At 40.9% G+C, this 72,089-nt stretch overlaps 2 protein-coding genes and 1 long non-coding RNA gene across 3 annotated transcripts in view; 1 reads left to right on the top strand and 2 right to left on the bottom strand.

Moving 5' to 3' along the window:
* gabrr2a (gamma-aminobutyric acid type A receptor subunit rho2a) overlaps positions 1-339 on the bottom strand; it is a 35,634-nt gene extending 35,295 nt beyond the window's left edge. The window contains exon 1 of the mRNA XM_023994051.1: positions 1-339. This exon is cut by the window's left edge and continues 382 nt beyond it. The gene's annotated coding sequence lies outside the window, so the exon portion shown is untranslated.
* A 3,301-nt stretch (positions 340-3,640) lies between these two features.
* On the top strand, positions 3,641-5,066 carry LOC139028195 (uncharacterized). The gene is made up of 3 exons (XR_011480381.1): positions 3,641-3,881; positions 4,364-4,507; positions 4,673-5,066. It is a non-coding gene; the product is annotated as an uncharacterized lncRNA (long non-coding RNA).
* Positions 5,067-31,177: 26,111 nt separating this feature from the next.
* Positions 31,178-66,312, bottom strand: rragd (ras-related GTP binding D). The gene is made up of 8 exons (XM_023994049.2): positions 66,083-66,312; positions 63,900-64,045; positions 63,326-63,472; positions 62,465-62,664; positions 61,600-61,714; positions 38,927-39,069; positions 33,612-33,760; positions 31,178-31,498 (listed from the first exon to the last, which is right to left on the bottom strand). Exons 1-8 carry the CDS (start codon positions 66,219-66,221, stop codon positions 31,296-31,298), a joined length of 1,242 nt encoding a protein of 413 aa, XP_023849817.1. The 5' UTR covers positions 66,222-66,312; the 3' UTR covers positions 31,178-31,295.
* Positions 66,313-72,089: the final 5,777 nt, after the last annotated feature.

The raw sequence follows: 72,089 nt of genomic DNA, 5'->3' as shown, positions 1-72,089 counted from the left end.
TTTGATGCCCAGTGCCCCCAGTGCCCCAGTCACCGTTGGTCATTGTCGCAGCGAACACGCAGACAGGGAGCTCCGGGTCTACACAGCTGTCATTTTTAACATGCTTGATAAAACTCGGGAATAAGTGTGTAACCTAATATTAACACAACCTCCAATGTACGGGGGCGCAGAGAGGAATTGCTACAACTACTCTCGGTCTGATTCGTTTTTGAGTGGACATACTGAGGTTGCGGAATGTGTGGGTAAAAATACAAACACTATTTATAGGGATAGATGAAGCCCACTTTAAGATTCTCGTTGTGCAGTACAGTTAAGTGAAAAGTGCATGTGTAGACGAAGGAAAAAAGCAGCCCTATTATGCATCACCTGTTTCCAAATTTACACAGTTCAAAGTTGCGCTGCGCTGTGCAACGGCAGGTCCATTAGTATTCTCTCTGTGATTCCTCCTTCCTCTCAAGTTGAGATGATAAGGGCCATTCTCAGGGGGGACCTGGGCTCCACGCTGGGACCTGGCTCTCAGATCCGCAGGGGGGTAAGAGGCACCAGGGTCCCTGGGGTACCTCCAGTCGCGGCCGCGGCGCGGAGAAGCAGCAACATCAACAGCAACAGCAGATGGCGCGCGGCTTTTTGTTAAGTGTTTTGTCGTCGCCCACTCAGCTCTCACTTTGCTCCAGCCCCTGAAACGCATATTATCTGGATTTCAGTGCAATTCTTCCCGATCCGTGCTATTTGGGATCCTTGGGACGTCCCTACCCCATTGGCGTTGTCATTTAACCCTCCTGTTGTGTTCCGGTCGAATTGGACCGATTTACAAGTTTTCTCTCTGAAAGACGTAGTTCATTTAATCTGATTGTCATAAGGTTCCATGACTTTGTACACGCAGTGCATCTAAGCACACAAAATACATGTTGATGATTTTTGTTAAATTGTGGGTGTTTTTTAACTTTTGTACACCTGTGGTGTTACTTTTTGACCGGTCAATAAAAATGAACAGGTGGGACTACAATTAGTGTATAAATTGAGTTCAGTCACATGCCATTCATCAGATGGACACACTTCTTCTCCCAGACCCCCATATGCATGTGTGTTTAAGAAAACACACACACCTCACTCCCCTTCTTGGCTTCCATGTCAACCCCCACAGGAACCTTTCACCTGTTGGCATTCTCACAAACAATCGCAACATTGTTTCAATAATATATAGAACTTTTCTTGCAGCTCTGGTATATAAAAGCTTTTTTGAGGCCTTGCCTGGTTCCTCTCTAGGTTTCTTCCTAGGTTTTGGCCTTTCTAGGGAGTTTTTCCTAGCCACCGTGCTTCTACACCTGCATTACTAGCTGTTTGGGGTTTTAGGCTGGGTGTCTGTACAGCACTTCGAGATATTAGCTGATGTACGAAGGGCTATATAAAAAATAAAATTAAAAATAAATAAATTGATTGCTCACAATTCATTCTGTGGCACAATGGCCAAACGATATACTGTATGTGAGGCTCTTGATCATATCTTTGATCATGACACTGGTGAGGAAGAGAGAGGCCAGGAAACTGACAGTGAAATAGTCTGTGATAAATAGCACAATATGTTTCATCTGAGTATTTGTTACAGTAAAAATAATCCATACATTATGCTTTTTTTTACTCAAAAACTAGTTGTATGAGCTCAGGTCAATGAGGCCTACAGGCCATAAATAGCTAATAGAAGTTCAAAACTTCTATTTAACTTAAGTTAATAAAAATATATAACACAACATTAAGTGATAATATATGTATTATAATGGGGTGGTCATTTTGGACCGGGAACACAGAATTAATTAACATGAAACAAACACAACAGGAGGGTTAAAAGGGTTTCCAGCTAGCACAGTGGATCTTGTCCGATTCCGGCTGAGAGTAGGGGCACTCGGTTGAGAGTCAGACTCGGCCGATGTCATGTGGCCCGAGTCTGGGCCGCCTACTGCAGTATTACTTATTGCTAGGATGCGGGATTGAGCTAGGACCGATTCCGGTGTGAGTTATCTGGCCCAAATGTATTAGTTGGGGCTCGGGCAGATTGGGGCTTCTCTCTGGCAGATGATTACACAGGCTGCTTTATATAATTAACATTTAATTATTTATTTATTCATATTTTCTCATTGTTTCTGTGATCAAAAAATACAATTAACATTTAAATGAAAATCTTTGGGAGTCCTGTGTAGTATTTTAGTATTTTCATACTTTGTGCAAGGCAATTGATAAGCATTAAAAACTTTGTGGATGGAACTTCCCGAGGGGCGCAGCAGTCTAAGACACTGCGTCACAGTGCAAACTGCGTTTCTACAGATGCTGGTTCGAGACACGTGCCTGCCGGGAGACCCATGAGGCGATGCACAATTGGCTCAGCGTCGTCAGAGTTAGGGGAGGGTTTAGCCGGCCGGGATGTCCATGTCCCATCGCAGTGTAGCAACTCCTCTGTCGAGCTAGGTGCATGCACGCTGACACGGTCACCCAGGTGTATAGTGTTTCCTCCAAGACAAAATGTTTTTTTTTGTGGATGGGTATAATTTGTATGTATAAAATGTATGATAGTAATATTAAAAATGACTAAATCAGGCAATACTGTATACATTTATTTCAATTTGCATCGGGCCGCTTCTGGGGGGATTCTGGTAAGTAGAATTTTGGTATACAGAAACATTGGGCCGATACTGGGCAGTCATTCATTTTGAAGAGGGGCGCTTCTGGGCCACTTCTTCATTGCTAGCTGGGTTAGGGTTAGGTAAGGGTTATGGTGCTCCTCAGAGGAGGAAGGGGAGGACCATCCTCCTCAGTGAAATTTCAAAATTTAAATTGTGAAACATAAAAAAAGTTATCATTTTTAGATAAAACTAAACCAAATATATTCATATGTCACCAAATAATTCATTAAAATACACTGTTTTGCAATGAAGGTCTACAGTAACTTCAACAGCACTGTCTGGGGTAGCACCATGGTGTAGCCGGAGGACGGTTAGCTTCTGTCCTCTTCTGGCTACATTGACTTCAATACAAAACCTAGGAGGCTCGTAGGCCTCACCCCCTTCCATAGACATACATGGTAATTCTGACCACTTCCAGAGGACGTCCTCCAACCAATCAACGCTTTTGCAGTATGAACTGACATGTTGTCCATCCAATCATAGAACGAACCTAGTGAGTTAGTGAGAAGGAACAATCTTCCCATTTTCCAACAAAGCATTATGGGGGTTCTATGTGTTGAGAGGCTTGGTGAGATTTTTGGGTAGAGATTATGAGTGAAGAGCAATAGTTTAGCATTTTTGGGATATTATTAAATTAAAATTAGTTTTTTCAAATTACAGGAGATGAAGGAGGTATATTAGAAATAGTTTTCTTTGTTTTAGAACTTTATTTTTGTGTTCAGTTAGTGCAATTTATTTAAATTTGCTTTTCTCACTACAGTAGCTAGCTAGCTACCAGCACAAGTGTGCAGTTTTCTACGCCAGAATGGTAGAATGGCCAACGCTGCCGAAAATGTTGTGGACTTTTTGTTGAAGAACCTCTTTCATTCTCTGGGATACACGGAAAAGGTGCGAATTAAAAGCGAGGGTCGACCTCTGCCTGCGATCAGTTTCATGAAAACGGGTGAAAATGTGAGGGCGTTCAATACAAACTTGAATCAAAAGTGTAGCTGGTTAACAGGGAGCCTTTCATCAGGCTATTGCTGGCCTTACCTGCTTTTTGGAACGTCTGAGCCTTGCTCGAAAGGTGGGTGCAGTGACCTGAAGAACATCGATCGTTCAGCTAAACGAAAAAACAAAAGCAGGGCATGCAAGAATTTGCTTTTAGGAGGACAAGACGAGAGGGAAAGTTCCGTTAACAAGGGCAACTACAAGGAGCTAGCAGAGGTAATTGCACGTTATGATACTTTACTTGCTGAAAATATGGAACTTTCGACTGTCTTTTCTGGGATGTTAAAAACAATTCAGAATGATTTGATAGCTTCCATCGCCTCATCCATGAAACGTTATATTAAAGAGAGTGGTTGATGCAGCGCATTTTTTACCGTGCGCTCAGGTAGACTTTCCACTTTCATCCGGTATTTATTTAGCAAAGATGATAACACAATCACTCCGGACAGACACAAGCAAAAACTCATGACATAAATGTTGCAGCAGCCTAGGTTACACCTAAACATTAGAAATCTAGATCATTAGATCAGGGCTTTAGTCAGGAACGTTTATTGGGCTACTTTAATGTGTCAAGTGGACAATATGCGCAGTCTGTGTTTGACCTCATGGATTTTGAGATGTCTGAGTTTAAGTTCATAGAGAAACTTGTTGTCCAAACCTACTATGTAATGGAATGTATCTGATATTTGTATTTACAGCGAAGTCCCCTCCTGTTCCCTGATTAAGAGGTGATGAGTACTCGACACCACTACCATTGTCAACTTTCTCCTGACATGAACTGAAGCCACATCTCATGTGCTTGCTCATCCACTGGCACATTGAATGTTTCCCCTCCAAGCACTGTGAGTACCCCTATCAATTTTCTCTCATTACTGTATGTAGAGTCAATTACTTACACACTCACATTATTACACATCAATGATTTTACTCCTTGCTTGGACTAACTTATTCTTAGCTCTTTTGTCTAACTGTGTACTGCGTTGTCTTATAGTTTTTTGTCTTACCAGTCAAATTCTGTCCTGCACTGGTCAAGCCTCTGAACACCTCAACTCATGCCTCATACCCTCATTCAATCACCGCTGTGATCCCTTTCCAACACGGTGTAAGTAGCCCTCTCATTCCCATTCCCCATAATATTCTACCTTAAATGTCTTTATTAAATGCTTTAGGTTAAAATAATTAGTCTTTGACGGTTTTTGAAATACACTTTGACGTCTCTGTGCGTTCCTCGTCTATACCGTGGGTCTCCCATCCTACTAATTTTTTCAAGTCACCAGCCTCCACTGCTTTCCACGTACAGTATGCCCGGAGATCTCCCACTGTCACCCGAAGCAAGCCACTGAAACAGAGCTGCCGGTTCCCAGTTATTATGTAGGCTAATGAAACGTTAGTCTGCATGGCCTTTCCATATTAAAAAGGGATGAATCCATTCTGTAATGTGTCTGCGTTGCAGCATTGCCACTCTATTTCCTACGCACACATAATCCACTATCAATATTTATAGAAAGACAATATGACAAATTGAATTGGTCAAACTGATAAACATACAGTTATTCATTTGATTAATTTAATTGAAGACATCAGTGTGTGCATATAGGAACTTTACATGTTATAGCCCAGTGTGCCACTGGATATCATAAGGTGAATGCACCAATTTGTAAGTCGCTCTGGATAAGAGCGTCTGCTAAATGACTTAAATGTAAATGTGCCCCTTATGGAAAAACATGATTTCACATGTGGAAAATCAAATGATTTCACATGACATTTCCAGAAGATTTCACATATAACATTTCCTCTTGTTTTGCACATGTGAAACCATGTGTTTTTGGAACACTTCAATTGTGATAATGTGGATTTTCACATGTGAAAATATAAGGTTTCACATGTGGATTCAAATTTTCACGATATTTCATAGGTGATGCCCTGCAGACAAAAGTTAATCATTAGAATACACAGGGTTTTCAACTGACATATTTGACATACTTTGACTACATTGTGCGTGTTTATTTGTTCAGTAATTATTATTTAACATGTCCTTTCCTGGGAATTGAACTCACATCCTCTGCATTTACAGCATTCCCATCTTCCTGCTATGCCACCATGTCTGTGTCAGTAACTGATTTTACCTGTATTAATACACTTTAGACTACAAAGTAAATCTCAGCTTTGTTAAAAAATACACAAGAAAAACATTTATATTTATCACAGTGGCTTAGGACTAACGTGAAAACAGGTTAATATGCCGCACCAACATTGGACAACTATACAGAAAACCCTCAAATTGCTGAAATAAGTATATGAAATCAATGATGAGAATAGTCAGAATAACCCATAACATAAATGACAGTGCAAATCACATTTTATTTGTCACATGTCCGAATACAACAGGTGAAATGCTTACTGTCACGTGTGCTCCCTCTCCGGCCTCTAGGTCATCAGGCTGCTCGTTATGGCACACACCTGTCGCCATCGTTACGTGCACCTGCGCGTCATCAGACTCACCTGGGCTCCATCATCTCCCTGATTACCTTCCCTATATATGTCACTCCCTTTGGTTCCTTCCCCAGGCGTTATTGTTTCTCTTCCAGTGTTAAGTCTGTGCGTTGTTCATGTTTCTTGTTTTGTTTTGTTTTATGTTGCGTTTATTTATTAAAACACTCCCTGAACTTGCTTCCCAACTCTCAGCGCACATCGTTACACTTACTCACAAGCCCTTAACCAACAATGCAGTTTTAAGAAAAAAAGACATGTTAAGAAAGTATTTAGTAAATAAACTGAAGTAAACAATAAGAAATAGAAAAATAACAAATAATTAAAGAGCAGTGGCTCTCTTTTGCTAAGTGCAGAGATGTAATATACAGTAGGTAATGAATGTTTAGGGAACATCTACAGACTTTGTGGCGCAGCAGAAAGATCTCAAATCCAGGTTGTAAATTCAAATCCCAGGTCGGGTCCTATTTTAGCTGAACAGCAATAACACGTGGAATTGCACAGTTGAAAACGTGATCACATGTGAAGTGTTTCAAAAACACATGTTTTCACGTGTGAAATGTCACGTGGTGTTCCAAAAATGTTTTCCCTTGATTTCACATGTGGACAATCACATGAATTCACACGTGAAACGTCAATTCTAATTCAATTATTATACCGCTAAAATACAATTGGGTTCACTTTCTGAATTGACTGGAACTTAAATGGAATTGACCTCAACATTGGTTAGCACACTTGGGATGCAACCCCCCCATGGGATTTGAACTTACAACCTCTTAGATCAGGGGTTTTTTCAGCCTGGGACCCAAATGAGAAATTCTGTGTTTTCCTGGTACCCAAGCTTAGGAAAATATGCAACTGTACATAAATATCGGTAGATTTCATTGCCCTTATGCCTAAAACAAATGCAATATAGACAAAAACAAATAACAATTAAATTAAATATCCATATAAATATCTATTCATGTTTATTTCCCCCCATTAAACACACTTACATATATGTCTAGATTGGAACTGTTGCTGTTAAAATACAATACATATATTTTATTCTGACCTGGAATAAACTGACTGATCACATCACACAGATGTAGACCAGAAAACACACTCAATCCTAATGAGAGCATGTCTATTCTGGGCTCTGTTTTTGACAGTACAACACTCAGGTTATGCTCAGCTTTTAAACTGTTTCTGTACTTGTTTTTTAAGTATGTCAGAGTTGAGAACCCTGACTCGCATAAGTATGCGGTGCCAAACTGGACCAGAACATCTACAGCTTTCTCAGTCAGGCAGGAGACCGCTTCCTGCTGTAGATGAACAACCCAGAACTATGTGAGTGTTTGCCTCAAAAAGCATCTTGCTTCAATCAGTTTAATCCAGTTAAAAATAACTATTATTATTGTATTTTAATAGCAACACTTCCAACCTAGACTAGTTTTCAACAATAATTTCTACAGTAAGATGTACAGTAGGCCTGATAATTTGTAATCTTCAGCTGTACTGTTACTTAGGGTTGCACTATCAGTAGCTAGCTTGCTTTGGCAAATGTTAGCTATTATTAGCTGTGTACAAGGCCAGGGGATTTTTTGAAAGAGAAACTCACATCTACTACTATGAGAGTTAGTTAGTACTCCCTTACTTCTGCTTATCATCACCTGTTATAAAATGACAACAATGCCTTGCAAGCTAACTTACTTTTCCACTGTCGAAGCACTGTTTCCTGAAGCATTCTGCCCTGTTCTGAAAGAACTCCCTGGGTTTACCGTCACGCTGTGGATGTTTGGTCAGGACGTGTCGTTTTATTAATTTATTCGTTATGAGAGACTCATTACTAAGGACTTCCACACAAAAAACACATTGTGGGCGCTCCTCGTTATAGGTTTGTATGAAAGAGAGAGAAATTCATCGCTGTATATGCGTTTCATGACAATTGAGCTCAGTCAGAACTTGCGGCTAGCATAGTCCATTTGATGACAGCGGTGAGTGATGGCAAGTTAGTGGCTGACAGCGCATCATCTGCTGCTGAAGGACAGCGCTGCATCGCGTGGGTCGCGGAGTGATCTTCAAGAAAACGGAAGTAAAAAGATCCGGTAAACTGCGAAGCACACGGGCATGTCCCTCTCACGCTCGCGCAGCTGCAAACTAAGCAGAGAGCGCATATGCCAAATCAACTCCAGTAATTAAGGAAATAATTATCAAATGTACTCTGACACGTCGCGACCCCCTATTAACAGGTCCGGGTCGCAACCCATACTTTAAGAAAAGGCTGCTTTGCCACAAATGGCTGTGTCTATGGCTGTGACAGAGATCGGCTACAGAATTATTGGCAAGAATACATTTCTGAAAAAAGTTGCCTGGAATCAAGTCAATAAGTGCGATTATTTGACAACACCAACTAAAAAGAAGCAGTGCTCAGGGACACTTGACATTAAGCAGCAGTGCCACCATATGGTTATTTGTTACCAAGAACATATATCCAAACACTCAAAAATAAGAGTACAGTTATGGTACAGTGTTGTTCCCTGGTGTACAAAAATACAATTTTGCCAGTAAGTTATTGTGCCTTTTACAATAACTTACTGTCCAGTAGTTTCCAGTTAAGCTACTGGAAAAATGCACAATAACCTCTTCAGAGTGCAACTCATTACTGGCAGATTCTCTTACAGAACAGACTGTGTCAAAGGATGTCCTCTACTTGCATCGGAATAACCATCAAACACTTAAACTGCTGCAACACTTCCACTGACGGTTGGCACAAATACACACACTGCATATTTGACCAAGCCCCCAAGTATGCCAATGAGTCCCACCAATACATTGTGCCCACCTATCAAAGCGCAGTGATGATCGTACCTTATATTCAAAATATTGGGTAGAAAAATGTCCCAGTATACCTACAAGGTACCAAACTGTACCACACTGTAGTGTACCCTAATCCTGCCCTTATTTTTTGAGAGTGTGGTAGTGTACTTTATACCATGGCATTGTTGAATACTCGTTTCTGATAGACCACAGACCTGGTGGCGCAGCAGGTACTTCAGGTAGCTAGCAACCAAGAGGTTGTGAATTCAAATCCTAAGTAAGCAGCACACTGTCTTAACATTAACGGCTGTTACTAGTTGTAGATTTACCATATTTTAATCGCAACTGGACAATAACCTCCAGGGGACCATGACACAACATTCCCAATCCCATGTCAGCCCCAGACACATCTTCATGGCCCCACGACAACCTGGGGATAGTAAAGCTATATAGGCCATAAGAGATGCATGGCAAGACCTTACTCACTGGGCAAAAACTGGCTGAATCAACGTTGTTTCCATGTAATTTCAACCCCCAAAAATCTATGCAATTTATTTATTTATTTTACCTTTATTTAACTAGGCAAGTCAGTTAAGAACAAATTCTTATTTTCAATGACGGCCTAGGAACAGTGGGTTAACTGCCTGTTCAGATGTTGAATCAAAGTGGAAAACTGATTGGATTTGTAAAAAGTCATCAACATAAGGTCATTTCATCTTTTTTTCACCCACATGTTAACCTTCATTTGTTGTTAGATTTCACATTGAGTTCACATTAGTTGACACCTGAACCAAATGTAAATCAAAACGTCTGTGCCCAGTAGGCGCACTCTGGCTGCAGAGGCCCTCAGATCCTCCTCAGGGTTAACGCACACTCTACACAACAGGGAATAGGATATACAACAGCCACGGCTGTATTGTACATGACATAATAATGAAATATCACAGAAACAAGGGATAACACCGGGAATATGAGCATCAGTTCCATATGGCTCAGTTCATGTTTCTTCTCCTTACATGGATTCACTCCCATTGTGGAAATAAACTCCTCACACAACACATTAATATTTGTTGTGTTTTTAAGCTGCGATACCAGCTTGTCTGTATTGGAATCAGTGCAGAATAACTGTAAAACAACACACTGCAGTGATTTTATAAATAGAACGCGAATTGAACGCAATTGAATAACAGATTTCAAATGACTGTTGCTGTGCTCACTGGCATACTTACCATTAGGCAGAAGAGGCAATTGCCTCAGGCCTCACATCATGAAGGGGTCTCATGAGCTGGCCATAAAAAAGAAATTCTCAGCTTGAGCCCCCCCATGCTCCGCTCGAGGCAAAATACATGAAAAAAAAAGAAAACCCATCAAAATCTGTCTGTTAAAGCTAGATATAGTTATAGTTATATAGTTTTTTTGCATGGGCTGCATCGAAATCCACTGCATCCACCGATTTGGGCCTTCTGCATCTGTGGTGGAAGGTGACAAAGCTACAGTGGTGTTTGTCAGTGGTGTTTGTCGAAAATCGGTCTTCTCACTGAAATGTCTGCAGCGCCCAAATGGTGTGTCACAAGTGTCACAGGACTCGTCTGAAGTTAACATGGTACCGGGCCCAAAAATGAATGGAAGTGAATAGGGCATTTCCACGTCAAAGGTATACAGGTATTTTCTCGGGGGGAGAAATCCTGAGCTTTCTTATATCTCTCAGATATAGGACAGACACTTCACGGTCATAACCTGATATAATATGGTCATAACACTACATAGTAGAATAATTGTGAAGACATCCAGACTATGAAATAACACATTTGGAATCATGTAGTAACCAAAAAAGTGTTAAACAAATCAAAATATATTTTATATTTGAAATTCTTCAAAATAGCCACCCTTTGCCTTGATGACAGCTTTGCACACTCTTGGCATTTTCTCAACCAGCTTTATGACGTAGTCACCTGGAATGCATTTAAATTAAACAGGTGTGCCTTGTTAAAAGTTAATTTGTGGAATTTATTTCATTCTTAATGCGTTTGAGCCAAGCAGTTGTGTTGTGACAAGGTAAGACCATGTCCATATTATGGCAAGAACAGCTCAAATAAGCAAAGAGAAACAACAGTGCATCATTACTTTAAGACATGAAGGTCAGTCAATTCGGAAAATGTCAAGAACTTTGAAAGTTTCTTCAATTGCAGTGGCAAAAATCATCAAGCGCTATGATGAAACTGGCTCTCATGAGGACCGCTACCCAGAGTTACCTCTGTTGCTTTGCAGCATTGCCACTCTATTCCCCACGAACACTTAATCCACTATCAATATTTCTAGAAATACAATATGACAAATTGAATTGGTCAAAACAAACTGATAAACATACAGTTATTAATTTGATGTTTAATTTAATTGAAGACATCTGATTCTAACTGGAATATATTTGATAAGCTTCCATTAAAGAACACCCTCTGTGTTCTGTTAGACAAGTAACTCTTTATCCACATTATAGCAGGGGGTGTAAAGCTATAACACATACGTTTTTCCAGCAGCAGACTATGATCAACAATGTCAAAAGCTGCACTGAAATCTAACAAGACAGCCCCCACAATAATTTTATCATCAATATTTCTTAGCCAATCATCAGCCATTTGTGTAAGTGCTGTGCTTGTTGGGTGTCCTTCCCTATAAGCATGCTGAAATTTCCAGAAGTTATCTAAGGGTTGGTAACAGGCTGTTTGGTCGGCTATTTGAGCCAGTAAAGAGGGCTTTACTATTCTTGGGTAGCGGAATGACTTCAGCTTCCCTACATGCCTGAGGGCACACGCTCTCTAGTGGGCTTAAATTGAAGATTTGGAAAATAGGAGTGGCAATATCATCTGCTATTATCCTCAGTAACTTTCCATCTAGATTGTCAGACCCTGGTGGCTTGTCATTGTTGATAGACAGCAATCATTGTTTCACCTCTTCCACACTGACTTTACGGAATTCTAAAGTACAATTCTTGTCTTTCATAATTTGGTCCGATATACTCGGATGTGTAGTGTCAGCGTTTGTTGCTGGCATGTCATCCCTACGTTAGCTTATTTTGCCAATGAAAAAGTCATTAAAGTAGTTTGCAATATCAGTGGGCTTTGTGATGAATGAGCCATCTGATTCAATAAATGAAGGAGCCGAGTTGGCTTTTTTCCCCAAAATGTCATATAAGGTGCTCCAAAGCTTTTTACCATCATTTTTTATATATTTTATCTTTGTTTCATAGTGTAGTATCTTTTTTTTTTGTTTAGTCACATGATTTCTTAATTTGCAGTACGTTTGCCAATCAGTTGGGCTGCCAGACTTAATTGCCATACCTTTTGCCTCATCCCTCTCAACCATACACTTTTTCAATTCCGCATTAATCCAAGGGGATTTAACAGTTTTTACAGTCATTTTCTTAATGGGTGCATGCTTATTAGTAACTGGAATAAGTCGTTTCATAAATGCGTCAAGTCCAGCACCTGGTTGCTCCTCATTACACACTACAGACCAGCAAATATTCTTTACATCATCAACATATGAATCACTACAAAACTTATTGTATGTCCTCTTATACACTATATTTGCCCCAGCCTTTGGAACTTTGGTTTTCCTAGATATGGCTATTATATTGTGATCACTACATCCTATGGATTTGGATACCGCTTTAAAGCAAATATCTATCTGCAGCGTGATCAATACATGTTGATGATTTAATTCCTGTGCTGTTTGTAACTACCCTGGTAGGTTGACTGACAACCTGATCCAGGTTGCAGGCACTGGTTACAGTTTGAAGTTTTTTCCTGAGAGGGCAGCTTGATGATAGCCAGTCAATAATTAAATCACCCAGAAAATATACTTCTCTGTTGATATCACATACATTATTAAGCATTTCACACGTATTATCCAGATACTGACTGTTAGCACTTTGTGGTCTATAGCAGCTTCCCACAAGAATGGGCTTTAGGTGAGGCAGATGAACCTGTAGCCATATTACTTATTACAGTATTTAACATTAGATCGTCTCTAAGCTTTACAGGAATGTGGTTCTGAATATACAGTAGACAGCAACACCGCCTCCGTTGGCATTTCTGTCTTGCTACCACTGTATCATCAAAGGTATTATCTAAGTGAGTTTCAGAGATAGTCAGAATATAAATGTCATCTGTTACAAGCAAGTTATTGACTTCATGGACCTTGTTTCTAAGGCTACATATGTTAATATGGGCTATTTTTAGCACTTTTCTGGGTTGCTTGATTGTTTTTAATGCTTTACTGGGAAGCTTATCAGAGGTAGATTGCTCATGTTATTTATATTGGAGCTGATGGTGCAGGTTGAGCTGCCAAAAAGTGGTCTTCCTTCCTGCACACCGCCTCAGTGCTAAGAGTGTAAATATGGTTTATAGGCTCATGATTACTGCTTACAATAGCTGTAGGATAAACGGATGTGTTCAGTGCAATTAAGGGTACATAAATTAAATTACTTACATTGTGTTTGTCAATGCCCCTAAGATTATGTACATTTGATGCAGCATTATGATGACTCATTGTCACAATGGTAGGGATTAACTGAGCTCGTCCTGGATCCTTTACCAGTCATTGTTTCAACGCAGCCCTGAAATTCGTGGACAGAGTCCAGGAGCCAAGATGATTTGGATGGACTCAGTCATTCCTGTAGAGTATCTTCTGTTTCCAGAAGGTTTCACGTGACATTTCCAGATGATTTCACATGTAACATTTCCTCTTGTTTTGCACACGTGAAATCATATGAAACCATGTGTTTTGGAACAATTCACATGATGATATTTCACATGAAGGTTTCACATGTGGATTCAAAATTTCACATGATATTCCATAGGTGATGCCCTGCAGACAAAAGTTAATCATTAGAATACACAGGGTTTTCAACTGACATATTTGACATACCTTGACTAGATTGTGCGTGTTTATTTGTTCAGTAATTATTATTTAACATGTCCTTTCCTGGGAATTGAACTCACATCCTCTGCATTTACAGCATTCCCATCTTCCTGCTATGCCACCATGTCTGTGTCAGTAACTGATTTTACCTGTATTAATACACTTTAGACTACAAAGTAAATCTCAGCTTTGTTAAAAAATACACAAGAAAAACATTTATATTTATCACAGTGGCTTTGGACTAACGTGAAAACAGGTTAATATGCCCCACCAACATTAGACAACTATACAGAAAACCCTCAAATTGCTGAAATAAGTATATGAAATCAATGATGAGAATAGTCAGAATAACCCATAACATAAATGACAGTGCAAATCAAAGCAAATCACATGTTATTTGTCACATGCGCCGAATACAACAGGTGTAGACCTTACAGTGAAATGCTTGACATAAACTGTTATAATATGGTCATAACACTACATTGTAGAATAATAGTGAAGACATCAAAACTATGAAATAACACATATGGAATCATGTATTAACCAATTTTTTTTAAACAAATCTAAATATATTTTATATTTGAGAGTCTTCAAAGTAGCCACCATTTGCCTTCATGAGCTTTGCACACTCTTGGCATTCTCTCAACCAGCTTCATGACGTAGTCACCTGGAATGCATTTCAATTAACAGGTGTGCCTTGTTAAAAGTTAATTTGTGGAATTTCTTTCCTTCTTAATGCGTTTGAGCCAGTCAGTTGTGTTGTGACAAGGTAGGGGTGGTATACATTAGATAGCCCTATTTGGTAAAAGACCAAGTCCATATTATGGCAAGAACAGCTCAAATAAGCAAAGAGAAATTACAGTCTATCATTACTTTAAGACATGAATGTCAGTCAAATCGTAAAATGTCAAGAACTTTAAAAGTTTCTTTGAAAGTGCAGTCGCAAAAACCATCAAGCGCTATGATGAACCTGGCTCTCATGAGGACTGCCACAGGAATCGAAGTCCCAGAGTAACCTCTGCTGCAGATGATAAGTTCATTAGAGTTAGCAGCCTAAGAAATTACAGCCCAAATAAATGCTTCACAGAGTTCAAGTAACAGATACATCTCAACATCAACTGTTCAGAGAAGACTATGTGAATCAGGCCTTCATGGTCGAATTGCTGCAAAGAAACCACTACTAAAGGATACCAATAAGAAGAAGAGACTTGCTTGGGCCAAGAAACACAAGCAATGGACATTCGACCGGTATAAATCTGTCCAAAATGTGAGATTTTTGGTTCCAACCGCCGTGTCTTTGTGAGATGCAGAGTAGGTGAACGGATTATCTCCACATGTGTGGTTCCCACCGTGAAGCACGGAGGACGAGGTGTGATGGTGTGGGGGTGCTTTGCTGGTGACACTATCAGTGATTTATTTAGAATTCAAGGGACACTTAACCAGCATGGCTACCACAGCATTCTGCAGCGATACGCCATCCCATCTGGTTTGCGCTTTGTGGGACTATCATTTGTTTTTCAACAGGACAATGACCCAACACACCTCCAGGTTGGGTAGTGCTATTTGACCAAGAATGAGAGTGATGGAGTGCTTCATCAGATGACCTGGCCTCCACAATCACCCTACCTCAACCCAATTGAGATAGTTTGGAATGAGTTGGACCACAGAGTGAAGGAAAAGCAGCCAACAAGTGCTCAGCATATGTGGGAACTCCTTCAAGACGGATGGAAAAGGATTTTAGGGGAAGCTGGTTGAGAGAATGCCAAGTGTGTGCAAAGCTGTCATCAAGGCAAAAGGTGGCTACTTTGACGAATCTCAAATATTAAATATATATAGATTTGTTTAACACTTTTTTGGTTACTACATGATTCCATATGTGTTATTTCATAGTTTTGATATCTTCACTATTATTCTACAATGTAGAAAATAGTAAAAATAAAGAAAAACCCTAATGAGTAGGTGTATCCAAACTTTTGACTGGAACTGTATGTGTAGCGCATGTATCTGATGCTGTCTGGCCAAAAAGAGTATGGGTATGTCACTCGTTTTTGTCCAGACAGGATCAGATACATGCGCTACATGTTGTAAGACAGAGGGGCGCTGTTTCGCTCTCTTGGATGCTTTCTCTGGAATAGATAGTTTCAGCCAGTGTTCGGATGCTGGAATTATTTTGGAGGAACGTGTGAAAGTACCTACTTTTTGAAGTGATTTGTTTGACAATCAGATGAAAACATAATGTCTGGTTGTGTTCATTGCTCAAGTGTCCGCACACTTAAGAGGTGGGGGGCTCATAATGGCCTCTGTCTGGAGCCTCCAAATCACTTAGTCCGCCCCTGGCTGTGCTGTTTATTTTTTAACTTTTTTTATTTAACTTTTATTTAATATTTAACTAGGCAAGTCAGTTAATAAGAACAAATTATTATTTACAATGACGGCCAAACCCTCCCCTAACACGGACGACGCTGGGCCAATTGTGTGCAGCCCTATGGGACTCCCGATCACGGCCAGTTGTGATACAGCCCGGGATCGAACCCAGGTCTGTAGTGACGCCTCGAACACTGCGATGCAGTGCCTTACACCGCTGCGCCACTCAGGATCCCTTTAGCTAGGTGTAACCGATGTGAAATGGCTAGCTAGTTAGCGGGTACGCGCTAATAGCGTTTCAATCGGTTACGTCACTTGCTCTGAGACTTGAAGTAGGGTTTCCCCTTGCTCTGCAAGGGCCGCGGCCTTTGTGGAGCGATGGGTAACGACGCTTCGTGGGTGACTGTTGTTGATGTGTGCAGAGGGTTCCTGGTTCGCGCCCGTGTCGGGGTGAGGGGATGGTCTAAAGTTATACTGTTACATTGATGCTGTTGACCCGGTTGCTGCGGAAAAGGAGGAGGTCGAAAGGGGGGTGAGTGTAACGGATGTGAAATGGCTAGCTAGTTAGCGGGTACGCGCTAAAGCGTTTCAATCAGTTACGTCACTTGCTCTGAGACTTGAAGTAGGGTTTCCCCTTGCTCTGCAAGGGCCGCGGCTTTTGTGGAGCGATGGGTAACGACGCTTCGTGGGTGACTGTTGTTGATGTGTGCGGAGGGTCCCTGGTTCGAGGTCGGGGCGAGGGGACGTACTAAAGTTATACTGTTACATAGGGGTAGCTTGGTGCATCACATACACACACATACATAGGTCCCCCCGGTGTGACTGAATGTTTTCAAACCCCAGAAAGCTACAGAGAATGCAGTGCACTACTTTTGACCTGAGCCCATAGGGCTCTGATCAAAATTGGTGTATTGTGTAGGGAATAGGGTGCCATTTGGGATGCAGACAGAGAGCTACAGGACTGGTCCTAACAATGACTGTGAGTAAACAACAATGACATAATATAACATGCCAACCACTAACTGGTGATCCCCCCTAAAGTGCTGGCATTATTTCCAAGAAAATTTTGGCAATAGTCAAACATTGATCTTGTTATCTGGCTGTGATTTGAAGGTAAATGTAACGAGTGCGCTGAGAGTAGGGAAGCAAGTACAGGGAGTGAGTAATTTAATAAATAAACAAAACACGAAACACAAACAACGCACCGACATGAAAGCAGAGTCAATAAGACCTGAGGAAAGAACCAAGGGGAGTAACAGAGGGAAGATAATCAAGAAAGTGATGGCGTCCAGGTGAGTGTCATGAGGCGCTGGTGCGCTTGGTGTGCGGAATAATCAGCAGCCTGATGACCTAGAGGCCGGAGAGGGAGTATACGTGACAGTAAATTGCTTCTCTCCCGGCCGGGGCAGGGCTATTAGTGTTGCTTCAACAGACACTACAGCTGGATAGGCTCTTTGCCAGGGCACAGGGCACCAGACTCAGCAGGGCTTAGCATTCAACATATTACAGAGAAAATGGAATGGTGTCATTGTCAGAATAGCCTGGTCACAGATCTGTTTCTGCTATCTTGTCAACTCCTTGTCACTCATTGTAACACTAAACATGACAATTCCATGAGGAGTATAGAGAGCCTCAAACAGACTGGCATCCAGGCTAGTCATAGAACACTAACAGGTGGAATTCTCTACCTTGTTGAATAGACACTAGAGAACTTCTGAATGTTTACCTGAAACATTCTGAACATTGTGTCCATTGTACTATGGTGTTATTTTCCCTAAAGAACTCGGTGTATCTGCAATGGGGGCTTCTTTATGAGTATTTCCAAGGGTCCCCATGACAAAATAATATGTTTGGTTTGAATTGCCCTCTGCAATTCCAGGAAATCTGCATTTATATTCAGCTTTAATTAAGATATCAATATCTGCTGCTGTGAAGAAATTATGATTATAATAGGATCCATTTTCATTCCTGTATACTCAGACATATTTCTTCACAAACACTCAATGTTCTGTCCCAATCATTCAACAGTCAACACACTGACTGGGTTATAGTGGATTTGTATTGTGTGTGTGTCTGCGTGCATGTGTGTGTGTGTGTGTGTGTGTGTAGTAGTAGTAGTATTTGTCTGTCAGAAGCAGGGTTGGAGAGTAATGAAAAAGCTCATGAAATCAGTTACATGTAATCTATTTACATCTAGATTACAGATACAAAAAAAAGATACTTTTTGGATTACTTTTAAATTCAGAACAAAATACATTGACATCTTTCTCTCTAGCTAGATTTCTATCCAATTGGCAATATTAAAAAATGTGCATACATTTTTTTCCCCCAACAGATGTGTTTCGATCAAATTGACTTGTTGCGGATAAAAGGCTGTGCGTGATGATGTAGTGCACATAAAAATAACTTTTGCGGTTAAATTTCCATATGCTGAATATTAAATAAAAGTTAAATGCGTTTCCATCGCATTTTCAACTCTACTGATGGTTTTGTCACCAAAACTATTGCGTTATATTGAAAGTGCCCACAATGTATTGGCACGTTCACTCTAGCTAACAGCTCTCGTGTATAGCATACTGTCACGCCCTGACCTTAGAGAGACTTTTTTATGTCTCCATTTGGTTTGGTCAGGGTGTGATTTGGGGTGGGCATTCTATGTTTTTGTTTTCTATGATTTTGTATTTCTATGTTTTGGCCGGGTATGGTTCTCAATCAGGGACAGCTGTCTATCGTTGTCTCTTATTGGGAACCATATAAGCCCTTTTCCCTCCTTTCAGTGTGGGAAGTTAACTTTGGTTGTGGCACTTAGCCTTAAGCTTCACGGTTGTTTTGGATTGTTTATTGTTTTGTTAGCGACATTATTTAAATAAAGAAGTAATGTACGCTCACCACGCTGCGCCTTGGTCCACTTCTCACGATGGCCGTGACAGAACTTCCCACCACCAAAGGACCAAGCAGCGTGGTAAGGGGGAGCATCGTTTTCAGGAGGACTGGACATGGGAGGACATCCTGGACGGCAAAGGATCGCCTGCCGTGGGAGCAGGTGGAAGCATTGAGGAAGGCGGAGGCAGCGAGTAAAGGGGCCCAGCATTACGAGGGAACACGGCTAGCAAGGAAGCCCGAGAGGCAGCCCCCAAAAAAATGTTTTGGGGGGGCACACGAGGAGATTGGCTGAGTCAGGTTGGAGACCTGAGCCAACTCCTCGTGCTTACCGTGGCGAGCGTCGTACTGGTCTGGCACCGTGTTATGCGGTGGAGTGCACGGTGTCTCCAGTGCGCGTTCACAGCCCGGTGCGCTACATCCCAGCTCCCCGCATCTGCCGGGCTAGGCTGAGCATCCAGCCAGAACGGGTTGTGCCAGCTCTATAGCTCGAGACCTCCAGTGCGCCTCCACGGCCCAGTGTATCCGGTGCCTCTGCCAAGGACAAAACCTCCTGTATGTCTCCCCAGCCTGGTGAGTCCTGTGCCTGCTGCCAGAACCAGGCCTCCTGTATGTCTCCCCAGCCTGGTGAGTCCTGTTCCTGCTACCAGAACCAGGCCTCCTGTATGTTCTCCCAGCCTGGTGGCCCTGTGCAGCTCCACGTACCAGACTACCCATACGTCTCCTCACTCCAGTGGTGACCCATGGCACGAAGCCTCCAGTGATGATCCATGGCAAGAAGCCTCCAGTGATGATCCATGGCAAGAAGCCTCCAGTGATGATCCATGGCACGAAGCCTCCAACGACGGTCTCCATTCCGGAGCCTCCAGCGACGTTCTCTAGTCCGGAGCCTCCAGCGACGGTCCCCAGTCCAGAGCCTCCTGCGACGGTCTCCAGTCCGGAGCATCCAGCGACGGTCCCCAGTCCGGAGCATCCAGCGACGGTCCCCAGTCCGGGGCCTGCAACGAGGGTCCCCAGTCCGGAGCCTCCAGCGATGTTCTCCAGTCCGGAGCCTCCAGCGACGGTCTCCAGTCCGGAGCCTCCAGCGATGGTCCCCAGTCCGGAGCCTCCAGTGACGGTCCCCAGTCCGGGGCCCGCAATGAGGGTGCCCAGTCCGGGGCCCGCAACGAGGGTGCCTAGTCCGGGGCCCGCAATGAGGGTGCTCAGTCCAGTCCCTGCACCAGAGGTTCCACTAAAGTGGGGTGAGCCAGTGGTGGAGCGGGGTCTGCTTCCCGCACCTGAGCCGCCATCGCGGATAGATGCCCACCCAGAACCTCCCTTATAGGTTCAGGTTTTGCGGCCGGAGTCTGCACCTTTAGGGGGGGGGGTACTGTCACGCGATGAACTTAGAGAGCCTTTTTTATGTCTCTATTTGGTTTGGTCAGGGTGTGATTTGGGGTGGACATTCTATGTTTTTGTTTTCTATGATTTTGTATTTCTATGTTTTGGCCAGGTATGGTTCTCAATCAGGGACAGCTGTCTATCGTTGTCTCTGATTGGGAACCATACTTAGGTATCCCTTTTCCCTCCTTTCAGTGTGGGAAGTTAACTTCATTTGTGGCACAGCCCTTAAGCTTCACGGTCATTTTGTATTGTTTATTGTTTTGTTGGCGACATTATTTAAATAAAGAAGTAATGTACGCTCACCACGCTGCGCCTTGGTCCACTTCTTACGACGGCCGTGACACATACCTACAGGATGAAATTATTATGGACAAAAGAGCAAGATAGTTTTTATTTGTCAAACGGCAACGAAGCATCAATCATCTTGTCACCAAAATAAGACCCTTGATATTTATTGGAATAGGGCATCATGTTCATTACCGTCCACTTTCACCACCCTTTGAAGTTCATCATCATTTATTTAATCTGTAGCCGAATGCTGCGTTTACGTGCTCGTCGGAGATTCTTATTTCCTTATTGTGATGATGAAAATACAACTTTGTTTCATTCGTGTACTTTTTGGTCGGAACAATTCTTCAACCAATAACATTTTTTATGATAATGTTAGCTAGCTTTCTTAACATACACAATATTGTGGTTGTCAAAAACGGATTTGTTATCATCTTTTGGTTGAAAAGATAAAAGGTCAGTGGTGAAACATCACAACTAGGTAACAAGGGGAACAACATTTTGTAATTCCAACTTGGAGGGTTGTTCAAGTGAAACTTCCCAGTCAGAACTAAGAACTTTCGATAACTCCGATAGCATGTGACCCCAACATAATAAACTGCATGCTTTCCCCAAGTCTTAGTGAGAGGACCACACAACATATCATTGCGTGACTCCAAGTTTACTTTGATATGATGGTTGGTAACATAGCAGAAACTGATCTGAGCACCACTTTCAAAAATAGCTGCTGAAATTATACAAATGTTCTGGAGCATCACATTAAGGGGAAAGTAATCTGAAAGTAACTGAAAGTAATCAGATTGCGTTACTGAGTTTGGGTAATTCAAAAGTTACATTACTGATTACAATTTTGGACAGGTAACTATTAAATGTAACAGATTACATTTAGAAAGTAACCTACCCAACTCTGGTCAGAAGGCCTTGACGCTATAAGACGTGTGTATTTAATTTTTTTATTTTTTATTTAACTAGGCAAGTCAGTTAAGAACCAATTCTTATTTACAATGACGGGCTACCGGGGAACAGTGGGTTAACTGCCTTGTTCAGGGGCAGAACGACAGATTTTTACCTTGTCATCTCAGGAATTCGATCTAGCAACCTTTCGGTTACTGGCCCAACGCATTCCCACTAGGCAAGAAGTAAACGTTTTTGGCTTTGGCACCTTGCTGAAGATTTCTTCAAGACAGAGGACACTATTTCACCTAAGCCAAACTCTTCTCAGGGACAGCTTGTTGGCTGAATACCCAAAACACTGTTGACCAGAGCCCTTTACTGCAATAGAAGGCTCAACAGTCAACTATCAATATCTCCTCTTTGTGCAAACCACAGGAGGTTGGTGGCACCTTAATTGGGGNCCAGAGCCCTTTACTGCAATAGAAGGCTCAACAGTCAACTATCAATATCTCCTCTTTGTGCAAACCACAGGAGGTTGGTGGCACCTTAATTGGGGAAAACGTGCTCGTGGTAATGACTGGAGCGGAATCAGCGGAATGGTATCAAATACATCAAACACATGGTTTCCAGGTGTTTGATGCCATTCCATTTGATGTCTCCACTGGTGCAAACATATCGTAGATGTTATCAGCTAGTTGCTACCCCACAACGGAACCACAAAGCCTTCTGAATCTGACCAGAATATGAAACGTAAGTACAACTCCAAGTCTCTTCTGATGACCTCCTCTTATAGTTTACTTTAAGTTAACTTGGTGTCCAAAAGTACATTTTCACGATCTGACGATAGTGTTAGTCAGATTGATTACTGTCCATGTTCTCTCTCTCTGCCAAAGGAAAAAACCCATTAACCCATTCAGTTGACGCATGTTTAAAGTAACACGTGTGGTAACAAATAGAACTTGTGTTAATCCTGAGCTTTGGCACATGTAGCATGTTTTCAACCACTGGAAACAGCTGTTCTATTTTAACTATCAATGACTTCATCACATGAACTGGTGTGTCGTGCGTCACGAATGGCATAGGGCTCTGGTCAAAGGTGGTGCACTATATAGTGAATAGGGTGCCTTTTGGCACAGCGACGTAACTATTAACTGTAATGGATTACATTTAGAAAGTAACCTACCCAACCCTGGTCAGAAGAGGTGACGGCCTTGAGGCTATAAGATTTGTGTATCTAATAGGCTATCTGGAGATTATACTCATGCATAGTTCATGAAGCTTTCTTTTCCTGTTGACTGACATAATTGTTATTTAACTAGGCAAGTCAGTTAAGAACAAATTCTTATTTACAATGACGGCCTACCAGGGAACAGTGGGTTAACTGCCTTGTTCAGGGGCAGAACGACAGATTTTTACCTTGTCAGGTTGGGGATTCGATCCAGCAACCTTTCCATTACTGTCCCGATGCTCTAACCTCTAGGCAAGAGTGGGTGTCTGAAGTAAAAGTTTTCGGCTTTGGCACCTTGCTGAAGATTTGTTCAAGACAGAGGACACTATTTCACCTAAACCCAACTCTTCCCAGGGACAGCTTGTTGGCTGAATACCCAAAACACTGTTGGCCAGAGCCCTTTACTGCAATAGAAGGCTCAACAGTCAACTATCAATATCTCCTCTTTGTGCAAACCACAGGAGGTTGGTGGCACCTTAATTGGGGAAAACGTGCTCGTGGTAATGACTGGAGCGGAATCAGCGGAATGGTATCAAATACATCAAACACATGGTTTCCAGGTGTTTGATGCCATTCCATTTGATGTCTCCACTGGTGCAAACATATCGTAGATGTTATCAGCTAGTTGCTACCCCACAACGGAACCACAAAGCCTTCTGAATCTGACCAGAATATGAAACGTAAGTACAACTCCAAGTCTCTTCAGATGACCTCCTCTAATAGTTTACTTTAAGTTAGCTGTACAAAAGTAAAGTTTCACGATCTGACGATAGTGTTAGTCAGTTTGATTACTGTCCATGTTCTCTCTCTCTGCCAAAGGAAAAAAAACATTAACACATTCAGTTGACACATGTTTATAGTATCACGTGTGGTAACAAATAGAACTTGTGTTAATCCTGAGCTTTGGTACATGTAGCATGTTTTAAACCACTGGAAACAGCTGTTGATCTATTTGTGTAGAGTGTCCCGAATGGAACAGGGCTCTGGTCAAAAGTAGTGCACTATATAGGGAGCCTTTTGGCACATCCTACATTTTTGTTGTTGTTGTATTCTACCCCCTTTTTCTCCACAATTTCGTGATGTCTTCTTAGGGCTGCAATCCCATTAACGGGATCGATATGACAACAGCCAGTGAAAGTGCAGGGCGCCAAATTCAAACAACAGAAATCTCATAATTAAAATTCCTCAAGCATACAAGTATTTCACACCATTTTAAAGATACACGTCTTGTTAATCCCACCACAGTGTCCGATTTCAAAAAGGCTTTACAGCGAAAGCACCACAAACGATTATGTTAGGTCACCGCCAAATCACAGAAAAACACAGCCATTTTTCCAGCCAAAGACAGGAGTCACAAAAAGCAGAAATAGAGATAAAATGAATCACTAACCTTTGATGATCTTCATCAGATGACACTCAATAGACATCTCATGTGTTACACAATACATATATGTTTTGTTCGATAAAGTTCATATTTATATCCAAAAACCTCAGTTTACATTGGCCATGTTCAGAAATGCCTTCAAAATATCCAGAGAAATTCAGAGAGCCACATCAAAAAACAGAAATACTCATCATAACTTTGATGAAAGATACATGTTTTACATAGAATTAAAGATAAACTTGTTCTTAATGCAACCGCTGTGTCAGATTTCAAAAAAGCTTTACGGCAAAGCAAATATTCAATAATCTGAGAACAGCGTTCAGCCACAAAAGCAAGCCATACAGTTACCCGCTAAAATGTGGAGTCAACTAAAGTCATATATAGCATATAAATCTTCACTTACCTTTGCGATCTTCGTCGGAATGCACTCCTAGACTCCCACTTCAACAAGAAATGTTTGTTTTGTTCGGTATGTCCATCATTTATGTCAAATACTTTTTTGTTAGCGCGTTTGGTAAACAAATCCAAAGTCAGGAAGCGCGTTCACTAAAAGCAGACGAAAGTCAAAACAGTTCTGTAACAGTCAGTAGAAACATGTTAAACGATGTATTGAATCAATCTTTAGATGTTTTTAACATAAATCTTCAAATAATGTTCCAACTGGAGAATTCCTTTGTCTTCAGAAGTGCGATGGAACAGAGCTCGCTCTCACATGAACGCGCATGATCAGCGCATATTCAGGTCATGATAGACCTTACTCAATCCCCTCTCGTTCGGCCCCACTTCACAGTAGAAGCATCAGACAAGGTTCTAAAGACTGTTGACATCTAGTGGAAGCCGTAGGAAGTGCAAAATGACCCATATCCCACTGTGTATTCGATAGGCGATGAGTTGAAAACCTACAAACCTCAGATTTCCCACTTCCTGGTTGGATTTTTTTCTCAGGTTTTTGCCTGCCATATGAGTTCTGTTATACTCACAGACATCATTCAAACAGTTTTAGAAACTTCAGAGTGTTTTCTATCCAATACTAATAATAATATGCATATATTAGCAACTGGGACTGAGGAGCAGGCAGTTTACTCTGGGCACCTTTTCATCCAAGCTACTCAGCCATAAGAAGATATCCAATTACGATCTAATTATGATATTGTCTCATTGCTGCAACTCCCCAACAGTCTCGGGGGTGAGGCGAAGGTTGAGTCATACATTTTTGAAACATAACCCGCCAAACCCGGAAGCCAGCTGCACCAATGTGTCGGAAGAAACACTGTTCAACTGACGACCGAAGTCAGCCTGCAGGGGCCCGGCCCACCACAAGGAGTTGCTAGAGCGAGATGAGCCAAGTAAAGCCCCCCCCCCAGCCAAAACCTCCCCTAACCCAGACGACGCTGGGCCAATTGTGCACCCCCTATGGGACTCCCGGTTATGACACAGCCAGGAATCGAACCCGGGTCTGTAGTGACACCTCAAGCACTGCGATGCAGTGCCTTAGACCACTGCGCCAAGCTAGCGACATGGTTGTTTAATTAATGTTAAGATGGTGTGTTCCCTTGCTGAAAAATGTGCCAGGCCAGGGGATAAATCATCTTGTGTGATCAGAATAGAGATTTCTAGTGAAGTCATCATGAAGCTGTTGATACTGGCTCTTATGAGGACTGCCACAGGAAAGGAAGACCCAGTTACCTCTGCTGCAGACGATAAGTTCATTAGAGTTAACTGCACCTCAGATTGCAGCCCAAATAAATGCTTCACAAGTAACAGACACATCTCAACATCAAATGTTCAGAGGAGACTGTGTGAATCAGGCCTGCATGGTCGAATTGCAAAGAAACCACTACTAAAGGACACCAATAACAAGAAGAGACTTGCTTGGGCCAAGAAACACTGGACATTAGACCGGTGGAAATCTCTAATTTGAGATTTTTGGTTCCAACCACCGTGTCTTTGTGAGATGCAGAGTAGGTGAACGGATGATCTCCGCATGTGTGGTTCCTACCATGAAGCATGGAGGAGGAGGTGTGATGGTGCTTTGCTGGTGACACTGTCGGTGAATTATTTAGAATTCAATGCACACTTAACCAGCATGGCTACCACAGGATTCTGCAGCAATAAACCATCCCATCTGGTTTGCGCTTAGTGGTTCTATCATTTGTTTTTCAACAGGACAATGACCCAACATACCTCCAGGTTGGGTAAGCGCTATTTGACCAAGAATGAGCGTGATGGAGTGCTGCATCAGATGACCTGGCCTCCACAATCACCCTACCTCAACCCAATTGAGATAGTTTGGGATGAGTTGGACCACAGAGTGAAGGAAAAGCAGCCAACAAGTGCTCAGCATTCCAGGTGAAGCTGGTTGAGAGAATGCCAAGAGTGTGCAAAGATGTCAATCAAGGCAAAGGGTGGCTACTTTGAAGAATCTAAAATATATTTAGATTTGTTTAACACTTTTTTGGTTACTACATGATTCCATTTGTGTTATTTCATAGTTGATATGTCTTCACTATTATTCTACAATGTAGAAAATAGTAAAAAAATAAATAAAAACATTTGACTGGTACTGTATATCACTACACCATACTAAACTAAATAAAGGTTTAATCCAACAAATGTTGCATAGCACTATATAGTGGATATGATGCTATTTGGGACACATACATTGTTAGCATTTCCATGCAAGACCTATTTACAAGAAGAATGCATCTGTTTGATATTGCACAATTATATTGCCATATATCAATAAGCCACATATGCAAAGTATACTGTACACCAGGGCTCTCCAACCCTGTTCCTGGAGAGCTACCATCCTGTAGTTTTTAGCCGAACCCTAGTCTAGCACACTTGATGCTAATAATTACCTGATTGATAAGCTGAATCAAGTTAGTCACAACTGGGGTTAGAGCGTAAACCTATTGGAGGACCCTGCTGTAAACAGTTTACTCTTTCGCTCTCTCTCCCACAGTCGATTCAGAGTTAGAACCCCGGCAGAACTCCCCACGGTGTGTCTGTGACAGCTAGCTAGGCCTTAGAAACAGCCTGATCTACACTGACAGTCTCTGACACACAACACACACACCTCCCAACCAGCAGCAGGATACATAGCAAACATCTCTACACACACAGACACAGTCCACCCTTCTGCCTCTGCTTGTCTGGCAATGTCTGGGTATCCCCCTTTCTATGACCCGCTGGCAATCGCTCTCCAACTATGTAAGAGACTTCAGGGCATCTCTTCAAACAGTCCTCTACTGACTTGACAGGCATGAGGCCAGCCCACCCACATCAACAAACACGTCTGAGGCTCCTTACAGGTGATGCGACCCTTTATAGTGCACTACTTTTGACCAGGACCTAGAGAAGAGGGTTCCATTTGGGATGCAGACCCGAGGTATTTAACATTTGCTTGTTTATTATTTAGGCTCTATCACGTGGCTGTGTTTGTGTGTGTCTCTCTCGTCTCCTATGTTGTAACAATGAGTGGGTAAGTAACAAGGAAAATCCGGGGGTCACAGCTGGGGTTGTGGTCTAGCCGAATGAAGGATTTTGGCCCTGTGCTGCGTGGAGGATTATAATTTGAAACATCAAATTGTCTTATGTAACACATTGTAGTGCAGACGATAACACACTGTGGGCTGTCCAGCAAAGAGCAGCTGCTGCGCAATCCATGTTTGACCTCGCGACACACACAGACAGAAACACGCACACAGCCTCCTCACACAATGTACAGGTATCTCCTGTGGGGTTAGCGTGGTGTGTGTTCCCATAGGGCTCCAAGCGGATGGTGAGACAATATGTGTGTGATCTGTGCAACCTTGAAATTGCGTAATTCCCTAGTGACCTAATGGTGCAGTCATAATGATGACAGAATGCTTGTTCTAACAGATGAAAACAGGCAAAAAAACACTCACACACTCATGATGTGGAAATATGTTGTGAATACATCCATTTCTTTCTAATGGGTTGTGATTAAGGTGACAATGAGGTACATCAACGTAAACAAATCGTATTTTATTGATGAACAAAATAAATAAATAGAACTTGAAAATAAATTAAATGGTTCAGTAAATTAGTAAAGTAATAAAAGTATGGGTCAAAATAATTGGTTTTGAAAGCAGACAGGCTTCAAGAGCAAATTGCTTGTCAAAGTCAACAAGGTGTTGGTAGAACATTCTAGCATGGCTAAAATAGTATTGATGCCGTGATTGAACAACTTTGAGACACCACAATTGTGATTTAAACTGTTGATTGTAATTGCTAGTCATTTAGATTTGCTGTTTCTATAATTGACATATGTTATCTTGTATAAAGCATGGAAAGAGATAAGTTTGCATTGGCTACACAAAATCAATACACTATAATAATACATACAGTACATCATGCAATACAGCATTTTTGTATTGCACTCTGCTGTTTTATAGAGTATTGATTTGTGTATTTTGTATGCTGACCTTACAAAATGTATTTCCATATAAATTTACAATAAAGTTATCGTATCATACTATTTGAATGGGAGTGTTACAGTTAAATGTGATGTACAGTTAATATTACAGATGATAAACATAGCTATAAGGACGGGTACATAGTTATATTGAACAACCCTTATTGCTATCTTTGATCTTGCCTTTGCATTGTGCCTGAAAAACGTAATAAAGCACCTTTTAAAAACATAAAGTTATTGACATTCAGTCAGCTGACATTCTGAGACTCTTCTTTCTCTTCTCTATCTTTCAGACCTGAGTTCAAATACTATTTGATATCGTTCAAATACTTTGAGAGTTTGCTTTAGTCTGCATGGAGCCAGGTGGGCGGGGTTTGCACAACTGAACTTTTCTATTGGTTCCATTGCAACAGGCAAGCTACACTACTTGGCCAAAAGTATGTGGACATCTGCTCGTCGAACATCTCATTGCAAACTCATGGGCATTAATATGGAGTTAGTCCCCCCTTTGCTGCTATAACAGCCTCCACTCTTCTGGGAAGGCTTTCCAATAGATGTTGGAACATTGCTGTGGGGGCTTCCATTCAGCCACAAGAGCATTAGTTAGCTCAGGCACTAATGTTGGGTGATTATGCCTGGCTCGCAGTCGGTGTTCCAATTCATCCCAAAGGTGTTCAATAGGGTTGAGGTCGGGGCTCTGTGGAGGCCAGTCAATTTCTTACACACTGATCTTGTCAAACCATTTGTGTATGGACCTTGCTTTGTGAATCGGGGCATTGTCATACTGAAACAGGAAAGGGCCTTCCCCAAACTGTTGCCATCAAGTTGGAAGCACAGAATCGTCTAGAATGTAATTGCATAATATAGCGGTAAGATTTCTGGAACTAAGGGGCCTAGCCCGAACCATGAAAAACAGCCCCGGCCCATTACTCCTCCTCCACCAAACTTTACAGTTCGCAATATGTATTTGGGCAGGTAGTGTTCGCCTGGCATCCGCCAAAGCCAGATTAGTCTGTCGGACTGTCAGATGGAGAAGCATGATTCATCACTCCAGAGAACGCGGGTTTCCATGAAAACATGAATATGAGATGCATTAATAATAATAATAATAATGGTGTAAAATAAAACAATCCCTGGTGAACATAAGAGTCCAATGGCGGCGAGCTTTACACCACTCCAGCCGACGCTTGGCATTGCGCATGGTGATCTTAGGCTTGTGTGTGGCTGCCTGTCCATGGAAACCCATTACATGAAGCTCCGGACGAACAGTTTTTGTGCTGACGTTGCTTCCAGAGGCAGTTTGGAACTCGGCAGTGAGTGTTGCAACAGAGAACAGATGACTTTTACGCGCTACGCGCTTCAGCACTTGGCGGTCCTGTTCTGTGAACTTGTGTGGCCTACCACTTCGCAGCTGAGCCATTGTTGCTCCTAGACGTTTCCACTTCACAATAACAGCACTTACAGTTAACCGGGGTAGACTCTAGCTGGGCAGAAATATGATGAACTGACTTGTTGGAAAGGTGGCATCCTATGACGGTGCCACGTTGAAAGTCTATGTGCGCTTCAGTAAGGCCAATCTACTGCCAATGTTTGTCTATAGAGATTGCATGGCAGTGTGCTTGATTGTATACACCTGACAGCAATGGGTGTGGCTGAAATAGCTGAATCCACTAATTTGAAGGGGTTTCCACATACTTTTGCATATATAGTTTTAGGTCAAGCACAGAAATGATTGAAATGATTTCAAATAGTATTTGAACCTGGTCTGGTAGCTTTATGAACATCTGTTCTTACAATCTGTTGCTTTGGTGGACTGCTTCCATAAAGATCATGGCTGCATCTCAAATGACATCCAATTCCCTATATAGCCAACTACATTTGACCAGAGACCTATGGGGCTTACACACTATAAAAGGACTAGGGTGCTATGTGGGATGCAGCCAGTGTGATTTCAGTGTCCATCCTACTTCTACAGTATTCAAAAGGCCCATCCATATTACTTTGACTATGACCATGTACTGTTATTAGTGACAATATTAAATGACATTACAGGCCCTTACTTGTAAAAAATGATACAACTTCAGCATGCCCTACTATGGGCTGACACTCAACATACAGGTCAACTGTAACAAATGTGGTAATTATATATATATTAATTTCCAGGCCAGGTCTTGTATGATTCGACAAAAACTTCTGGCCCAGGTTATACAGATGTAGGATCTTAATTTGAGCCCGTTTCCTACAGCAGGAAAATAATCTTTCTGTAACAGGAAATGTGAATCATCATGTTCTCAGCAACAAAAGAGTGATCAAATTAAGATTCTATATCTGCTGGTTTGTATGGTTGAAATGCAACCATAAGTGATTGTTGAACAGTTGTGAAGACCTGCACAAAAATGTTTACTATTAAAAATTGGTGTCTCCATATCTTATTTTTGTTCCCCCCTCTCTGTTGTATCACAAACGTTGTGCCAAATGTGTTGTTACAGCAGTTGTACAACCTGAGTGTGTTTGGGGCCATACAGCCCACAGCCCTTCACATATCACCTCCTCTTTATCTTATGTTGATTTAAAGATGGTTGATTGACATGTGATGCCACCAATGGGGCGGCGTTCAGTGCTGGCTGCTGAGGACTCCATTGGGGCCTGTTTGCTCCACCTCCTCTGGCTGAGGAGCTTTCTGTTTTTCTGCACCTTCACTCGTACATCAAACACCTCCTGAATAGCATTCTTAAAACAGTGAAAGTTGTAGTCAATCAGTCCTGTGGGATAAAGACAAGATAGGATGAGATCAGTATTCAGACAGGACGAGCAGAGTTACCATAGCTATTAGAATGTTAAAATGACAAATTCATCTCGCTCTCACAATATCAATTATGAGCGAAAATATCCTACATTGTGAATCAGATAATAATTGCAATTGCAAGAAACACAAAATGAACACAAAAAACACAAAAAAATCTCTTCTGTATCATTAGCTTGTTAGCTTAAATCTAGGTAATACATGTTTAATGTATCTGTCAAATTATCCAAGCCATCTCTAATTATTTCGATAGTCAAATATGCAAGTTTGGAGCAATGCTATTTACATGAGATGTTTTTATTTTATATCACTGAATTTGAAGATAAGCTAAATATACCATTGTTGAGTGGTAATTGTCTAGAGTTGAAAGTGTCAAAACGCTTATAAAGACTGAAATATTATTTTACAATTCAAGGGAATAGTATGCAGATGCTATGGGCTCATACATGCTTTGAAGACAACTTTTACCCTCATTCTTCCAAAGTTTTGGAGGGTAAAAGTATTTGAAACTGCAGGTGAAAACAATGCATGATACGACCTTGAATAATATAACCTGTAGGATTTGACCTGTTGTAAGAACCACTAAAGTTAATGAATTAATGTAACCTTATCATTGTTGGCTTTATTGTTATTTTGGGGAAAAGAGGATATTTCGTGACTCGTTGACAAACAGTTTACCAGATGTAAGAAGCTTCCATGCTTTTGTTCTGCTGACAAATAGGATAGGGGGAAAGACTAATCAATGCCAATGGAAATGTTCAAATGTAACACATAAAAAAAAGTCAAAGACCATACTGTTGAATAAAAATACACACAATAAAAAACAGGAAATACACAACCATGCACTGACTTCGCTGTCAGCCTCTGAAACTCTCAATTCCGAGACTGCTATACGAGTCTAATAAATACAACTTGAAAATGACTGTTCCCATAGTTTGGATGCCATGCCTTCCCATGTACTGTACAAAGAGAACACTCTTATGAATGCCTGTTATCACAAGTGCTGTGTCATCTGTCGTCCAATCTCTTAGCTGCCGCAGACAGCCAAGGCTCAATCTAACAAGCCGGGAGGAATTGACAAGTTCACAAGTTAAAAGGAAGATGAGAGCCTTTGATCATCGGTGCCAAGGTAACCACACTCTTCTCTTTAAGGGATAGGAGAGAGAGAGCGAGAGAGAGCGAGAGAGAGCGAGAGAGAAGTATCTATGGAATAATAGGCTTTCCATTGCAATTTATATAAATGACTTATTATGTGTTCATCTGTTAATTGAGCGTAAGAAGGGATACTGTATTTAGTCTCTGGACAATACAAGCTTTTTGCTTTACATTGTCATCATATTAATTATGTTCTGCCATCTGTCAATTAACCCATATCACTGTGCTCATCACAGATCACACAACACGCTAGAAGCGGTTGGATAATAAATATTTCAATCCTGGTTAGTCGTTAGCCTTTGGAAGCATGCTATTTAGAGTAGCAGGTCCTCTAGTATCAGCAGGTATTCAGTACTGCACTTGTGGATTCATGTCATGTCTGGTCGTCGTGATATCTGAATATGCACATGTAGCTGTGCTAACTCGAACCTTGGCATAAATCATGCATTGATGTAACTCAGATTTTTGAATAAATCATGCATTGGTGTTAACAGGAGATATGTGTGACATTTCTTGGAAAATCTTTTGTAGTGCCAACGACTAATCTAAAAACTAGGGAGGTAACATAAAACTTTGTGTTAGTACAAGCACATAATATCCAAAGTTAGAATTCATCCCTATAAGTCACAGCACATTCTGCTATAAGGCTAGGGGTTCTTCTTGGACCAGGTTGGGCCCTGGTCAAAAGCAGTGCACTTTAAAGGGAATAGGGTTCCATTTGGGATAGAGACTGACTCTCGCTCAACTTTCTACTCAAAGCTCTCCTCCCTAACTCTCGAAGCTCTCCTCCCCAACTCTCTTACCTTTTCTCTCGAAGCTCTCTTCCCTAACTCTCTCTCACCTTTCTTCTCAAAGCTCTCTTCCCTAACTCTCTCTCACCTTTCTTCTTGTAGCTCTCCTCCCTAACTCTCTGTTACCTTTCCTCTCAAAGCTCTCCTCTCGGAGGAAGCAGACCAGAGCCAGGAACTTGGTGACCTCCTTCAGGTACATGACGGTGGTGTTGTTCAGGTGGATGATGGCCATGGACTCTTTATCATAGGGCTGACCTGCCTCTTCCTCCGTCAGCCTGGGAGAGAGGGATAAGAACAAGGGGATGAGAGAGGGAAGAGAGCGAGGGATGAGAGAGGGACGAGAACTAGGGAAGAGTGAGTGATAGGGTGTACCTGCCTCGTCCCACATTGGCCTGGGAGAGAGGGATGAGAGAGAGAAGAGAACAAAGGTTGAGATAGCGAGATTTAAGCTAAAATTCATTCAAAGAAGAAAAGGAGGGTGATATGCACATCCTAAATTTAAGAATACCAGTACTGGGATTAAAATGAATACAGAGATAAAGGAAACCCTGCTGTTGTTGGTTTAATAATGTATTTTGTTTGTGCTTTTACATTGTCGGCCAAGGAACTGAAGGAGCAGTTCAATTCAATGAATATTCAATAGACCCCTCATATTCAACTCTGGAACTCGAAGCCAGTTCCACTGCTTTTTTTCATTCTTTCCCTCTAAATCCGAGACCAACTTAGACCTGGAACACCAGGTGGGTGCAATTAATTAACAGGTAGAACAGAAAAACCAGCAGGCTCCGAACCTCGTAGGGTAAGAGTTGAATACCATTTAAATTATTTTTGATTCTGTTCGAAATAAAGCCCATTTCCCATTCCTTTTCCCAAGTTCTCTTCTCTGTTCTCTTTAGGGACTGTTCATTCTCATAGACTCACTGTAGGATCATGTCAAATCATACAATAAGAACTACTCTTTAAAATGGTTCTAACTTCTGAAACTGGGTTATTCCTGTTAGTTTGGAGAGATGATGATGACTGAGTGAGGGCATCTTATCTCTCTCTTTGTTAACCAAAGACCAAGCAATAAGGTCTGGTACTGTAAAAACACTGTTTTTAAATAAATATTTTTAGGAATGAAGGCAACACATGTATGGCTAAACTCATTTAACTCATTTAACAGATCTTATCCAGAGCAACTAACAATAAGTGCAACCACATAGCAAAATCATTGCAAGTAAAAACCTTCACAATAGCCACCATCTGCATAATCGGTGATAACAATCAATTAAAAACAAGTAGAACAGTTAAGGTATCCATCTTGATTTATTCACTGAGAAAGTCAATGGCATACTGTAGCAGCAGCAGTTATAAGTCAGAGCTGATAGCCTATAGGTAGAATAACGTAGGTACTCGCCGTCAAACAAAGAAAATGAAAAACCAAGGAGGCCAAGAAACAAAAATATACATAATTTAATCCATGGTCGAAAAAATTCAAGGTGCTAGTGCAAACTGCTAAACAAAAAAAAAGCACTTTGCATTAGCACCTTTTGTTATCATTTCGAGCATACATTAAATTAAGTATATTTTTTGCATCTTGCCTCCTCGGTTTTTCCTTTTATATGGTTTGAGTGCGAGTACTTACATAACTCTACAGATATGTGTTCTCCCACACACCGGAAAACATCCATATTAAACTGAGCACAAACCCTCACACTGGCTTTCCCTGAGTTGATACAGGGGCACAAATAATCTACTGTATATTCCTACATGCATTAAAATGAGAAAGTACATGTGTACCTGTGTCCCCTCTGCCAACACCATCTAGTACATAAGATAAAAAGCTGTACTATGTAACAGATGCCGGGTCAAATGGTAATTATCAAAATGAATAAAAGCTCAAACCTAATCCCATGCTTTCAGGAGCTTTGGGGGGGGGGGAATGCATTGACATAAGGTCTGCAAACCAAGAATAGTTTCTGACTGCATGTCACTGGGGAGGAAAACAACGCAAAAAACATGTACGGTTTCACATGGAGTCATCATTTGTGAAGAGAAAAAAAGGATAACCTCAATCGAGAAAGACCCTTTCAAAGAAGGGCCTACTTGCAATAACTGTGATATGTGGTTGTTTTCCCTTACTAGTTGAACGCACCAACTGTAAGTCTCTCTGGATAAGAGCATCTGATAAATGACAAAAATGTCAAATGTAATTACTAGGGAAAGACGCAGACATTCAATATGTTGGTCAGGGGAGTGTGTCATTAACTAAATGAGGTGGAAAAAACCTTGCTGAAACCTCTAAATAATGTTAATAGCCCAGCCGTTTTGTCATGGGTCTGCATCCCAAATGACACCCTTTCCCCTACATAGTATATACACTATATAGGGAATAGGGTGCCATTTGGGAAGCACCCATGATAATGATGTTCAAACGTCATGTGAGTAATCCCAGTATTTGGAGGAGAGTTAAATCAACTGGTCCAATGAAACCTCAAAAGCTAAATTGGAGCTCAACTTGCATGCCTTGATCACTCACACACAATTACCTACATACAGGAATATGTAAAGTGCGTTCAGAAAAAATGCATACCCCTTGACATTTTGTTGTGTTACAGCCTGAATTAAAAAGAGATGAAAAAAACAATTTTTCATAAGGACAAACTGTTTTTAGAAATGTTTCCAAATGTATTGAAAATGAAATACAGAAATATTTCATTTACATAAGTATTCACACACTTGAGTCAATACATGTACATCTGTGAGTCTTTCTGGGTAAGTCTCTAAGAGCTTTTCACAGCTGGATTTTACAATATATGTACATTATTGTTTTTTAAATTCTTCAAGTTCTGTTAAGTTGGTTGTTGATCATTTGCACCAAACATAATGCTTTTTTGTATTCAGGAAATATTTATTTTTGCAGTTTTACATTTTTTGCAGTTTTACTTTAGTGCCTTTTTGCAAACAGGATGCATGTTTTGGAATATGTTTTATTATGTACAGGCTTCCTTGTTTTCACTCATTTAGGTTAGTATTGTGGAGTAACAACACTGAACAAAAATATAAACACATCATGAGCTGAAATAAAAGATCCCTGAAATGTTCCACAAGCACAAAAAGCTTATTTCTCTCATATTTTTTGCAAACATTTGTTTACATCTCTGTTAGTGAGCATTTTATCGATGGCAATTTGAATGCAGAAAAATACGGCGATGAGATCCTAAGGCCCATTGTGAGGCCTATACTTTTTTAATGTATCTATGACCAACAGATGCATTTCTGTATTCCCAGTCATGTGAAATCCATAGATTAGGGCCTAATGAATTTATTTCAATTGACTGATTTCCTCATATGAACTGTAACTCAGTAAAATCAATGAAATTGTTGCATGTGGCATTTATATTTTTGTTCAGTATACAATGTTGATCCATCCTCAGTCTCCTATCATAGCCATTAATCTCTGTAACTGTTTTAAAGTCACCATTGGCCTCATTGTGAAATCCCTGAGTGGTTTCCTTCCTCTCCGGTAAGTGAGTTAGGAAGTACGCATGTATCTTTGTAGTGATTGGATGCATTGATACACCATTCAAAGTGTAATAATAACTTCACCATGCTCAAAGTGATATTCAATGTTTGCTTTTTTAATTTTACCCATCTACCAATAGGTGTCCTTCTTTGCGAGGCATTGGAAAACCTCCCTGGTCTTTGTGGTTGAATCTGTGTTTGAAATTAACTGCTCGACTAAGGGACCTTACAGATAATTGGATGTATGGAGTACAGAGATGAGGTAGTCATTCAAAAATCATGTTAAACACTATTATTGCACACAGAGTCCATGCAACTTATTATGTGACTTGTTAATGAGCAAATGTTTACTCCTGAACTTATTTAGGCTTGCCATAACAAAGGGGTTGAAGACTCAAAACATTTCAGCTTTACATTTTTTATGAATTTGTAAAAACAATTCCACTTTGACATTATGGGGTATTGTGTGTAAACCAGTGACACAATTTATAACTGAGGCTGTAACACAACAAAATGTGGAAAAAGTCAAGGGGTGTGAATACTTTATGAAGTCACTGTACACACACGTCCCCCCTTGGAAAATATCTCAAAGTCTGTGCAGTCTCCCAGACTTATATACGGTGAGAGCTCATCTCATCTAGAGTGTTGTGCCCTGAGGCGTAAACACAGTCAACAGCCTTCCCCAGCTCAGCCCTCCTAAACCACAGCGTGGCATATCTCCATCCCATCCCATCCCAACCCACAGCTGCAGTGCCCAGGGTAAGGCCTCGGCCTATATCCCCAGCCCCAGCAGCAGCCTCCCTGCCAGGGCACAGCAGCCCAACGAAAGCACATCAGACCTGGTTCATATTGGGTCAACGGGCCCAGAGGGAGCTAACGTTACCACATGGCTTACCTCGGCTGGCTTGTTTACTACCGTCCTCTCATGGCTACGAGGAAGGTTCTACTAGTCAGCCTGATGGCCAGAACAGGAGGACAGGACATGGCAGGACAGGAGGTGCGTGTGTATGTGCGTGTGTGCGTGTGTGGGTGTGTTCAGGGCTAGGGTGAAGACTGAGGAGACATAAAACGGATGATCACCTGCTGTGTTTGTCAGGTTTTGATGCAATAGAGCTCCCTGACAGGCAGCCAGGTGGAAGGAGAAGATAAGTGTTTACTAAGCAAAGCAGAACTCTTGAGTGCACCACACCGTTCTTAAAAGGCTCAACTTAAAAGGACACACTTGTGTGCCTTCCGTGTTTAGCACCACCTACATTACCATATGAACTCTCTATGTACATAAACTCAGAGTGCAAATATGTGTTTGTTTTTTTAACTTGCAATGACTGTGATGTGGCTGTCTTAACTGCCTTCGTTTAATCCACTAACCTTAAGTCACTCTGGATAAGAACGTCCGCTAAACAACTTTGAAGTGAAAGTAAATGTTTTTTTTATTTTCCTCAATATCAATAAAGGCTAGATTTTGAGAATATACATTTCAACTGTGAATGCAGCTATTCGTGAGAGGAATAACGTAGATGAAGGTGTGCTTGTACTCATGATTTCTTCATTTGTGTGTGTGTGTGTGTGTGAAAGAGAATAACTATCTACTAAAACAGACTGGGAACTCAGATTAGGATCTAATTAGTGTCTCAGCTGGAGTGAAATTGAACAGAGACACAGTGAGTATGAAGAACAGGATTCACACAGACTTTGTTCTGAGGACAAAGTGTTTGCTAAATTACAATTCTATTACCAGAACTGGGCTGGAACAAAACCCTGCACAGCCTGTGGGTCCCCAGGACCAGAACTGAAGGGCCCTGCCTGGTGTGAAGGTCTGATTGTGACTGTGAGACTCAAGACAATAACATCTTTGTTGGTCCATTATACTCAGGATACAACAGAAATGTGTTGTTTTTTGCCGGCACAGTACCTCCACGCAACTTTCAACTCACCCGTAGATGCAGGAGATGTCTATGACCACATCGATCATGTCGCAGCACAGCTCGTAGGTCTGCATGTCCACAGGACTGCTGTCCGTAGCGATGTAGATCTTACTGACCACGTCAAACAGAAAGGCCTTCTCTATGCCCGAGTTCTGAAAGTACACGGAGAGAGATGACACACTACACTTAGAAAACACATAATAGAGCAAATACACCAGAGCGATTAGAAGCAGCAGGTGGGCACGCTATCGTCTCCGACTAGAATATCATCCATCAATTTCCTGACGATTCTACATGTTGAACTGCCACAGTTCGCCGCCACCCAGCAGGTGATCCGTAAAACACTGCAGCCACCCGCTGCTTTTTAACAGTTCATCATTCTGGTGTGTTTTCTCTCCGACATTCGACACTTGACTACCTCACACAGGGGAAAAAGAAAGCAAGGACGGGGCAAAAACTAAACTGGAGATGCTCTACTTTCTAAGAACTCAAAACAGCAGGGAGGGATAGATTTTGGCAAGACCAAAAAGCCCTGTAGAGGAACTAACGAGTGAGGTTGAGAGCCATGGTGTATGCTCGCCAGGGGGGCCGAGGGGGGCAGGGAGGACCAAAGTTAAGTAAATCAAAGAAGAGAAAGTAGAGAGCACCGAGCACCAACCAGGGATATGAAAAGGACTGCGTCCTAAATAGCCCCCTATTACCTATATAGTGCACTACTTTTGACTAGGGCCCATTCAAAAGTAGTGCCGTATATAAAGAATAGGGTGCCATTTGGGACGGAACCAAGAACTCCAGAGCACTAGGGGTCGGTGGTGGGAAAAGGACTCCAACAGAGTACTTTGAAGATATAGCACTAACACAGTCATCTGGGTCTCCCGCTCCTCTGTGAATATTAGATCACTGGAAACAATTTACATAAGCAGAGGGAGAGAGGCAGAGAGAGAGAGAGATAGAGAGGCTTGTTTATTTCACTTTTGTTTATTATCTATTTCACGTGCTTTGGCAATGTAAACATATGTTTCCCATGCCAATAAAGCCTTTTGAATTGAATTGAGAGAGCGAGAGAATGAAAGAGCACTCACTTGAAAGCTTGGAAATAAAGCCCCAAAGCCAAGGTTTTCATACATTCTTCCCATTAACTAAAATCTCCCCAAAAATGTATATGTCCCATATGGCTTTTGAACCTTCTATCCATATGCCGATAATGTATTTTAGATACAGTACTAATCTATGGTCAGCAAGAGATTACTGATGTTTGATGAGTTAAAGTGACTTCTGTATGATCTGTGTTGACACTGAATGACAGGTATTCGCTCTTCTCCCTCCTACTTTGATGACCAGTTGATGCAATTGATTGGCTCGTCTACTCATCTGGTTTTACAAGTCTACATCACTCTGGGACGAATCCTAACATACTTGTCTTTCTTCCTGGCACTGATTCCGCTATTTTGAAGAAGTCTACTTGGACTGACGCTGATATGTGGTAATTTTTTTACCAACTTAGTTGAATGCACTGACTGTACGTCTCTCTAGATAATAGTGTCTGCTGAATGAATTAAATTGTCATTGTAAATGTAGATTCGCGCACATAGAGTAACTTCAATCTTCAGGCATACTGTACTCAGTTCCAATCATAAGTATTCACCCCCTTGAGTTTATTCACTTTTTATTGTCTTACAACGTGGGTTTAAAATGTAGTCAATAGTCTTTTTTTTTGTCAACAATCTACACAAATTCTAACATTTATGAAAACTAAAACACGAATTATACCTCGATTAGATACGTATTCACCCCTGAGTCAATACATGTTAGAATCACCTTTGACAGTGATTACAGCTGTACGTCTTCTTGGGCGAGTCTCTAAGAGCTTTGCACACCTGGATTGTGCAATATTTGCAGATTATTCTTTTCAAAATTCTTCAAGCTCTGTCAAAGTGTTGGGTATCATGGCTAGACATAAATGTTCACGTCTTGCCATAGATTTTCAAGCAGATGTACTGTAAGTCAAAACTGTAACTTGGTCACTCAGGAACATTCACAGTCTTCTTGGTAAGCAACTCCAGTGTGGATTTGGCCTTGTGCTGTAGGTTATTGTCCTGCTGAAATGTGAATTCCTCCCCCGGAGTCTGAGGTAAAGCAGACTGAAGCAGGTTTTCCTCTAGGATTTTGCCTGTGCTTAGCTCCATCCCGCTTCTTTTTATCCTGAAAAACACCCCAGTCTTTGCTGATGTCAGGCATACCCTAGTCTCGCGTTGCCATACCTCCAAAATCACATTGTTGTCACGCCTCCCTTGGAGGTCTGGAGAATGTTGTATTGCAAAAACGGTTTGAATAGTATTCTGGCAAGATTAGGATTGGATGTTACATTTCAAGAACTCTCCTCCCACACACCCGTAGAAGGAGAGTTGTATGTTATGTGCATTACCGGGTAACTGTTACCTATGCTCGTTTTTAAGTTATCAAGTGAGGCCGACAGACTGCGATGGATATTTATTCAAACTGAAAGTGGATTACACTGATCAAGTCAAACAGCTCAACATGTTCTAAAGTTCTCTGGAGACAAACACTTCCTTGCCTCCATTCATCCTGTCCACATGGCTGTGCTCAGCTACCATTGGAAATATCTTGAAGATTGCCCATTATTGGGAGAACCTATTCAAGTAAGTAAATAAATTTTTCAAATGTTAAGAAATTCTGTATTAATAGCCAGCTACTGTAACAAAATATAATGTACTTGTCACAGTAAATTACTGTATGATCAACAGTAACATGCTGTATAAACTGAATACAATAGATTACCGTACATTGTATTTGTGAATATTCCAAATAGAATGTCACAACAAAAAAAGCACACGGGGGCAAAAAAATCAAAGCACATCCTCAGAATCAAGAGAGTAAACGTTTTTGCTAATTATTATTATAAATTTAAAAAAATATTTTTAGTTATTTGGTACCTGTTTAGTTATTTTATATGCATTGCTTTGTTTTTGGCCTTGCCATTTTATATTATAGAACAAATATAAAATCAGAAAACGGTTGGTCTAAAGGCATCTTACAGGCAGGCTCCTACAGTATCACCAGGTCCAATTAACTAGAGCGCCATCTTTACCCATAACCCCATACCATACAAGTAAACCCAAATGTTCCTCCAGGTGTCACAATAAGAATAGGGCGTTTCCATATACAGTGCCTTCAGAAAGTACAGTATGTATTTTTTTTATTTTTACAATTAAATAAAAATGAAAAGCTGAAATGTCTTGAGTCAATAAGTATTCAACCCCCTTGTTATGGCAAGCCTAATTAAGTTCAGGAGTAAAAATGTGCTCAACAAGTCACATAATAAGTTGCATTATTTTTGAATGACAACCTGATCTCTGTACCCCACACATATAATTATATGTAAGGTCCCTTAGTCAAGCAGTGAATTTCAGACACAGATTCAACCAAAAAGAACAGGTAGCTTTTCCAATGCCTCGCAGAGAAGGGCACTTATTTGTAGATAGGTCAAAAATAAAAAAGCACACATTAAATATCTCTTTGAGCATGGTGAAGTTATAAATTACACTTTGGATGGTGAACAAATACACCCATTTACTGCAAAGATAGGGATCAGGGACTTCACCATGAGGACAATGGCGAATGTAAAACAGTTACAGAGTTTAATCCTTAAGACTTTATTGACGCACCAGTGCATCAATTGAAGCAACATTAAAAAAATCCCCATCAAAATCTGTCAGTTTAAGCTAGAGATCTCCGTCTCAATCCGCCGCATCCGCCTATGTCGGCTGGCTGAGCTACAGTGGTGTTGTCAGACTATGAAACAGCCCAAGATGTGGTCTACTCACAAAGACATCTGTCGCGTCTGAATGGTTTGGCCTACAAAAATGGTATGACCAGATGAAAAGACGACCCACAAGTGTCACGGGACTCGTCTGAAGGTAACCAATACAAATTCATGGAAGTACGAAGGTAGTTTTTTGGCAACAAATTAAGGGGTTAAATATGTGTCCAAAATAACTAAAATATTTCCTGATCTTTCTTATATCTCCTAGACATAGAACAAACACTTCAAAACCTTTTTCCTTACAAAGAAACTGGACTGTCTTTAATTTTCCATTTATGAATGTGTTATTCAATGCATTTCTATGGGCTATAGTAGTAATGACCCCCCCCAGAAAAAAGAAATTTGCACATTTGGGGATTTGATAGTATTTCTGATCGCCTTAACTCACTACCACTGTGGAAATTCTCAAAGTGATTTTTTTCTTCACCTCAAACAGAAAGTAAACAAAGTCTGTTTTAGCATCCATTGAGAATGACAATAGTTCCTCAACGTAGCCTATTTGAAAAATCCTTCCATCTCTTTTTCGATAACAGCTCAGCGTGAAAGGGGAAAAAAATGTCATGCTCTGATCCGGTGGAAACATCATAAATTAAGCCTACCTGATCACTTCTTATCCCTTGTGCAAATAGCCTACAGCTATGTCTGTCTGGAGCTCACTGGAGCAGGAAACTCTGAGGGCCCAGAAAATGTTATACAATGTTGCAAGTTTTCTAGAACAATCTTCAGGCTGTACCCAAGGTAATAGTTGATAGAATGTTTCAAGTTCCTTTCAGACAAGTCATGCGTAGCCAATGTGATTTATAGGATATATATTTTAAATCAGGATATTTTCTATCTACAGCCGGCAATGTTTTTATTTCTTGGCTTTACGTAGGCTATTTTTACAAAGTTGGCAAATATAAGTTACTTTTAGAATTTTGATTAACCACGTGATACTATTTTGAGATATAAAGGAAATGAAACTGTTCCACGAAAATGTGCATGTAAAAATCATAACCGGCACGCAGATCCTCAGTAAAAGGCACATGACAGCCCGGCTTGGAGTTTGCCAAAGGGCACCTAAGGGACTCTCAGACCATGAGAAACAAGATTCTCTGGTCTTATGAAACAAAGATTGAACTCTTTGGCCTGAATGCCAAGCCTCACATCTGGAGGAAACCAGGCACCGCTTATCACCAGACCAAAACCATCCCTACGGTGAAGCACGGTGGTGGCAGCATCATGCTGTGGGGATGTTTTTCAGCAGCAGGGACTGGGAGACTAATCAGGGTCAAGATGAACGGAACAAAGTACAGAGAGATCCTTGATGAAATCCTGCTCCAGAGCACTCAGGGCCTCAGACTGGGGCAAATGTTCACCTTCCAACAGGACAACGACCCTAAGCACACAGCCAAGACATCGCAGGAGTGGCTTCGGGACAAGTCTCTGAATGTCCTTGAGTGGCCCAGCCAGAGCCCAGACTTGAACCTGATCAAGCATCTTTGGAGAGACCTGAAAATAGCTGCGCTCCCGATCCAAGCCTGAGAGGATCTGCAGAGAAGAATGGGAGAAACTCCCCAAATACAGGTGTGCCAAGCTCGTAGAGTCATACCCAAGAAGACTTGAGGCTGTAATTGCTGTCAAAGGTGCTTCAAAGTACTGAGTAAAGGGTCTGAATACTTATGTAAATGTGATATATAAATGTGATATTTATATATATATATATATATATATATATTTGTGCAAAAATGTATACGTATACAGTTGAAGTCGGAAGTTTACGTACACTCCACAAATTTCTTGTTAACAAACTATAGTTTTGGCAAGTCGATTAGGACATCTACTTTGTGCATGACACAAGTAATTTTTCCAACAATTGTTGACAAACAGATGATTTCACTTGTAATTCACTGTATCGCAATTCCAGTGGGTCAGAAGTTTACATACACTAAGTTGACTGTGCCTTTAAACAGATTGGAAAATTCCAGAAAATTATGTCATGGCTTTAGAAGCTTCTGATCGGCTAATTGACATAATTTGAGTCAATTGGAGGTGTACCTGTGGATGTATTTCAAGGCCTACCTTCAAACTCAGTGCCTCTTTGCTTGACATCATGGGAAAATCAAAAGAAATCAGCCAAGACCTCAGAAAACAAATTGTAGACCTCCACAAGTCTGGTTCATCCTTGGGAGCAATTTCCAAACACCTGAAGGTGCCACGTTCATCTGTTCAAACAATAGTACGCAAGTATAAACACCATGGGACCACGCAGCCATCATACCGCTCAGGAAGGAGACGCGTTCTATCTCCTAAAGATGAACATACTTTGGTGCGAAAAGTGCAAATCAAATGTGTCATGCACAAAGTAGATATCCTAACCGACTTGCCAAAACTATAGTTTGTTAACAAGAAATGTGTGGAGCGGTTGAAAAACGACTTTTAATGACTCCAAACTAAGTGTATGTAAATTTCCGACTTCAACTGTATATACCTAAAGGGGTCTTAAAATTCATGGCATGACCATGGTATGACCATCTTAAAACAATTCCATATGTTAGCCTCATTACTCCACATTACTAACCTAATTGACAGAGTGAAAAGAAGGAAGCCTGTACAGAATACAGATACTCCAAAACATGCATCCTGTTTGCAACAAGGCAGTAAAGTAATACTGCAAAAAACGGGTCAAAGTAATTAACTTTAATTACTGAACACAAAGTGTAATATTTGTGGCAAATCCAATACAACACATTACTGAGTACCACTCTCCATATTTTCAAGCATAATGGTGGCTGCATCATGTTATAGGTGTGTTTGTAATCGTTAAGGATGGGTGAGTTTTTCAGGATAAAAAATACATGGAATGGAGCTAAGCGCAGGCAAAATCCTAGAGGAAAACCTGGTTCAGTCTGCTTTCCACCACACACTGGGAGATTAATTCATATTTCATCAGGACAGTAATTTAAAACACAAGACCAAATCTACACTGGAGATGCTTACCAAGAAGACAGTGAATGTTCCTGAGTGGTCGAGTTACAGTTTTAACTTAAATCTACTTGAAAATCAAGACCTGAAAATGGTTGTCTAACAATGATCACCAACCAATTTAACAGAGCTTGAAGAATTTTGAAAAGAATAATGGGAAAATGTTGCACTATCTGGGTGTGGAAAGCTCTTAGAGACTTACCCAGAAAGACTCACAGCTGTAAAAGGTGCTTCTACAAAGTAGTGACTCAGGGGTGTGAATAATTATTAGGGCTGACCCCATTTAGTCAACTGTTTGGTCGACAAGCTGTTGGTCGACCTAAATTTCTTTAGTCGAGCAGTCGCAATTCATTTTTTTCATGGTGCACAAGACACCTGTCTGATTCGCGCCTGTCTCAGTGGACTAATCCATTGCGGAGGCCACGGGGATGGCACAGTCCATCACTAAGAAATGTGATAGTGAAATTGTATATGGTTATATTATGTAAAGATAATGGTGCAACACTAATGAATCTAATATTATTTTATAACAAATGTGCTTTCTCCCGCGTTGGATACGGTCCCTGTCCGCGGTTCTGAAACAAAATCTTCACTGTGCCCTAAAATTGGCGCCTTTCCCTGTGTTGCTATGTGTATAATAGCTAAATTAACAATGCGAGAATGCGGCAGAGGCAGCAGCAGAGACAGTGCTACAGTGCAGGCTAACTCAAATGAGCTGCTAACGTAGCTAGCTAGCTATCTAGCCAACTTTACATAACGTATAGCTAGCTACAGGAAGTGAATTAAATATCACTATCTACCTAACTTCCTATTAGCTAGCTATCTCGATGTATTTATCATTGTAAAAAACAAACTCTAAATGCATTTGTAGGTAGCTAGCTAACAGCCATTGAGGACGGTGAAAGGATAGCAGCCCCAACTGTCAAAGTGAGAGAGTAGGCGATCTGGATAGGGCAGGTACTTGTGTAGTTCCAGTACCTAGAAATGAGGATGGAGATAATAGTAACATAATATTCAGTGCTGTATTATTTAAGTATAATGAAGTCTGTTTCCTGTGATGTTTTCTGTCCTCAGACACAGAGCGCTGTGAAAGCCTGTCTGCAGATGAAGAGGTCCCAATGAAGAGCAGTGGTTCTCAGTCCTGGTCCTGGGGACTCAAAGAGGTGCACAGTTTTGTTTTTGCCTTAGCACTACACAGCTGATTCAAATGATCAACTCATCATCAAGCTTCAAGTGTTATTTATGTATTCATTTGTGATGCTATCCTTGACATGATCCTGCCGTTGTCACATATTACACGTGCACATGTCTGTGCACATGCATCTATCTATCCAATGTTATCATAATTTGTTATGAGATATATTATACTTTAGTAATCCACAATGACCTGGTGATGTAAMAGTCTAATAATTACATTGTCTTCCATATTCCTACAGATACCTTGYAACTGGAGATTCCTTCAAAACGATTGCCTTCCGTTACCGTGTAGGGCACTGCAAGGTTGGGGTGACCAGGGCCATCTGGGACTCCCTCTGGGGAATTCAGGCGTGTGAAGGCTACCTGTGTTCTGCATAACTTCATGAGGATGGACACGAGGACCAGGAGGGGATCTGCAGCTCGCCGCTGTGTGCCAGGGGAGAGGTCTGCAGCTCTGCAGGATGTTTCAAGGATGGGGTCCAACAACGCAGCAAGGGAGGCAATCCATGTGCCGGAGGCCTTCACCTCTTACTTCTTCGAAGAGGTTGCTGTTCCCTAGCAACACAAACGACTACACTATGCACAACCAAAGGCTCTTAAGAGTAAGAGTATTCTTCCATTGATTCTAGACTAAATCACATAATATATACAGTACCTGTCAAAAGTTTGGTCACAACTACTCATTCAAGGGTTTTTCTTTATTTTTTACTATTTACTACATTGTAGAATAATAGCGGTGAGAGGTCACTTGGTAAAGTCAACAGGAAGTATTATTAAAGAGATGCTTTACATTGAAATACAGATAGAGATATAGTAGTGCCAGAGTTAACTTCTTACGGCTGAAATCTCGTTAACGGGATCGATTTGACAACAGCCAAATTCAAACATAAAAAATCTCATAATTAAAATTCCTCAAACATACAAGTATTATACACCTTTTTAAAGATAAACTTGTTGTTAATCCCACCACAGTGTCCGATTTCAAAAAGGCTTTACGACGAAAGCATACCCTGCGATTATGTTAGGTCTGCGCCTAGTCACAAAAACACAGCCATTTTCCAGCCAAAGAGAGGAGTCACAAAAAGCAGAAAGAGATAAAATGAATCACTAACCTTTGATGATCTTCATCAGATGGCACTCATAGGACTTCATGTTACACAATACATGTATGTTTTGATCGATAAAGTTGATATTTATATCCAAAAATCTCAGTTTACATTGGCGCGTTATGTTCAGTAATTTTTTGCCTCCAAAACATCCGGTGATTTTGCAGAGAGCAACATCAATTTACAGGAATACTCATCATAAACGTTGATGAAAGATACAAGTGTTATGCATAGAATTAAAGATATACTTGTCCTTAATGCAACCGTTGTGTCAGATTTCAAAAAAGCTTTACGGAAAAAGCACACCATGCGATAATCTGAGTACAGGGCTCAGCCACCATACAGATACCCGCCATGTTGTGGAGTCAACAAAAGTCAATAATAGCATTATAAATATTCACTTACCTTTGATGATCTTCATCGGAATGCACTCCCAGGAAACGCAGTTCCACAATAAATGTTAGTTTTGTTCGATAAAGTACATAATTTATGTCCAAATACCTCCTTTTTGTTCGCGCGTTTAGTCCAGTAATCCAAATGCACAAGCACTAAGTCCAGACGAAAAGTCAAAAAAGTTATATTACAGTTCGTAGAAACATGTCAAACGATGTATAGAATCAATCTTTAGGATGTTTTTTGTCATAAATCTTCAATAATATTCCAACCGGACAATTCCTTTGTCTTTAGAAATGAAAAGGAACGGAGCTCGCGATCACGGCTGCGCGAGTGACTAAACTCAAGGCTTTCTGCCAGACCCCTGATTCAAACAGCTCTTATTCGCTCCCCTTTCACAGTAGAAACAACGTTCTAAAGACTGTTGACATCTAGTGGAAGCCTTAGGAAGTGCAATCGGATGAAATCTTACACTGTATATTGGATAGGCAATCACTTGAAAAACTACAAACCTCAGATTTCCCACTTCCTGGTTGGATTTTTCTTAGGTTTTCGCCTGCCATATGAGTTCTGTTATACTCACAGACATCATTCAAACAGTTTTAGAAACTTCAGAGTGTTTTCTATCCAAATCGACTAATAATATGCATATCTTAGCTTCTGGGCCTGAGTAGTAGGCAGTTTACTCTGGGCACGCTTTACATCCGAACGTGAAAATAGCACCCCCCAGCCATAAGAAGTTAATAATCCAAGGTCAGTTTTGCATTTCACCTCCTGATGATTATGATGACTGACAGTGTTAGAATAAAAAAAAACACAAGTCTTAATCATGCCATTTCTTTCTCCATCTGTCTCTTGTCTGCAGGCATGTTTTGATGTGAGAGAGGATGCCAACCCCCAGTCCCGTCATTGCCATCTCACCAGCTCTTCAGATAACCTTCCGGCCAACTGGGGGCCCAAGGCTGGTTAGGAGACACCGCTAGAGACACTATTATGTAACTGTGATGAACTGAGAGAATATTAAGAGAATTACAGAGAATACTGTAATTAATTAATCATGTGCCGTCTTCCATGATCCTCTGTTCTTACCACTTTCCCGTTCTGTCTTTTACACTCTCACACCTCTCTCGCCACCTCCTCTTTCTTCCTCTGTTTTTATAATGCACACCAGATGTGCATTGAAGTACAGATTGAACTTGTATTTGTGTGTTGTCTTGGCTGTGTGCTTAGGGTTGTTGACCTGTTCGAAGGTGAACCTTCGCCCCAGTCTGAGGTCCTGAGCGCTCTGGACCAGGTTTTCATCAAGGATCTCTATACTTTGCTCCGTTCATCTTTCCCTCTATCCTGAATAGTCCCCTAGTCCCTACCGCTGAAACACATCCCCACAGCATGATGTTGCCACCACCATGATTCACTGTAGGGATGGTGCCAGGTTTCCTCCAGACGGGATGCTTAGCACGCAGGCCAAAGAGTTCCATCTTGGTTTCATCAGACCAGAGAATCTTGTACTTTACCATAAAGCTTTGATTGGTGGAGTGCTGCAGAGATGGTTGTCCTTCTGTAATGTTTTCCCATCTCCAAAGAGGAACTATGGAGCTCTGTCAGAGTGGCCATCGGGTTATTGGTCACCTCCCTGACAAAGGCCCTTCTCCCCCGATTGCTCAGTTTGGCCAGGCGGCCAGCTCTAGGAAGAGTCTTGGTGGTTCTAAACTTCTTCCATTTAAGAATGATGGAGGCCACTGTGTTCTTGGGGTCCTCCAATGCTGCAGAAATGTTTTGGTACCCTCCCCCAGATCTGTGCCTCGACACAATCCTGTCTCGGAGCTCTACGGACAATTCCTTCGACCTCATGGCTTGGTTTTTGCTCTCACATGCACTGTCAACTGTGGGACCTTATATAGACAGGTGTGTGCCTTTCCAAATCTTGTCCAATCAATTAAATTTACCACAGATGGACTCCATTCAAGTTGTATAAATATCTCAAAGACGATCAATTGGTCACATGAATGCGATGCTTACATGTTTCACGTAAAGAGAGAAAGGGTTGAGGGAATAGGGAATGTTTTTCCAAAACACATGAGTGATTTCAGTAACAGAACTTTTCAGTCAGAAACAAGTAAGAAACTAAATGGCTGAAATGAGGTTGCAGCATCAGCACAGACAGCACAATAAACACTTACTGTGCTGTGGTGCCTTTTCGCTGCAGTAGGGAGAAGAGCGAGACAAAGTACGCCAGTCACACAGGTACTCGCTGTCATTCAATTTAACACAGTGTGACCATCAGCCTCTTTCACACACTTTGCTTAAAGCATCAGAGAAGCTCAGTGCATACATAGTTGATTTCATTCAAACACATTGTGTGAGACTGTCTATATATGGAAAAATACGTTTATACCAATCGATTGGTCAAAAGAACAGGATGACTCTTGGTCAATCAAGATTTTTTTATAGTCAAGATATATTAGTTTTACTTTTCATAAATGTTAGAATTTTTCTTCCACTTTGACAGAGTATTTTGTGTAGATTGTTGACCAAAAATTACAATTAAATCTATTGTTTCAAAAACAAATTGTATTGAAAAAGTCAAGGGGTGTGAATACTTTCTGAAGGCACATATACATTTTCTTATTGTATCAGGTATTTTAAAAATATATTTGAGTTCAAATAAAGAAAATTATGTGTAGCTAAATTGAATAAATACACCGGCTCTATTTGCATATATGAACTAGAGGTCGACCGATTAATTAGGGCCGATTTCAAGTTTTCATAACAATCGGTAATCGGTGTTTTTGGACACCGATTTGCCGATAAAAAAAAAATTATGAACACCTTTATTTAACTAGGCAAGTCAGTTAAGAACACATTATTATTTTCAATGACGGCCTAGGAACGGTGGGTTAACTGCCTTGTTCAGGGGCAGAACGACAGATTTTTGCCTTGTCAGCTCGGGGATTCGTTTTTTGCAATCATCCGTTTACTAGTCCAACGCTCTAACCACCTGCCTTACATTGCACTCCACGAGGAGCGCTAACTACCTGTTACGCGAGGGCAGCAAGAAGCCAAGGTAAGTTGCTAGCTAGCATTAAACTTATCTTATAAAAAACAATCAATCTTAACATAATCACTAGTTACTACACATGGTTGATGATATTACTAGTTTATTTAGCGTGTCCTGCATTGCATATAATCGATGCGCCTACTTCGACAAACGGTGATGATTTAACAAGCGCATTTGCGAAAAAAGCACTGTCGTTGCACCAATGTACCTAACCATAAACATTTCTTTAAAATCAATACACAAGTATATATTTTCAAACCTGCATATTTAGTTAATATTGCCTGCTAACATGAATCTCTTATAATTAGGGAAATTGCGTCACTTCTCTTGCGTTCCGTGCAAGCAGTCAGGGTATATGCAGCAGTTTGGGCCGCCTGGCTCATTGCGAACTGTGTGAAGTCCATTTATTCCTAACAAAGGCCGTAATTAATTTGCCAGAATTGTACATAATTATGACATAACATTGAAGGTTGTACAATGTAACAGCAATATTTAGACTTAGGGATGCCATCCGTTACATAAAATACGGAACGGTTCCGTATTTCACTGAAAGAATAAACGTTTTGTTTTCGAAATGATAGTTTCCGGAATCGACCATTTTAATGAACAAAGGCTCGTATTTCTGTGTGTTATTATGTTATAATTAAGTCTCTGATTTGATAGAGCAGTCTGACTGAGCGATGGTAGGCAGCAGCAGGCTCGTAAGCATTCATTGAAACAGCACTTTCGTGCGTTTGCCAGCAGCTATTGCGCTGTTCATGATTTCAAGCCTATCAACTCCCGAGATTAGGCTGGTGTAACTGATGTGAAATGGCTAGCTAGTTAGCGGGGTGCGCGCTAATAGCTTTTCAAACGTCACTCGCTCTGAGACTTGGAGTAGTTGTTCCCCTTGCTCTGCATGGGTAACGCTGCTTCGAGGGTGGCTGTTGTCGATGTGTTCCTGGTTCGAGCCCAGGTAGGAGCGAGGAGAGGGACGGAAGCTATACTGTTACACTGGCAATACTAAAGTGCCTATAAGAACATCCAATAGTCAAAGGTATATGAAATACAAATGGTATAGAGAGAAATAGTCCTATAATAACTACAACCTAAAACTTCTTACCTGGGATTATTGAAGATTCATGTTAAAAGGAACCACCAGCTTTCATATGTTCTCATGTTCTGAGCAAGGAACTTAAACGTTAGCGTTCTTACATGGCACATACTGCACTTTTACTTTCTTCTCCAACACTTTGTTTTTGCATTATTTAAACTAAATTGAACATGTTTCATTATTTATTTGAGGCTAAATTGATTTTATTGATGTAATATATTAAGTTAAAATAAGTGTTCATTCAATATTGTTGTAATTGTCATTATTACAAATACATATTTATATACAGTGGGGAGAACAAGTATTTGATACACTGCCGATTTTGCAGGTTTTCCTACTTACAAAGCATGTAGAGTCTGTAATTTTCTCATAGGTACACTCAACTGTGAGAGACGGAATCTAAAACAAAAATCCAAAAATCACATTGTATGATTTTTAAGTAATTAATTAGCATTTTATTGCATGACATAAGTATTGATACTCAGAAAAGCAGAACTTAAATATTTGGTACAGAAACCTTTGTTTGCAATTACAGAATCATAGGTTTCCTGTAGTTCTTGACCAGGTTTGCACACACTGCAGCAGGGATTTTGCCCACTCCTCCATACAGACCTTCTCCAATCCTTCAGGTTTCCGGGCTGTCGCTGGCAATACGGACTTTCAGCTCCCTCCAAAGATTTTCTATTGGTTCAGGTCTGGAGACTGGCTAGGCCACTCCAGGACCTTGAGATGCTTCTTACGGAGCCACTCCTTAGTTGCCCTGGCTGTGTTGTTCGGGTCTTTGTCATCTGGAAGAACCCAGCCACGACCCCATCTTCAATGCTCTTACTGAGGGAAGGAGGTTGTTGGCCAAGATCTCCGATACATGCCCCATCCATCCTCCCCTCAAACGGTGCAGTCCGTCCTGTCCCCTTTGCAGAAAAAGCTTCCCCAAAGAATGATGTTTCCACCTCCATGCTTCACCGGTTGGATGGTGTTCTTGGGTCGTACTCATCCTTCTTCTTCTCCAAACACGGCGATGGAGTTTAGACCAAAAGCTCTATTTTGTCTCATCAGACCCACATACCTTCTCCCCATTCCTCCTCTGGATCATCCAGATCGTCATTGGCAAACTTCAGACGGGCCTGGACATGCGCTGGCTTGAAGCAGGAGGAACTTGCGCTGCGCTGCAGGATTTTAATCCATGACGCGTAGTGTGTTACTAATGGTTTTCTTGAGACTGTGGTCCCAGCTCTCTTCAGTCATTGACCACGTCCTGCCGTTGTAGTTCTGGGCTGATACCTCACCTTCCTCATGATCATTGATGCCCACGAGTGAGATCTTGCATGATCCCAGACCGAGAGTGATTGACCGTCATCTTGAACTTCTTCCATTTTCTAATAATTGCGCCAACAGTTGTTGCCTTTCTCACCAAGCGCTTGCCTATTGTCCTGTAGCCCATCCCAGCTTTGTGCAGGTCTACAATTTATCCCTGATGTCTTACACAGCTCTCTGGTCTTTGCGCCATTGTGGAGAGGTTGGATCTGTTGATTGAATGTGTTTTTGACAGGTGTTCTTTATACAGGTAACGAGTTCAAACAGGTGCATTAATACAGTAATGAGTGGAGAACAGAGGGCTTCTTAAAAGAAAAACTAACAGGTCTGTGAGAGCCGAATTCTTACTGGTTGTAGTTGAGCAAATACTTATTCATGCAATAAAATGCTAATTAATTACTTAAAAATCATACAATGTGATTTTCTGGATTTTTGTTTTAGATTCCGTCTCTCACAGTTGAAGTGTACCTATTATAAAAATTACAGACCTCTACATGCATTGTAAGTAGGAAAACCTGCAAAATCGGCAGTGTATCAAATACTTGTTCTCCCCACTGTATATATATATATATATTTTTTTTTTTATCGTCCGATTAATCGGTATCGGCTTTTTTGGGTCCTCCAATAATCGGTATCGGTGTTGAAAAATCATAAATCGGTCGACCTCTAATATGAACACATTGACATAAAGGGGTGGAAGAGGGCTGCAGCCACCAAACACTTGCTCTGTCTACCCTCCCTTCCTGCACGAATTAATTAATGTTATTGTCACGTTCAACAAGTGAGTCAATAGCAGGATAGCCTCAGATTGAAAATCAACATGCTTGGGTGGATATTACGCCAATCTAAACATACTTTACATCATGGTTTCCCAAACTTGGGGTCGCAGCCCAATTTTTTAAAACATTTGGTTATTAGAACCGGGGTTACGTCAGTAACCTCCAGTAGCTGCTAGATGCGGTTGTAATAAATAGAGTGGTTTCTGTTTTCTTCCTACGAATGTGGCTCTATCTTTTGAATGGTTTAAGCTACAAACTATTATGACTCCATCACTGAAAGATAAGAACATGTATGTATGTACGTACTGTTTCCCTCTACTATGCCCACAAGCCGTTAGAACCGAGTGGACAAGACCAGACACTAAATCAGACTGGGGGGAAAATGTCTACACAGAAGATCATACAACATTATTGCCTGATGCTCTTCTGAATACCTTTCTGATGCATTTCAGTCACTTCAAACCATAGTTTGGGAACGCCTGCTTTACATTGTTTGCGAAATCAGACATAATATCACTATAATCTGAATGCTCATTTTCGGAAGTTGCTTTCATTTCAGCGCATTACATTTTTAAACATTTCAACTGTATTAAATTATTACTGTTTCAATTCCACAAAAAATGAACACCCATCAAAATAAAGTTCTCTTTCTTCTCTTTCTTGTGATGTAAGTGTCGAGATGGTGCATTATATCCCCAAAGAAACTTTAGCGTTGTTATAGATTCAGCGGTAAGACAATGTATTCAAGACAATGTATTGAGCCCATTTCAGCCACTACCAGGGTGTGTTTGACAGGTCATCACAAACAGTGTAACGTTAACGGGAAAAAACGACAGGCACAAGCAAGAGTATGAAAGAGTCTCAGGATTAAAATGAAAGCAATCAATCCAGCGAGATTTAAGTGGAAAGTGCATTTGAACCCCTCAAACACAAGAAATGGATGGCTGAAAATGACAGATCCTCAGGTGGGCGGGGCATGCACATTGCTAATGTAATGTCCATTAAGAAATTAATGGTTTCTCATGTACTGTACTTATTTATTAACATACACAGACTAACAAGATACTACAAATGCTTTGCTGATTACACATAATCATGCTTTGCTGATTACACATAATACACATTGCATAAAAACAATTTTAAATCTATTTTTTCTAAGAAACGTATATCTGTAGTTATAAACTGAAGGTGAGGGTATGACTTTGGCTTCACCTACGGTAAGATGTCAGTTACCAATATCTCTCATGTTGTTAATTTTCTGTGCAGCTTGTTTACAAATGAACATCAATGAAAACAAAAATCAGTAAATTAATTTATGTGTATACAATAAATGAATTGAATGATGTATTCTGTTGTCAATCTTCTCTCTACACAGTATAATGGGATAATGCCTCTCTCTACAAACCCCTGCCATTCTTACCTATTACTGCCACCATCTGGATGAAATTCAAAGTGTTCATAATAAACCATTTGATTCGGCAATAATAATAATATAATAATAATGAATGCCATTTAGCAGACGCTTTTATCCACAGCGACTTACAGTCATGCATGCATCATTTTTTTGTATTGGTGGCCTCAGCGGGAAACGAACACACGACCCTTGACTTTGTAAGTGCCATGCTGTCACTCACATTCAGCTGAGCACAAAATTGACCAAATTACAATTAGAGATGGTCCTCTGCTTTATTTGCTGAGGCCTTGTCAAAGCACTTCTGCCCAAACAACCAGCCTGTTTGGTCTCTATCGGCCATGTTCGAAGTGCACTAGGAATAGGGTGCCATTTGTCTGAAATATACCCTATTTACTCACTCACTCAATCACTCTAGAGGTGTCATGAGGACAGTTCTGTGCATTCACACATAGAAAAATATTAACAGGGTTGGTTCAGTACATTGACAACTTACTGTTGGATGGTTCTCACCCTGAAAGTAGTCTATCGGCCAGGAGAAACTTTGATCCATGGTTCGGTTTTCTTTAAACAGCGACTTTAAACAGCACACAGTGTACTTGTGACAAACAAATATGTCTGGTCATATTTTTGACGTTTTATTTTCATTTGTTATTTTATTGGGCCATCCCTTGCATAATTTTTTAGGCCTCCGAGGTATTTGCATTTAAATGAATGTGTATGAGTACTGCCACTACGGGGAGCCGTCAAATGGAAGCGTTAGTGAGATCTTGGAGGTTTCTCCTTCAATAATGTAGAACGCCTACTACTGAACACCACTAACGTTTCTCCGTCTCATCATTCTATCCTGTATGGTATGTAATGTGCAAAAGTGCAAGATGACTCTCAAAATATTGAGGTAACATGGTTACTTACATAGTCCGTGAGTTTGGTGACGTTTTAAGGCAATTGGAGGGAGTTTTAATCGAGTGAAAAACGTGTTGATATGTCGTTCCCCATTGTAAGTAGGTTGGCTAGGTTGCTAATGGTTTACATGTAGGGATTAAGATGGCGCACAAACTTTTTGTACTTCTAGCTCCTATTTGTTTTATTTTCTATGAACGAAGGCTCAGTTTAGTTCAGGAAATACAGTTGAAGTTGGAAGTTAACATACACCTTAGCCAAATATATTTAAACGTTTAAATTCCTGACATTCAATCCTAGTAAAAAATCCCTGTTTTAGGTCAGTTAGGATCACCACTTTATTTTAAGAATGTGAAATGGCAGAATAATAGTAGAGAATGATTTATTTCAGCTTTTATATCTTTCTTTACATTCTCAGTGGGTCAGAAGTTTACATACACTCAATTAGTATTTGGTAGCATTGCCTTAAATTGTTTAACTTGGGTCAAATGTTTCGGGTAGCCTTCCACAAGCTTCCCACAACAAGTTGGGTGAATTTTGGCCCATTCCTCCTGACAGAGCTGGTGTAACGGAGTCAGGTTTGTAGAATTCCTTGCTTGCACACGCTTTTTCAGTTCTGCCCACAAATGTTCTATAGGGTTGAGGTCAGGGCTTTGTGATGGCCACTCCAATACCTTGACTTTGTTATCCTTAAGCTATTTTGCCACAACTTTGGAAATATGCTTGGGGTCATTGTCCATTTGGAAGACCCATTTGCGACCAAGCTTTAACTTCCTGACTGATGACTTGAGATGTTGCTTCAATATATCCACATAATATTCCTACCTCATGCTGCCATCTATTTTGTGAAGTGCACCAGTTCCTCCTGCAGCAAAGCACCCCCACAACATGATGCTGCCACCCCCGTGCTTCACGGATGGGATGGTGTTCTTCGGCTTGAAAGCCTTCCCCTTTTTCCTCCAAACATAACGATGGCCAAACAGTTCTATTTTTGTTTCATCAGACCAGAGGATATTTCTCCAAAAAGTACAATCTTTGTCCCCATGTGCAGTTGCAAACCGTAGTCTGTCTTTTTTATGGCGGTTTTGGAGCAGTGGCTTCTTCCTTGCTGAGAGGCCTTTCAGGTTATGTCGATATAGGACACGTTTTACTGTGGATATAGATACATTTGTACCTGTTTCCTCCAGCATCTTCTCAAGGTCCTTTGCTGTTGTTCTGGGATTGATTTGCACTTTCCGCACCAAAGCACGTTCATCTCTAGGAGACAGAATGCGTCTCCTTCCTGAGCGGTATGACGCCTGCGTGGTCCCATGGTGTTTATACTTGCGTACTATTGTTTGTACAGATGAACGTGGTACCTTCAGGTGTTTGGAAATTTCTCCCAAGGATGAACCAGACTTGTGGAGGTCTACAATTCTTTTCTGAGGTCTTGGCTAATTTCTTTAGATTTTCCCATGATGTCAAGCAAAGAGGCACTGAGTTTGAAGGTAGGCCTTGAAATACATCCAAAGGTACACCTCCAATTGACTCAAATGATGTCAATTAGCCTATCAGAAGCTTCTAAAGCCATGACATAATTTTCTGGAATTTTCCAAGCTGTTTAAAGGCACAGTCAACAGTATGTAAACTTCTGACCCACTGGAATTGTGATACAGTGAATTATACATGAAATAATCTGTTTGTAAGCAATTGTTGGAAAAATACTTGTGTCATGCACAAAGTAGATGTCCTAACCGACTTGCCAAAACTATAGTTTGTTATCAAGAAATTTGTGGAATGGTTGAACGACTCCAACCTAAGTGTATGTAAACTTCCGACTTCAACTGTATATGTAAATATGCAATGTGATGATACAATGTGTTAAAGTGTATGATATTTGTTAAAAAAAATATACGTTTAACAGTTCGTTAGCTTTATGCTAACCAAATGTAGCTATGCTAAGCGCTAGCTAGCTTTAGGCTAGTGAATTTCAGCTATTGTTAGCTGACGTGGTAATGGTTTAAAGCAGGGGTGTCAAAGTCAAATGGACGGAGGCCAAATAAAAAATTTTGCTACAAGCCGAGGCCGGACTGTTCGAATGTTCATTGAAAAAATTTTAAATGACGCATATAGTCTAGTGAACCTAATTGAACCTACTGAAAACCTAACAAATATATTCCAATATGATCAGATAAATAAAGCAATATTTTCTTATGGCTCTTGTCAGTAATCTTTAATTTTCAACAGACACAAAGAACAAATTTCCTTTATATAAAAATCCCCATAACATGAACATTAAATGAAAGAAACCGGTATTCAAGGCACCATCAGTAGCCTATATTTTCTATTTTAGCAAAATGGGCTAAATTTACTTCAAGAAAAAAACAATATAGCAATTTCTATCATCCACTCAACTGAAATATTTTTAAAATATAATTGGATTGAAATACAATAAAATAAAGGTGCAAAAATCATTAATCAAAAACAACACTTGTTTAAGGAGAAGAACATGCAGTGAAAACAAATATTAAACTTTAACTTTAAACTTGAACTGAGTAAAAACTCTAAATATGTGATTGCACAGTAATGTTCACTTGTTTGAGGTTGAGGGTGATACTGGTGGTGTCCCATCTTTTCCACAAGTTCATCAATGTTCGGGGAAGGCTCTGAGCTGAGGAAATCCTCAGAAATTGAGTGGAGGTGTTCAGCAGTAAGTCGACTTCTGTGTGATGTTTTGTTCAGGTTCATCAAAGAAAACAGTTGTTCACACAGTAGTGCTGCCAAACATAGACAACGTTTGAGCAGCCTGGATGCGCAGCTGGGCATTGTGTCGGGAGGAAACGGGCGAACTCCGCAGCACCCACTGCCGCATATTTTGCCCTCAGTGCATCATTGCATTGGAGGTCAATCAACTCCATTTGGAGGTTTGGTGGTGAGCTTTCCACGTCCAACAGCAAATGGGTTACCGAGCAGTTCCAACCTGCTTTTTTGTGCTTCAAAGTCAGCAAATCGGCGTCGAAGTCTCACCTGTCGCGTTTCCTCTTGCATCTTTTCCCGTATCTTCGCCACCAGTCCGCTCTGTGTCCACACATCGCAGGTGCTCCGTCGGTTGTCAAACCCACGAGTTTTTCCCAAGGCAGCTCCATCTCATTTACACATCTTGACACCTCTTCATACAAATCATAGCCCGTAGTTGTGCCATGCATAGGACGTAAAGCCAAAACTCCTCTGTCACGCTTAGGCTCGGAGTCCACTCCGCGGATGAAAATTGACAACTGGCAATGTCGAAATGTCGGTGCTCTCATCCACAGCCAAGGAATATGCAATGAAATCTTTTCCCTTTTTCACAAGCTGCTCTTTAGATTGATGGACAACTGGTCTACTCTCTCGGCAATGGTGTTTCTTGCTCAGACTCACATTTAAAAAGAGTTGCCTTTTTTCTGGCAAACTTCGTCACAAACTTTAATCATGCAGTTTTTGATGAAAATCCCCCTCCGTAAATGGCCGGGCTGATTTAGCGATCTCTTCTGCAAAATAAAACTGGCCTTGACAGCAGCCTGGCCTTGTGATTTGGCTTTTTTGAACAGAGCCTGTCGAGATTTGAGCCTCGTTTTAATTCCTCTCCTTTTGTAGCCTTTGTTCCATGTCCATATTCTGTTTTGTCCGCGTGTTTCGTTTCATAATGTCGGTCTTCAGATTATACTCTTTCAGTACCGCCACACTTTCTCCACACAGAAGACACACAGGTTTTCCAGCTACCTCCGTGAACATATACTCCGACTCCCACCTTGTTTGAAACCCCCGGTTCTCAGTGTCCACCTTCCGTTTTGCCATTTTTGATGGGTATCTGAAAGTTAATTTTACTGTGATGCTGACGACTGCTGTGCCAATAAATATTGAAATGAAGCAGCCTACTGCTCGGTGCGTCACCGTTGCATTGTGGGAAATGTAGTATTGGTGCGTGTAAAAGATCTGCGGGCTGCCGGCTTGCTGCGGTCTGCGGGCCGGTTCTAATAATAAATCAAGATCATCCCACGGGCCGTAAAAAACCTTCTCGCGGGCCGGATGTGGCCCGCGGGCCTTGACTCTGACATATATGGTTTAAAGGGTCATGGATGTAGCATTGTTTAGCACAGGCCTCCAGTCATTTGTAGCTAGTACAGTAAGTTATATAATGTAAATGTAGCCTCTTATGGTACAATTTGATGGTTTTACATGCCAACTAGATTTTGTTGCTAGATGCTAAATACTACTGATTGAATAGCCTCAGATTATATGCACTATCGGTTTGGCCATTAGTGAAAAGGTAATATGTGAATGTGTTTGAATGTGTAGATGTATGGAGAGAGTTTTTTTTAAACTTGTGACCTTTTATTTTTGATACTGAAATATGGAATGTAACGACGTAATACTACAATGCAATTGTAGTGTGTACTTGTTTTTCACAACAAAAAATGTACAAAAGAGAACAATATTTTTTGAAATATTGTAGAATGCCTACTACTGAACACCACTAACGTTTCTCCGTCTCATCATTCTATCCTGTTAATTCAGGTTTATTATCTGCTGACCCGTCTCAGTCCGAGGCGTGTAACATACTCACAGATATCAAGCTAACTGAGGACAGTTGAGTGTACTCACAGATATGAAGATATTGAGCAAGTTCTCTAGAGTGGGCAGCTGAGGGATGAGTTTCTGCACCACTTTGCTGAAGGCCTCAAATATGGAGTGGTCATAGATGCTGGTCAGGTAAAGACTGAAGGGTCAAAGGGGAAAACAGTCAGTTACTTTCAATTGGGTATAACTGTAACCACCTACAGCAGCAGTTATACTGAAACTACTCACAAGTGCATAGCAAAAATGAATTTGAACAAAATTTAAGAAATTTAGTTTGGAGAGAACACTCTGGCCACACACTAGTAATCCACATTATGGTAGCTTCATTTGAAAACACTCTTTATAGTCGGGCGGATAAGCAAATCGGTTGTGCATTTTGTGATAAAAGCGCCACATTTTTTACAGAGGTAGATTCATTTACCCTGAAAATATTTTAATATGGAGCAACCACAGATTTATCCCTTGGGGGACGTGCCAGCCATCTTACAAAATGGCCGCTGACGGTATTACCAAAGATTTTTATAACTAACCCAAGATAGACCAGAGCCTGTCGTTTCCACTGGGAGCAATCATAGTGGAATCCTCAATCCGCCCTTGTACTCGTTCTAAACAACGCAATTTTAGAAACTTTGGCAAAGGGTAAAGTCTAAAAAATGTAGTTCACTATGTTACAGATTTTAGTTTTGGAAACAGAAAACTGTATGGAGATCAAATGTTTAATCGATGAGAAAATTTAAAGAATGCCGGACAAAATCCATCTTGCTCCATCTTCTCCCACTGCCGGCCACTGGGCTTCTTATCTTTGGTAGTTAGTGGAAATGCCAGCCGGATGCTTCACATTTATACATCTGGTGAAATGTCTGGCTCATTGTTCTATCTGTGGTATTACCTTAGATGTATCTTCTCCAAGCCAGCGTCAGCCAGGTCGTCATTGGCCCGTTTGTGTATGTCCCTCTGCTTCTCGATCTTAGCGTCGTCCGACAGCCCATCCACCTTGTGGATAAACACCTCAAAGTTGATTTCTGGGTTGACCTTGTAGGCCCTGGTTACTGTGAGGTGGAGCCGACTCAGAGCCTCCACATAGTCATCCTAGAGACAGACATGGGGACAGGATGGACAGTTACTGTTATAACAGAGGGAAGGTAACGCTTTCTATGAACAGCCTGTGTGTAATTAATGCATTTATAGCGCCTTATATGATTAGTATTACACTCATAGTAGTCCATCCTTCCAAATCTCGTCTCGTTGACAACGTGAGCGATGTCTGGGCATCCGAGGCTACACCCTAGACATGCTTTAAACATTCATACAATTGTTGTATACAAATGCATAAATGCCTTTTGATGCATTCACAATACATAACAACCAAGGACTTAGACGAGATCTGGCCCTAGCTCTTCAATAACACATAGCTGGTTCAAAGACAGCCAAGTCACCAAAAGGATTCCCGATTGCTGATTGAAGCTCTCACAGCAAGACTCCTTATCAAAGAGGTGTGGAACACATCTAACAACATAGTTTCTATTAGAGACCTAGGAGACGTTGCTTTTCTACTTTCACTGTACGCTCAAAAGTTCTGAGAACTTTTTTTAATTTAACTGAACTGAACCGAACTGAACTTTATTGATCCTAGAGGGAATTCTCCAGCCTGGCATTCTTCAACAAGGATTTATGGAAAACCAGAGAATTTTCTGGAAGTTTTGGGAACTTTGAAACCCTAACATGGCCACCACCGTTTCCATGTAGTCACCTGTGAGTCGATGACGAAGATGAGGGCCCCTGTTCCTCTGAAGATCATCTCGTAGTCAAAGGTGGGGTCGAAGAAGTCGATCTGTCCAGGGAAGTCCCAAATCTGGAAGCTGACGAAGGAACTGTTGGACACGTCCTCTCTGCAGATCTTATTCAAATCAAATTCAACTTTGGTTAAAGTGGATTTAAAAACACACTTTTTTCAGTAAAACAATACAATGATGGAGATAAAAAACAAACAGAAGGCAATAAAAAGAGATGTATAAAGTAACATAAAAAATGCAGTCTAAAAAAGAAACTGTAAAATCATCACCAGGCTAAAAAGGTGGGTTTTAAAATGTGATTTAAAAGCTTCAACAGTGCCTGTGTGATAAAAGTCACTGTGCATGCTTAACAGAATGGCTTCCATAGTCTATCTGGAATGGAACACTGTCCTTTACCAGGCCAGGGATCCTCTGTCTCGTGACCGCACCTTGACAACATCTCAGCCAGCTGGGTCAATTCGATAGCACGAGTGGAGACATTTCTACCTGGGGAGTGAGGTTACGGTGTGATCTAACTCTGTTAGATCTTACCTTATTGGTGCTCTCCAGAAACAGGGTCTCGTTGGGGGACATCTTGTGGAACACCACTTTTTGGATGGAAGACTTGCCGCTACGCCTTAGACCCATGAGGAGGATCCTGGGCTTCACCTCCCCACTGAGGGGGTCACTGAAACCACCTGGGGGAGGGAGGGATGTTTTTTTATGACAATGGTGTGTATTTATTAATATTGATATTTATGTTTTTGCTGTGTATGCACTGTACTGATGAATCATTTGTGTATTTGTTTCTTTTTATTGAGCTGTCCTTCTTGGCCAGGACTCTTGTGAAAGAGGCCTTGTAACCTCAATGGTGACTTCCTGGTTACTCACATACCAGTATTTTGTGTAGATGCAAGGCAATTAAATACATAAGAGCAACTCATACTCAGGGAACATGTGCTCCACATACACCGGCCAACCAACACCACATGAGTGTGGCTCACACTCCGACAGCACAGTTGGTATGATGTGTATCATATGGCATAGAATCTCCTCAGCCCCATAGAGCCACAGTTTATCTGACCCAAATGGCACACTATTATCTTTCTAGTGCACTTATTTTGACCAAAGCCCAATGGGAGGCCCCTGGTCAAAAGTAGTGCTCTACATAGGGAAAAAAGTGCCATTTGTAATGCGGACAGTGCCTTCTCTGGCCCTGGCACTGAGCTGGCCCAATCAAATGCTTCCTCTGACTTTGATAACTCTCTACTGAGGGAAGAATGTGGTCTGCATTCTATGTCACCGCCGGGCTGGCCTTCCTAATGCTGTAACATTATAAGCCTGTGGCCAAATGCCACCCTATTCCCTATGGGCCCTGGTAAAAAACATATGGTGCCATTTGGGATGTAAACCGAGACTGAGACTTGGCACTCATGTAATGTGGTTGAGATGGGGTGCTAATATATTATGGATTCTGAAGAGCATTGGGGAGTTTATAGCTTCGGGAAAAATAACTCTTCTATCAGTTATTCTTTCACTGACTCGAATGATTCATGACAAATGGCTGGTGGGTATGAAGTGAAGGTCCAGTTAGGCAATTAGCAGCGTATGCTTTGAGATCACTGTTACCCAACAATCTATTGGATATAGTCTTAGGAAAAAAAATAAGAAGGACCTCTGAGCATATGAAAGTGTGCTAATGCAGAATTATTGGAAGATCATTGTAATGTAAGAGACAGTGGTGACTGGTCATTTAACAGAACACACACTGTCTGGGAGAATGATGAAATCCCCCGTTGAATTTCTCAACACTATCTCCGAGACTAGAGAAAGACAGGCTAGAGAGGCGCTGTCTATCATGTGACAGTTGAGTAATTATATAGACATAACCAACATCCCAAATGGCACCCTATGCTCTATTTAGTGCACTACTTTTGACCAGGGGCCCTACGTAGTGAGTTTTATAGGGAATAGGGTGCTATTTGGGATGCAAAGATTCCACATTGACTCTTCAATGCATCATTTCACTATCTGCAGGTCACACAGTCCTATCCCTCTGACAGGGATAGTCATAATCTGCTTGCATCAAATTAAAGATTGGAGAAGAATCCGGATATAAAACTTAAAAGAACAAACTGTAGATTTGTGAGAATGTTTGAGCTACCTATTGGAATACATGCACATATTTTGGCAGTTCTTTAATGGTAATAGACTGTAATCGCTTATTAAACGTTAATAAAGGTATTATCAAATCGTTTTTAAAAAACAATGCATAATGCCAAAAAAATGTATTAAGACTATGTCAATCAGAGCCAGATGCACTGAATATGTCAGGCAGTAAATACAGAGGCGCAACAGGACTGGCTTCAATTTCTCTAGTCAAAACTGACCAATGATTTCTTTTTAGGTAACATGACGCATTCAAACTAACACGTTTCTCATAGGCCAAACCCCAATATAAACACAGCTTTCGCCTAGCTAGCCTCGTTGACACAGTAGATTACAGTAGCAGCTAATTTAAATGTAGCTGCCAAACAACCACGCGTTCGGTATTGAAAGCGCTTGGAGGTTATTTTACGCTGCGCTATGTATAAACATTTCACACAAATAGTGAACTTCAAAGGGTTTAGACACAATTCACCTCGTAGCCTATAGCTGGGATACAGTAAGATGAAACATTGTGTCAATATATTCATGACCTTCCTGACGCGGAGGGAGAAAAGTTTTGCCACTACCTCCGTCTTCGCAGCTACAGTCCAGATTCCCGTCTGTGAATGTATCAAAGTCATCGTCGTCATCGTAATAACCAATCGCCAATGTTTCATCGTCTTCGACCTCGATGTACTTCGAACCCCCCTCTCTGCTGCTGGTCATTTTCTTAAATGTTCCTGTTGGTTAGGCTAAGCCACAGACGTTGACAAACTTTTCCACAGCATTGTCACCTGATATGTGCAAACCATTATGAACTTTCACCCCCCCCCCCCCYTCCTCGGTGTGAATGAAGCATGCTCGCTGGCCAACATACCAGCCCGCCTGCGAGAGAAATTGAGGAACACTGCAACAATTCCCCGCATTCAGACATGTTGGAAAGATGCCAGTGCCGAGTCAGATCAGGGGCAAAACTTGTAAACACAAAATTATAGCATGCACCTCGTCCTATCAATTAGCATAGGCCTATAAACTCGCTTACCTGGATTGGTTGCTTTTCTCTCATGCGGATCTTGGGATGTGTACACAATATTTTTCTTAGAATGAGCTCATACAGTGCCTTCAAAAATAATTCATATCCCTTGACTTATTCCACATTGTGTTACAGACTAAACTCAAAATGTATTAAATGTGGGGTTTTTCTCACCCATCTCCACACAATGCCCATTATTATTTTCAAAATTCTTTCAGTTCTGTGAAATTGGTTGTTGATCAATGCTAGACAACCATTTTCAGGTCTTGCCATAGTTGTTCAAGTATGTTTATGTCTAAACTGTAACTAGGCCAATCAGGAACATTCATTGTCTTCTTGGTAAGCAACTCCAGTGTAGAGTTGGCCTTGTGTTTTAGTTTATTGTCCTGCTGAAAGGTGAATTCATCTCCCAGCGTGTGGTAGAAAGCAGACTGAACCAGGATTTCCTCTTGGATTTTGCCTGTGCTTAGCTCCATTCTGTTTTATTTTCTATCCTGAAAAACTCCCCAGTCCTTAACGATTACAAGCATACCCATAGTATGATGCAGCCACTACTATGCTTGAAAATATGAATAGTGGTACTCAGTAATGTGTTGTATTGGATTTCCCCCAAACACTATGTATTCAGGACAAAAAGTGAACTGCTTTGCCATATTTGTTGCAGTATTACTTTAGTGCCTAGTTGCAAACAGGATGCATCTTTTGGAATATTTTCTATTATGTACAGGCTTCCTTCTTTACACTCCGTCAATTAGTTTAGTATTGTGAAGTAACAGCAATGTTTAGCCTTTTAAAAAACACATCTGATATGGCTGACTTGCTTAAACAAATGTGGTTTCTGCTGACAATTGAGATGTGCAAACTATGGCATAAGGGGACGACAAGCGGATAACCGGCAATCCGTAATTTCGATTAAGACATTAATGAGTGAGCTAGGACGGACGTAGTCAATATAACTATTTGTTTAGCACTTTTGAAATGTACAGAGACAGAATTCAGAACATGGGCCGTTCTTACAGTGGTCTCCCTGTACACCAAGTCAGAACTGTATGATAAATAAAGGGGGCATATAAGCAGACAATGAAAGCTCTTACAATATTCGGTGATTACATTTCTCTAAAACAGGTTATAGACTACATGTGCACCACCAAGTCAGAACAGTAGGCAAAATTAAGAGGGGTAAATATACCAAATTATTGGGGTGAGGCACATGGGCTACTAACATCTTACTACACAACATACACTTGGTATTACTTTCTTAGCTACAGTATACATATCTCCCTGGCATATTTCATAATTTATGCAGCAGCATACAATACATTTTTGGACTCACCCTGTTGTGCTGTGCTCTCTTGAAAAGGAAGGTGGCGCGGCGATCCTTCGTGGGCAAATTTTGTCATCAAAGTCTGGCATTCTCTGGATTTATGGTGCTTTCAAAACAACTGGGAACTCAGAAAAAAACAAGGTCAAATCATGATGACGTCATTGATCTTCAGGTTGTAGCTCTAGAAAGAGGCCAGATTTACAATTCCGTGTTGGATGACCGTTCAAAACGTATTTTCCCAGTCGGAGCTCGTTTATTCCTGACTTCCCAGTTATCTTGAACTCACTGAAGTCAAGTTTTCGCACCTCCCAGTTAAGTTGTTTTGTGCGCGGCACAAATCATGCTTTATTGACAGCATGGCCAATGTTGAATGTTATCATTTTAAACTTGGAAAAGAGCTTCTTAATCCCAGATTTGGGACCACACACCCACTTCACTGAATAGCAGGCTAGTGATTGCTTTGCAATGCTTGCAGTTAGCCACTGATTCCTTCCAAACCACTCATTGTTGAATTTGCGATTTCCAACTTGTGTAATGTTTATGTCCAATGAGCACCGATATGTTTTATCTATAATTTCTCTTCATTATTTCTCATCATATGACAAGGATAAAAATGATTTGCCAGTAGATTGTCGACTTGATTCATGATGAAGACTGCTAGCTAAGATTTTGAAAGTATGATGTTGACATGATCAGTCCAATCAAAGCTACTGTACATATAATGTGATTTGACATCATTTTATCTGTGGCCAATGACCTTGATCCTTCTTGGATGGGCACTTTTAATGTAACTCTATGGCAGCACCCAAGGGGCTAGAATTTTCTAGCACTACCTTTACACTTGGCGGTGACACAGTGTCCCCATGAGTGACAAAACACTGAGCCAATCACGGCGCAACGCTCAACTAGGCTGAAACGCCTGCATTTTGGAGCTGCCTTACTCAAGAAAACAAAAAAGAGACCATGTCTTTATGCAGCTTTATTAACTCAATAATATTTTTATCTTTTTACATTGTTTGCAAACTGATATGTGATACGTATTAATGCCAAAATAACATGCAAAACAGGCAAGCCTGTGGGGCGGGGGTGCAAAGCAGCCCCACTTGACCTGAATGACGGGTTGTCACTGGGTATTTGGAGATCAAACGATTTCAGGACCATGGACAGTTCAGCACCATGGACAGTTCAGAGCACGCCTTTCACCTGCGCTTCAGCGCTGATTCCAAAGTTTACAGATAAGCTTTTGATATGGCACTGTCACATATTGACAACATGATGGCGCTGTAGGTACAGATTTGAAAAACTAGAATTTAAAACAACTAGATCTTTACTGCCTCTGATCTGGCAGACTCACTAAACACATACTTCTTTGTAAATCATATCTTAGTGTTGGAGTGTGCCCCTGGCTATCCGTACATTAAAAAAATATATGTGTGCAATCTGGTTTGCGTAATATAAGGAATTTGAAATTATTTATACTTTTACTTTTGATACTTAAGTATATTCTAGAAATTACATTTACTTTTGATACTCAAGTATATTTAAAACTGAGAATGGATCAACAACATTGTACTGACTCCACAAATTACCTAAATGACAAAGTGAAAAGAAGAATGCCAATACATAGTGTCTCCATTAGTGTCCCCAAACACTTTTAGACTTTTACTTTTAGGTAGAATTTACTGTGTGACTTTCACTTTTACTTAAGTCATTTTCTATTAAGGTACGGTATCTTTACTTTTACTCAAGTATGACAATTGGGTACTTTTTCCACCACTGCTGAAAGGTAAATTCCTCTCTTGGTGTCTGGGATAAAGCAGAATGAAGCAGGTTTTCATCTAGGATTTTGTCTGTGCTTAGTTAGCTCCATCCCGTTTATTTTTACACTGAAAAACTGACCAGTCTTTTCCAATGTCAAGCATACCCATACCATGATGCAGTCACCACCATGCTTGAAAAAAAGGAGGCAGTTACCCAGTGATGTGTTGTATTGGATTTGCCCAAACATTTAGGCCAAAAAGTTAATTATTTTGCCTTGTAATTTTGCAGTATTACTTTAGCGCATTTGTTGCATGTTTTGGAATATTTTTTATTCTGTGTATTGGCATTCTTCTTTTCACTCTGTCATTTAAGTAATTATTGTGGAGTCAGTAAATGTTGTTGATCCATCCTCAGTTTTCTCCCATCATAGCCATTGAACTCAGTAGATGTTTTAAAATCATTGTGACATCCCTGAGCAGTTTCCTTCCTGTCCTGCAGCTCTGTTCAGAAGGACAACTGTATCTTTGATGTGTATGGGTGGTTTAATACATCATCCACAGCATAATTATTAACTTGACCATGCTTAAAGAGATATTCAATGTCTTATTTGTTATTGTTACCCATCTACCAATCCGTGCCCTTTTTATGAGGCTTTTGAAAAGCTCTGTGGTCTTTGTAGTTGAATCTGTGCTTGAAATTCAATACTCGACGGAGGGATCTTACAGATGTGGTATGGGGGACAGAGGAAGATGTAGTCATTCGAAAATCATGTCAACCCCTATTATTTCACACAGAGTGAGTCCATGTAACTTATTACGTGATTTGTTACGCCAGATTTTACTCCTAAACTAATTTAGGCTTGCCATAACAAAGGGGGGTAAATACTTAGGGGAGAGTGGGGAAAGTTGAGAGGGGTTAGTTGAGCCACCCACCCCTTGTTTTTGGGAAACCATACACACAATGAATCACATGGGATTTAAAAAAAAGTCTAAATAATGTATTGTGTTAAAGGTTTCATGATGTTGTATCTAAACCAAAGTAGATGGTTTTAACATGGTTTTATACATCAGTTGGGGTCTATATAAGCTACAATATGAGGTCTTTAACCTAACATGTAAGTGCATCCTTGTAGCTGTGTGGGCTAATATATTCACGTGTTTGCCTTAGGGTAAGTTGAGCACAATGGCCATTGGGTAAGTTAAGATAATGGTTGTCATACCCCATACATGACATTTTGTCAGCTGTTTGCATAATATGCATATTTTTGCAATGTGTCATGCATATGAACTAAAGAGTTGTATTTTTACCAAGCAGACATCATTGAGCACTGTGTATACATACATAAAACAAGCAGGGGTCTAGCCCCCCTTGAGATTATTGAAAGCAGCTAAGGAAGGTGAGAAGGGAAGAAGTGCATTTGAGCAGCAAGAGATACAAATAAATTGACTGAATGACACTGAAGAGGTACATTGACAAAAAAGAAAACGAATATGTATCTGTGCGAAAGAGAAGCTATGATAGAGTAGCAGAGGAACACAAGGTCTTATCTGATGACATGGAGTCTGAGCTTGCTAAAAATATAAAGAATCTTGCGGACCAGTTTCATGGACTTAGTAGCCTCAAATGCAGAGAACTTGACTATGAATTGGCACATTGAAGCAACGTCCCTGTCCCAGACAACTGGTCAAGAAATGGTAGGTAAGTGATATTGAACAGGGAGATCTATACCTGAAAGCAGGCATACATTTAAAACATACAATGTACCACACCCCCATTCCATGAATTAAACTTTGACCTACCAGCACCATCACCCACTGTCATAGGACACCATCACCCACTTACCCCAAGGCGGATGAACTTACCCTGTCCCTATGCTCAATTTACCCCATACCAGGGTTAAGTTGTGCTAAGACAGCTTGTCTAGGAAAAAAGTGCTATGTTTTCAAAACTGTTGTGTTTACATGAATTCAGATTCAGTTGAAGTCGGAAGTTTGCATACACCTTAGCCAAATACATTTAAACTCAGTTTTTCACAATTCCTCAAATTTAATCATAGTAAAAATTCCCTGTCTTAGGTTAGTTAGGATCACCACTTTATTTTAAGAATGTGAAATGTCTATCGTAGAGAGAATGATTTATTTCAGCTTTTATTTCTTTCATCACATTCTCAGTGGGTCAGAAGTTTACATACACTCAATTAGTATTTGGTAGCATTGCCTTTAAATTGTTTAACTTGGGTCAAACATTTCGGGTAGCCTTCCACAAGCTTCCCACAATAAATTGGGTGAATTTTGGCCCATTCCTCCTGACAGAATAGGTGTAACTGAGTCAAGTTTTGTAGGCCTCCTTGCTCACACACACTTTTTCAGTTCTTCCCACAAATTTTCTATAAGATTGAGGTCAGGGCTTTGTGATGGCCACTCCAATACCTTGACTTTGTTGTCCTTAAGCTATTTTTGCCACAACTTTGGAAGTA

Source organism: Salvelinus sp. IW2-2015, linkage group LG9 (genome assembly GCF_002910315.2).
Source record: "Salvelinus sp. IW2-2015 linkage group LG9, ASM291031v2, whole genome shotgun sequence".
Lineage (NCBI taxonomy): Eukaryota > Metazoa > Chordata > Actinopteri > Salmoniformes > Salmonidae > Salvelinus > Salvelinus sp. IW2-2015.
This window is presented reverse-complemented; position numbering and strand designations above follow the sequence as displayed.

Coding starts and splice junctions, on each gene's coding strand:
- rragd (XM_023994049.2), bottom strand. CDS start 66,221: ATGACCAGCAGCAGAGAGGGGGGTTCGAAGTACATCGAGGTCGAAGAC. Junction 64,046..66,082: donor CTGTAGCTGCGAAGACGGAG/GTAGTGGCAAAA, acceptor TCCCTCCCCCAG/GTGGTTTCAGTGACCCCCTC. Junction 61,715..62,464: donor TTGGAGAAGATACATCTAAG/GTAATACCACAG, acceptor TTGACCCTTCAG/TCTTTACCTGACCAGCATCT.